At 34.0% G+C, this 72,089-nt stretch overlaps 3 protein-coding genes across 3 annotated transcripts in view; 2 read left to right on the plus strand and 1 right to left on the minus strand.

The window, feature by feature from the left end:
* Positions 1 to 6,088: 6,088 nt before the first annotated feature.
* Positions 6,089 to 30,306, plus strand: LOC123564439 (PDZ and LIM domain protein 3-like). Its single transcript, XM_053537065.1, has 5 exons — positions 6,089 to 6,308; positions 14,330 to 14,481; positions 25,429 to 25,567; positions 28,790 to 29,088; positions 29,952 to 30,306. The coding sequence occupies exons 1-5, from the start codon at positions 6,186 to 6,188 to the stop codon at positions 30,289 to 30,291; spliced, it is 1,053 nt and encodes a 350-aa protein (XP_053393040.1). The 5' UTR covers positions 6,089 to 6,185; the 3' UTR covers positions 30,292 to 30,306.
* A 20,800-nt stretch (positions 30,307 to 51,106) lies between these two features.
* Positions 51,107 to 66,399, minus strand: LOC123564440 (PDZ and LIM domain protein Zasp-like). Its single transcript, XM_053526906.1, has 12 exons — positions 66,372 to 66,399; positions 65,684 to 65,750; positions 64,199 to 64,305; positions 62,494 to 62,536; positions 60,572 to 60,745; positions 59,297 to 59,482; positions 58,286 to 58,323; positions 57,634 to 57,856; positions 56,754 to 56,940; positions 55,501 to 55,621; positions 54,799 to 54,914; positions 51,107 to 54,199 (listed from the first exon to the last, which is right to left on the minus strand). The coding sequence occupies exons 1-12, from the start codon at positions 66,397 to 66,399 to the stop codon at positions 54,122 to 54,124; spliced, it is 1,368 nt and encodes a 455-aa protein (XP_053382881.1). The 3' UTR covers positions 51,107 to 54,121.
* Positions 66,400 to 71,797: 5,398 nt separating this feature from the next.
* LOC128548552 (transient receptor potential cation channel subfamily A member 1-like) overlaps positions 71,798 to 72,089 on the plus strand; it is a 10,142-nt gene continuing 9,850 nt past the window's right edge. The window contains exon 1 of the mRNA XM_053523752.1: positions 71,798 to 71,853. Coding sequence (XP_053379727.1) covers positions 71,821 to 71,853 — 33 coding nt within the window. The 5' untranslated portion in view covers positions 71,798 to 71,820. The remainder of the gene's footprint in view (positions 71,854 to 72,089) is intronic.

Raw genomic sequence — 72,089 nt, forward strand, 5'->3', positions numbered from 1 at the left:
CATATGGTCAAAGCCGGATCAGAATATAAAAATGTCATTAGAAAATGTAGATTTAATTATGACAAAAATAAAACAGATAAACTTATATACGCTAAACAGAAAAATGCACGTTTGTACTGGAAAATGTTAAAAGAAGCTTCAGGTGTAAAACAGTGCAATATATCATTATCAACTTTTGAAAGGTATTTTCAAGCAATTAATGATCCGGAGGACAGGTTTTTCACCCCGGACGAAGATGTACTACATTTTATCGAACATTACGAGAGAAATGAATATATGGTTATGTTTGAAGAATTGAATATATGTATTACTTTTGATGAAATTAACTTAGCAATTAAACAGTTGAAACAGAATAAATCTGCTGGGCCGGATTTGTTACTGAATGAGTTTTTTTATAGTAGGTAAAGATGTTTTATTACCTGTATTATATACTTTGTTCAACAAAATATTTGAAGTAGGTTATTTTCCAGATAGATGGTCCGAAGGTTATGTGATACCACTGCATAAGAAAGGAAGTATAAATGATGTCACAAATTATAGAGGTATTACATTATTAAGTACATTAGGTAAACTGTTCACACGCATTATTAATAATAGGTTGACATCATGGGCAGAAAATTATCGTATATACATTGAAGCTCAGGCAGGTTTTAGATTAGATATGAGTACAGTAGACAACATTTTTGTTTTAAATGGTTTAATATCACATGTTCTCAATCAAGGAAAAACACTTTTTACTCTTTTTGTTGACTTTACAAAGGCATTTGATTATATTGTACGTGACAATCTTTGGTATAAATTAATAAATATAGGACTTCGAGGAAAGATTTTGAACATTGTACAGTCAATTTATGACTCAGTTAAATCACGGGTAAAGTATTGTAATAGTTTAAGTGAAGAATTTACATGTGTACTTGGTGTAAGATAGGGCGAATGTTTATCTCCCTTTCTCTTTTCAATATTTATTAATGATTTAGAAGAGAAATTTGTGTATAACAACCTTAATGGTATAGATGTCGATATGTTAAAAATATTTATGTTATTATATGCGGATGATATAGTTATATTTGCTAATTCAGCTAATGAACTACAAGATAGTATAAATTTGTTGCAGCAGTATTGTAATGAATGGAAACTTCGTGTTAATGTTACTAAGACAAAAATTATTATATTTAGAAAAGGGGGTTAAGTTTCACGTGATGTAAGTTTTTATTATGAGGCTGAACCAATAGAAATAGTTTCTAAATTTAGTTATTTAGGGGTAGTGTTTACCCCTGGTGGTTCTTTCGCTACTGCACAACATACATTTTCCTGTCAGGCCCAGAAAGCATTGTTCCAGTTGAATAAATACCTATACAAATTTACATTTATAACGCCAAAGCATAAATTAGAATTATTTGATAAATTAATTTCACCTATTTTGAACTATTGTTGTGAAGTATGTGGTTTTGCAAACGATTTATCAATAGAAAGAGTACATATGCAGTTTTGCAAGAAAATTTTAGGAGTTAAGAAAACCACACAGAATGATTTCATTTATGGAGAACTTGGTCGTGTGTCTTTTAAAACTGTACAACTGCTTAGAATAGTTAAATACTGGTTGAGAATTTTACAAATGAGTGAGCACAAGTATGTAGCTATTGTATATAACTTGTTAAAAAATGATATGGAAAGATATCCTAATAAAACAAATTGGTGTACGTTACTTAAGAATTTATTATGTTCCTTAGGTGTGGTAGATGCTTGGATTTTTCAAGGTGTTGGCAATGTTACAATGTTTTTGTCTGTTGTTAAGCAAAGACTGAATGATCAATTCATTCAAAATTGGAATTCGAGACTTAATAATTCTGATAGAGCCCGTTTCTATAAAACGTTTAATGTATTTCAATTTCAACCATATTTGGAATGTTTTACGGTCAATAAGTTTTGTCAAGCATTAACTAAATTACGAGTCTCATCACATAGATTACAAATTGAAGCTGGAAGATGGATTAGACCTGTAAGAATTCCTATTGATGAAAGAAAATGTTTTGTTTGTAATCAATTGGAAGATGAATATCATTTTGTTATTGAATGTAGTTTATATAATGATATAAGAAAGCAGTGTTTACCACGAAAGTATTGGAATAGACCGAGTATGATGAAGTTTGTTGAACTTATCCAGTCAGACAATAAGAAAATCATAAGAAATTTAGGAATGTTTATTTATCATGCATTTGTCTTAAGAGATTCTACATTATATGGAAATTAATGTCCTTATTGCTCATAGTGATATGTGAAATAAGGCATAGATTATATTGGTCATTACGTGACCTTCTCCGGTTCTGATACTGTTAACATGAATAAAATAACTTAAAAGAAATTGAAATTAGTTTACAGTTATTAGTTTATGTAAACGTTAAATGTTATAGTATACAAAATAACATATAGGTAGTTAAACTTCAATTTTAATATTATGATGTTAATAGTACTATCTATTTAAGTGTCCTGAAACACATAACACTGTACTTAAACTCACTGATTATGTCGATATGTTTTCACTGTTATGCGCATTATGTAGTAAAAGATATTTATGGCAAATGATCTATATTTAAATATTACATGTTTTCACACTGTTTGTTCATCATGTATTATTGTGTGTTATTATCCTCATGTATTTATAAATGCAATGGATTTAAATAAAGTATCTATCATTATCTATCATTATAAGTGTGAACTGATATTGTTCTCACCACTCGAGGTTTATGATTGGCAGCAAACAGTCTGTAATGGTGTATGTTGTGCTTGTATTTTAGTTATAGCTTGCTTCAACGAAACAAACTGGCATGAAAATCGCTTGTCTAGAATATTAGTTTATTTTATTATAAAATAAATGTTGTTTTTGGTTTATGTTTTCTATTCTACGCAGGTTATGTTAAGTTTTGAATATATATAATGTGTGTTTGTTAATTCTAAGTAAATCACTCCGATTGTTAGTTGTAAAGCTACAATTTTGGTTGTATCTGTTCGGTTCTGGTGTTGTCTTTTTTAATAAAATCTTAAACACCAGATAAAATTAGAAATTTTATTAATCATTCACGCCTGTGTTTTACACAAACTTGAAACATTTTATCTTAACATGATTAAATTTACTTTTAGTCTCGTTTCAGTTCATATTTACCCAGATACTAGATCGCTTGGAACCATACGAAGAACATTATATCGATTGTTGAAATATGAATTTACTTCGCGAACAATTGTACACTTATATGCTGCCAATTATATACCTTATTCCTACTTTTATTGTTTCTTTTTTGTCTTGTTGAAGGTAATTGAGATTAGAGAATAATTGATTTACTCACAGCTTTAGCGTGAGTAATATGTAGATTCTGACTCCAGTTGCTGGACATCACATGTCATTTATTCCTATAACGAAGAAATCATCAAAAGTGATCATTTTAACCAAATCAGGGGCAATAACTCTTGTCATACTAGGTTGATTTTCATAAGATTTACAGGGGAAGCAGCAACACTCACATTCGCACAGGAGCTCGGAGCCATGATCATATTTTTCCTGCGCGGTTTTGCCTTTATACCGTGACCGTTGGACCAAACTCAAAGAATATGGTCTTATTTTGCCCAAATCGTAATTTTCATAAATTACCGTCAAGGTGCCGGTAGAGTATCCGAGTTTGTGAGTAATTTTTAAAAGTTGAGATTATGGAAAATTTGGATTATATTCGTGAAGGCCGTAAGCTTTGGCAATATATAAAGGCCGGATAAGGCAGAAAAATCTGCGTTCCCGACCTCGAGCTCCTGTGTCACATTCAATGCGGACGGACGGACGGACAACACCAGAACAATTCATAATCGGTAAATTCGTGTTACTTGTTAAAATCATATTATGTCAATACATTTACATAAATTGGAAAAATATGCCACAAACACTAGGGGTGTGGAACAGTTGGTCTCCCCTCCCCCAAACTATTACGCACCTGTGTAACATTTTCCCTCTTAATTGTATATATGACACTTATCATGCAACAGAAGGTCTGAAGTAAAACTGTTTAAAATCATCTCTCAATGTGTGTGCTTAGAGATGATTTTTTTTTCCAGTTTAGCTCAGCCCGCGTCTCCGTCGGGATATACATGACTGAAAGGTTATACCAGTGCGTGGTAGTTGGGACTGGGGGAGGGCAAGAGTTCCACAGCCCATGAACTTTGGCCAAGCGGCGTGGTATGTCAAGATATAATGACATTTCATTTTTTTGCGACTGACACCATTTAGACACCACTATTACTATTAGACCTTCCTGGTTTTGGACAATAGTAAATTTAGTTAAATGTGTATAAATAAAAAATATCATGAAAAATCAGGAACAACTGATACGTATTAGACCGTCCTGTGAAAAATGTAGTAAAATGAATTAAGAATTTAACCAAACTTGAAAAAAACAAAACAAACAAGAAATATCTTTAAAAAATGATTGTCGGCGAATTGTAATAAGGAAAGAAATTTATGAATTTTTCATCTAACATTCATCTTTCATCTAACATTTTTCAAATTGCAAAACTAAACACCGCACTTTAACAACTTAAATGGTTCTCTTTTAATTTTCGCAAAGGTTTCGTAGGGTTGCAATTTTGTTTCGTTTATCCTTAGACGAATAATTACAGCAGTAGTTTGATGAAGATTCATGAAGCGGTTCATGAGAAGAGGTCATTAAACGTGTTTATATTTTTAGCTAAATTAGTCCCTATCCCCATTTGTAACAAAATAGCAGGAGACCTTACGATATTGTTACACATCGAGTTTGATAAAAATCCATTACATTTTAGTGGTTATTGCGAAGAAAGGCATATCTACTTTTAGCTATAGTGGTCCCTAATAGAGCCCAAGTTTCTATATAAATAAATTTGGAAGAGGACCTTATAATGATGCTCCAGACCAAGTATGACAAAGATCCACCAAGCTGTTCATGAGACGCTGTATAAAGGCATTTCTAGTTTTAGCTCTAGCAGCCCCTAAAAGGGGTTAAATGTCCCAGCTGAACAAAGTTGGCTGCGGGCCTAATGAAGATGCTACATTCTTTTTTATTTATTATCTTTATTTATTTCTAAAATAGGCCAACTGCTTTAACAAATGCATATTCGCTTTTCATGAATCTTTGGACAATGACGTCACACTTATAAAAAGTGAAGGTCAAGCAAAACATACAATTGTAATTATTTCAATATTTCTGTTTCATAAGCAAAGTTTGACCGTAGTCATATCACATAGATAAACTGTATGCAGCGTACCTTCATTTCAGTGTAATGAGATACAGTCATTATATAGCATATATACAATAAAACAGATTTCAACTGAGTTCAATATTTGCATACCATACTAAAGAAAAATATTCATATATAATAAATCAGTTAAATAATTTATAACAAATATATCAAAGCAAACAAGTACTCATTTAAATATGCAATCTGATAAGTCACAAAAGCAAGAAACCTTTTCATATACAGACGACAATTGTAACAAGGAAAATCATTTAAAAAGCACTTCTCTACATAAAAGACTCTTATCACACCCTTATTCATGTGATACGCAGACCGTATTCAGCTCTTTCTTTAATTTGATATATGTTGGTATTTGAACAGGTTTTTATCATATTTATTAAACTTACTTATCATTTTGAGATATATCAATATTCTTGCTAAATATACTGAGCCAAAGTTAGCTTTAAAACTGTGAACAGCGTTGTTTAGGATAAACGCTTTGTCTACATTTCACTCAGCGTAGCACAATCAACAGAGTGAAAGAAATTGACACTTTCGTCCAATCACAGGCAGAGTGTTGCATAAATCTTCCATTTTGATAAATTATCTATAATGCGTTATCAAGTAGTTTGATTTGCAAAATGAAGTCACGTGACATAGGTAACGAAAACGAATTTAGACGGCGTCGCCGAAAAACAAAAACGCAATCCCTAAAGTATTATTAAAATTAAAACGTAATAGGACAAAGATATTCATACGAATATATATAAATGATACGGTTAATAGTAAGCAAATGTGATTGCGAGTCCCGCCCACCTTTTCCCGCGAACTGACGTTAAACGCGATACAGTTCATAGCTCGTGTGCAGAAGGGAAAGTTGTGTATTGTAGAGTGTTGTAATCTGGTGGGATATTTTCGCAAAAAATTAGTTAAACATGGAAGATCAACAGCAGCCAGAAATTATGAGGGTTCATCTGTCCAGGCCCGATTCTGGTATGTCATGGGGCTTCAGACTGCAGGGCGGAGTGGATTTTAATACACAGTTATCTGTACAAGGGGTAAGCGGCATTCTTTTTTGATGTTTTTCAAGGTAAACAAATCATAGGTATATAGATTAATATACAAGGATACGCTACTGTATGTTTACACTATGGATTTACAGTAAGGATTATACAGGTTGCTTGTGTATTGATTAAATTGGCTACGTAAACAAGTTAGATCAGATATCTAAGTTTATAATTTTGTTTAAAGACACAATGTGCTTTTTGATCAGTATGATTGACAGTCGATGTAATATAATATCTCAGGAAATAGGTAAACCTAGCAGCCAGTATACTCTACCAGCCTCACTCTCATACCAGCCTCACTCTCATACCTGCCTCTCTATATATGGCATACTACCTGATTATAAATCCTAGCAACATATGAAAGTCGACTCCAGATTTCCCCAGGTTTTTCATACTGTACCAGTATATTTATGCTGTATGCATGCAGCTGCATGCCTGATCATACAATTACATAACTATATACCAGGCCATCGTGTTTTATTTTCAAATAGATCAATACTACAATGTTCTCATTATTGGAGTTATACTTGTAACATCAAAAGTGGTGTACATACATGTGTTACCTAAGTGCATCCAGAGTTCAAATATATGTCAGTTTTGTTACAAACTTTAATACCTTGGGGATTCAAAAATTCAAATTCCTGTGATAGATAATGATTTCAAATCGATCTGGTAAAACTATTTCAATATCACATAAAAATCTATTGTTTAGTTGGACTTAAAAGGCATAAAAATAGAGAAAAAAACTGTACAATGTAAACCTCTAATATAATTACCAACATTTTTGTTTTTAGCAACAAATGAATCTAAAAAGAAATTTTATGTACAGTATACCAAGTGAATGATAACTTTATTTTATATATATCAAACCAGTAAATATGTGTTATAATTGTATGCATAAGATCAGATGATATTTAATATCTTTATTTGCATAAATGTAGTTATACAAATTTGAACTCCACTGCTACAGGTATAAAATACATCTATAGTGGTTACTGATCATGAAGTCATTTTCTTTGCATGTCACAAGTACATTAATTGTGTATTGAAAGTCTCTTGTTTAGTGGAAGAAAATCAATTGAAATTTTAATGTAAATTTTTTTTTAACAAATTCTTTTTCCCAAATTAGTCATTACATTTTTCTTGTGAGTAAACTTTATTTTCTGAAAAGGCTTTAATATGAAAATAAACCACAAATTGTGAGGTAATACACTCGGTTAAATGACTGTGTTCTGTTACATTTTAATATTTCCTGTCCTCTTGTTGGGGCTGGTAAATATTTCAAGCACTGTGAATGGCGGTTTCTCATTGTAAAGGTGTTTAAGTGATTCGGAAAATGTAAACAACATTCCAACACTCACAGCAATTCTGAATTGAATTTTAAGTAGCTAAATATGACAAACTGTTTTATTTGCTAAATTTACCTAAATAAATCCCCCCTGGGCACCTGCTTATGTTTCTGTAGTTGTGTGTATTCTATAATATTGCTTTTTTTAATGTCTTTACATGAATTTAACTCTATTCTTCAACAATATATTAATTTTGTAATGGCACTCAGTTGCATGGACAATAATGCTGGATTGTGTACTACTACTAGTTTATTCTCCACATGTATTAAACCAACAACTTCCATAAGTTTAATCAGAGTAGGAGAACTATATATTCCCTCCTGTCAAATTTTTTTGGACAAACATTTGTTTCTCCAAGAAAAAACACTATAACGGGGTTGAATTCTCACAAAATAAAAAATATCATCTTTAAATACTTTTTTGCTAAAGCGTGGAAAACGTCTTTAAATGGAAATATTATTGGTAAAGCAAACTTAGGCTTTTGATTTTATAATAATGTCAAGAACTGATGAAACAGCCATCCAAATAGATATTATGCATAATTACAGGGTTAGAAAAGAGCTACTTTTAATATTACACATGAACTTTTACAGTCATAAAGGGAGGTAATCAAAAACAGTATATTCAATAAAAACATTCTAGTATGTTGATCACTATTCAAACCTTTGACAAATATTAGAGAAAAAAATAGGATTCAAAAAGAAAATATATTTATGTTTAATAATGGAAAATGTGGTAGTCACTGGAAAATGTGGTAGCCACTGGATATATAAAAGTCTTACTTTACATAATACGATCTGCTTTAAATCGTCAGGTCACCTCTTCCAGGTCATTATTATCTCCACGAAATTAATTTCTTGTTAAACAGAGAAGACTGAATCTGTAATGTTATTGTGGAGCAAAATCACTATTAATTTTGTATGTCACAGTAATTTCATAGCATCAGATGTCACAGAAGAAACCAAAAAAAAAATTACAGCTAGGCAGATATTTGGTGACTGCCTTTTTTAAGATGATGATAATAATCCTTGATATCATGTTAGAATGAAAATAATTTATTTTGAACAGTGGTTTTCTCCTTTAGATGCATATTATTATATCACTTGTCCTTGTGATATATATAGTCCTTCACATCTAAACTCCAGATTATGATTTTATTCAATGACAAAATCCTGCTATAAGGATATGTTATTTTTTTTTATAATCTGAAATTTAGTTAAAGGCATGTGGGCTGTTTTCTTTAAATTGTTCTTTAAAATAATCATGGGAATTTTTTTAAAACCTGAATTATTCTCTTTTCAGACTAAAAATGGTACACATTTTGTAGTAAAGTTGATATATAAGTTTTGTAAACAATGTGCCACTACATGCTTTAGTTTTAATATGTGACATATGTAAATCATTGATATTTTATACAGAATAGAGATTTTTTTTCTTTTGCTCAAAATTTTGTAGAAATATGGTACAAGAAACAGATGTGCTTTGTGACCTGGTTAGTCACTTCTGATGTAATCTTATACTCTAACTTTCCTTCACACATTTAAAGATAACTGGAGCCGGTTAAGGCATTTCATGTGAACAAAAGTGGAATATTGCATTTTGACCAGGACCTGCAATATATAAAATTACTGTAGTTTTCAAAATGTTCAAAGTGCTTAGATGTTGTATGAAAATATGATTACTAACCAGCTGTCATATTATTAAGAAAATGTATACACAGAGAATTTGACTGTTCTAAACACTTTTTATTTTGTCAAAATCTTAATAGTAATACAAAAAATGTATATCAAATCAGAAGCTTTTTTGTCAGTAGTAATAATATTTCCCTATTAAATTTCCTAATTTTTGTCAGTATTTCCCCCCAATGACTTGAAGTGTCTTGGAACTTTAACATTATATTATATTGATACTTTCCAGTTCTGCAAAGGCCAAAGTTTTTCTAAAAGCATCCCTTGGAAGTTTTAAGTTGGAGATACTAATACTATCCTCTTGTTAACCTAACTTTTGAGCCATAAACCTATTTGTTGGAGGAAAAAAGCACTTCGTAGGTCCAGAATCGAATCAGTTATAAATAAAGTGTTTCCACCATTGCAGTGTTGTGCCAAAATCTCTTGCTGCACTGCCAGTTTTATTTTCAGAATGTTATATATTTACCAGCCTTTAGGTATAATAAATCATTCTGGCATCTCTTTCAATCACCTACTTAACTCCCACATAATTTTAATGCAACTGTATGGATAGTGTTTGATGTACAAAATACTCTGTGTTTGAAGACTCTTTTCACTCAGTGACTGCAGGCTCAAGAATAATCTCTATTTGAAATTTTTTCAGAAATTTTTCACTCAGTGACTGCAGGCTCAAGAATAATCTCTATTTGAAATTATTTCAGAAATTTAATTATTTCCTGTAGTATTTCACAATAGGAACCAGACATTCCGCTCCCCTGGAACCCTCCACCAGATGTTTCATTATATTAAAAAGGACAAACCCCTTCCATGCATTTAATAGAATAATCATAATTAAGCAAATTATTTGTGGAATTAATTTTGTTTTTGAGTATCAGCATTCTGTATTTAAACCTTACCGTAGGACATATCTGTAAAAAATATACAATTTATGAGAGGGTTCAATATTCAGTGGGAGGGCCGGGTTTCATGTTGGAGGATCGAGTTTCTTTCTACTTTCTTGCAACACCTGATACTATCAACAAAGTCAAACAGAACCTGGTCTAACATACCCATCTAACATAGGAGTATAACAGATATTTCCAGTGCTGTACACATACATCTCATATACTTTGGAAGTAGCACAATGCTTCCAGTGCTGTACATATACAAACCCATCTACTTCAGGAGCAACAGATACTTCCAGTGCTGTACACATACATCCCATATACCTTGGAAGTAGCACATGCTTCCAATGCTGTACATATACAAACCCATCTACTTCAGGAGCAACAGATACTTCCAGTGCTGTACACATACATCCCATATACCTTGGAAGTAGCACATGCTTCCAGTGCTGTACATATATAGACCCATCTACTTTAGGAGTAGCAGTCATAATGCTTCCAGTGCTGTACACATACATCTCATATACTTGGAAGTAGCACTGTATGATGATGGCTTCCAGTGCTGTACATATACAAACCCATCTACTTCAGGAGCAACAGATACTTCCAGTGCTGTACACATACATCTCATATACTTTGGAAGTAGCACAATGCTTCCAGTGCTGTACATATACAAACCCATCTACTTCAGGAGCAACAGATGCTTCCAGTGCTGTACACATACATTCCATATACTTTGGAAGTAGCACATGCTTCCAGTGCTGTACATATACAAACCCATCTACTTCAGGAGCAACAGATACTTCCAGTGCTGTACAAATACATCCCATATACCTTGGAAGTAGCACATGCTTCAGATACTGTACATATACAAACCCATCTACTTCAGGAGTAGCAGTCATAATGCTTCCAGTGCTGTACACATACATCTCATATACTTGGAAGTAGCACTGTGTGATGATGGCTTCCAATGCTGTACATATACAAACCCATCTACTTCAGGAGTAGCAGTCATAATGCTTCTAGTGCTGTACACATACATCTCATATACTTCGAAGTAGTACATGGCTTCCAATGATGTACATATACAAACCCATCTACTTCAGGAGTAGCAGTCATAATGCTTCCAGTGCTGTACACATACATCTCATATACTTGGAAGTAGCACATGGCTTCCAATGCTGTACATATACAAACCCATCTACTTCAGGAGCAGCAGATACTTCCAGTGCTGTACACATACATCCCATATACCTTGGAAGTAGCACATGCTTCCAATGCTGTACATATACAGACCAATCTACTTCAGGAGTAGCACATGCTTCCAGTGCTGTACACATACATCCCACATACCTTGGAAGTAGCACATGCTTCCAATGCTGTACATATACAGACCCATCTACTTCAGGAGTAGCACATGCTTCCAGTGCTGTACACACACATCCCATATACCTTGGAAGTAGCACATGCTTCCAATGCTGTACATATACAGACCCATCTACTTCAGGAGCAGCACATGCTTCCAGTGCTGTACACAGACATCCCATATACCTTGGAAGTAGCACATGCTTCCAATGCTGTACATATACAGACCCATCTACTTCAGGAGTAGCACATGCTTCCAGTGTGTACACATACATCCCATATACCTTGGAAATAGCACATGCTTCCAATGATGTACATATACACACCCATCTACTTCAGGAGCAGCAGATGCTTCCAGTGCTGTACACATACATCCAATATACCTTGGAAGTAGCACATGCTTCCAGTGCTGTACACATACATCCAATATACCTTGGAAGTAGCACATGCTTCCAGTGCTGTACATATACACACCCATCTACTTCAGGAGTAGCACATGCTTCCAGTGCTGTACACATACATCCAATATACCTTGGAAGTAGCACATGCTTCCAATGCTATACACATACATCTATATACCTTGGAAGTAGCACATGCTTCCAATGCTGTACATATACAGACCCATTTACTTCAGGAGTAGCAGATGCTTCCAGTGCTGTACACATACATCCCATATACCTTGGAAGTATCACATGCTTCCAATGCTGTACATATGCAGACCCATCTACTTCAGGAGTAGCACATGCTTCCAATGCTGTACACATACATCCCATATACCTTGGAAGTAGCACATGGCTTCCAATGCTGTACATATACACACCCATCTACTTCAGGAGCAGCAGATACTTCCAGTGCTGTACAGATACATCCCATATACCTTGGAAGTAGCACATGGCTTCCAATGCTGTACACATACACACCCATCTACTTCAGGAGTAGCAGATGCTTCCAGTGCTGTACATATACATCCCATATACCTTGGAAGTAGCACATGCTTCCAATGCTGTACATATACAGACCCATCTACTTCAGGAGTAGCACATGCTTCCAATGCTGTACATATACAGACCCATCTACTTCAGGAGTAGTACATGCTTCCAATGCTGTACACATACACACCCATCTACTTCAGGAGTAGCAGATACTTCCAGTGCTGTACACATACATCCCATATACCTTGGAAGTAGCACATGCTTCCAATGCTGTACATATACAGACCCATCTACTTCAGGAGTAGCAGATGCATCCAGTGCTGTACACATACATCTCGTATATATTGGAAGTAGCAGATGTTTCCAGTGCTGTACACATACATCCCATATACCTTGGAAGTAGCACATGCTTCCAGTGCTGTACACATACACACCCATCTACTTCAGGAGTAGCAGATACTTCCAGTGCTGTACACATACATCCCATATACCTTGGAAGTAGTACATGCTTCCAATGCTGTACACATACAGACCCATCTACTTCAGGAGCAGTAGATGCTTCCAGTGCTGTACACATACATCTCATATGCATTGGAAGTAACAGATTCTTCCAATGCTATAGACATACAGATCCATCTACCTTAGGAGTAGCAGATGCTTCCAGTGCTGTACACATATATCTACATTGGAAGTAGCAGATGCTTCCAATGCTGTACACATACATATCGTATATATTGGAAGTAGCAGATGCTTCCAATGCTGTACATATACAGACCCATCCACTGCAGGAGTAGCAGCTGCTTCCAGTGCTGTACACATACATCTCATTTATATTGGAAGTAGCAGATGTTTCCAGTGCTGTACACATACATCCCATATACCTTGGAAGTAGCACATGCTTCAAATGCTGTACATATACAGACCCATCTACTTCAGGAGTAGCACATGCTTCCAGTGCTGTACACACACATCCCATATACCTTAGAAGTAGCACATGCTTCCATTGCTGTTCACATACAGACCCATCTGCCTTATAAGAAAAAGATGCTTCCAGTGCTACACACATACATCCCATATACCTTAGAAGTAGCAGATGCTTCCATTGCTGTACATATACAGACCCATCTGCCTTATAAGAAACAGATGCTTCCAGTGCTGCACACATACATCCCATATACCTTAGAAGTAGCACATGCTTCCAATGCTGTACATATAAATCCCATATACCTTAGAAGTAACAGATACTTCCATTGCTGTTAACATACAGACCCATGATCTACCTTAGGAGTTGCAGACGCGTCTAGTGCTGTATACACATGTACACACAAACCCATCTACCTTAAGAGTAGCAGATGCTTCAAGTTACTTGTACCATAAATACTTGTAACCACAATTACTTTGCAAAATTTTCTTGAAAGTCAAGATATAACCAAAAAAGTTATTCCCTATCTTTTCAGTTGCATGGATGTCAATGTAAAAATTTGGAAATTGGCAGAACTTTCTTTCTGATTGAAGTAATCAACATAGAAACAAGGTGTCTTTGGAATTCAATTCAATATCTTAAAACAATAAATTGTAAGTATAGTAAGTCTCAGGAAAATACTAGGTATAAGAGCTAGGATGGAATTCTTAAGCTGCTGAACAGTCAGGGTTTGTGCATATGTTCACAATTACATTAGGTATTCCTCTTATGAAATCAGGTAGCACTGACTTATCCCTTAAAGCAGATTCAAGACTCAGATTTAAAAAGGCTTCAAGCTTTTTTTTCCCATTTTAATTGGTATTTTCTTTCAGGTGCAGCCTAAAAGTGTAGCAGCAAGATGTGGATTGCGGCCGGGAGATGGAATTATATGCATAAACAAAACAAACACAGACGGACTGACACATGAACAGGCAAAAATGGAGATTATCAGATCATGTAACGATATAGACATGGAAATTGTGAGGTAATTATTCATGATCTCCTTTGATGAATACTACCTATCGTTTTTAAAGTGCTTTTGGCAACTAAAACAAATACATTACTTGCTTCATGATTATGTTGCTATTTTATGCTGTGTGCATTAATCAGAGTTATCAATATCAATCATCTGTGTATATAATGTAAGTAACAGCTGCCTGCATATATATGTAAGTCAATGATTCACTTACTGTTTGTTGATGCTAACAGCAGTTTTCTGAAGTTACACAAGACTCAGTATTTGACTTTCTGTCTGACAGTTCTTATGGTCCGACAGATTCTTGGAATGGCTGTGCAGCTCAGAGCCTTTAGTGTTTGTCATAGAAATTACTGAAATGTTCAGTGTCATGTGCAAGTAGCTCTTTTGCTTTTCAAACCTATTACTTGTGAGAATTATGCATTTCTTAGGCATAGGAGCAGATTTGGGTGGGGGTGAGGCAGGTAGGAACCAGCATATACTTCGGTAACACAACTTTAGGCCAGAAACCTAATTTTTCACAGAAATAACAGTAAATAAAGGGGAAACGCCTTATACTAGACCCAGATATATACTTGAAAATATGAACAGTTAGTACATAATTATAGTTTGTGTAAATTTCAAATGGACAAGTTTATGTGTATTAACTATAAGATGTACATTTGTGTCATTGTGATGTAAACCCTCAAAACAAAACAAAAAAACAGAAAGAAAGAAAATACTTTTAACAACTTATGATAATCTTTAATTTAACTTTTCTAGTGACAAGGCTTTTGAATAGTCTAGCCTTGTTGTCCTTAAACAGTTCTTGTTAATATATTTCTTGTGGAAAATTTTGTAACAATTGTTTTCTTGCTAGTTTCTGTTAAAATATCACGTGAAAGATAGTAATTTTGTTTATCATTATACATTATGTACTACTCCAAAATGTTTCAATTGCTGAATGGAAACGCAATTCTTTTAGCTTGAATCAAATGATCCTTGTCAGCATTTGGTTCCAACCTTGATTATGATTACTTCCCTTAGATAAGTTTGCACCATTTGTAGTGGAATACAGTAAAAACCAGTAGAAACGCTATGTTCGATCATCTATATAATTGTATTACCCTTATGACATTTCAACAAACTTTTTATCAGTTGACACTAATGGAACTTTGATATTTTGTCTAAAATGAGTGATTTCTAAGGCTTTTGTGTTAACTTACACATTAATTGTATGGCCATGAACAAGCAAAATTTTGGAATGTAAATGAATGAATCTGTGCGTATTTTATGTTTTATTAAGTCATCAGAGTTGCCAATATGCAAAATTCTTTCTGAATATAAGCACTATTGTACATATTTTGACAAAATCAATTAGAAATTTAAGTTTATGAAATATTTTTACCTCCCTTTGTCTCTCCCAGTTGCGCATCCAAGATAGGTTGAAAATAGATGAATTTGTTTTAAAACTTGCCTTTAAGTTTTGTTTCAGGTAGTTGAAATATAATGCAAATGTAAAACTAGAAATTATACTGAAATCAAAAGAAATAGTCCACTTTAAAAAACTATTAAAGGGAGGTAATTACAGATTTCATTAAACGTAATAAAATATACATTTCCAATAGGGATCTAACTCTATGTCATGGCTCTTTTTGTTCCTTAAATAAATCTTGAATGAAATATATGAAAATTGAAAAAAATAATAAATTGTTGCTCAAATGTGATCAATTGACCTCTGTGAAGGGAAATGATTTAATCCATACATCATGCAATATTATTAAATACTGTTGCACGAAGGAGTACTAAGAGAAGTGGCATCATGGTAAAGGCAGTCTTCTTTAGAGTCTTAAACTATAAATACCAAGTATGGCACTGTATAGTCTAATTATAATCATTGTATGATAGAAAATAAAACAGAAGCAGTTGGAGTAGTCAGGGTAGTTCAGTGGCAACAACTGAATAACACTTAATTGGTTATATATGGTAAAGAGGCGGCTTCAAACCTTTGACTGTATCTTTAAAATGAAATTTAGCAATCTTGTTCTTATCTTGATTTTCTATGTAAATACAGAACATGTGACACGGTAAGAAAATACAAGAGTATCCATTATACCTATTATTCTTTATCATTTTTCAAATCAGAAATTTCACCTTGAAGATATTGATTTAACCTAGTACTTAGTTCTTTCAAAATTGAACCGATCTAGCTGAATAAAAATGCATTTAAAACTTTTCTTTTGTTCTTCAGTTTTCTTTCATTTATTTCTTGCATGAACATACAAGTCAATAAATAAATGTAAATTATTACCAGTAGCAGTTATTCCATATATCTCCTATGTGTTTGATGTTTTTGTTTTGAGTTTGTCATCAGACCCTTAGAACTTTTTGATCCCAGGATTTGTCCCCGGAGTTATAAATATATAGTGTTATGTGCAGTTTATGAGCAAAGAGTGATGCATGTAGCTCAGGGAGTTACTGTGTGAACCTTGACAATAATTGTATATTTCTGTGATTATGTCTAGTTGTATGCTTGATGAGGGGGCCTCCATGGCCAAGTGGTTTTTAATAAGGTTACTGACTTCAGATCACTTGCTCCTCACCAATATGGGTTCAAGCCTCACTTGGGGCATTGAATTCTTCCTGTGAGCATCAAGTTGGCTTATGGAAGGTTGGTGGTTCTACCCAGGTTCCTGCCCGGGATTAAATAATGTACAGAGTGGAACCTTGAGTATTACTCTGGACTCATCAAACCTGGAAAGTTGCCTTATGACCTATAATTGTGTCGGTGTGTTAAACCCAACAAAACAAAATAAAACCTGAATGCTTGATGAATGTATGGCCAAATCAGTTGATCAAACACACTGATTGAAGAAGAGGGATTGTGATTGGGAAATACCGTAAAGTACAAATTTATGCCATGTTTTGACATTCTCTAATACAAGAAAATCAAGTAAAACATACCTTCAACAGGTCAAATAGGAATGGCCATATTTACACAAATCAGATATGTTTTGTTTTGTTCTCAGTACTTGCTAGCCTATAGCACAGTATAATTGAATGACAAATAAAACAAATGATAAGGAACATGTGTTTAATATATAATATAATTATTAACATATAGCTAAGAGTAACATAATAACATTGCTTCCCACATACCAGTACCACAAACTGAAAAGATTTAACTAATAATTTTTAGCTTGACTATTCAAAGAATAAGGAAAGGTATCCTACTCACTGCATCACCGTTTTCGGCATTGGCATCAGTGTCACACTTTGGTTAAGTTTTTCATTCCAGTCCACATTTTGACAAAACCTTTTGACATATAGCTTTGAAATTTTCAACACGTATGAACCATCATACTGTCCAGTTTTAGGCAAGAGTACATAACTCATCAAAGATTTTGTCTGAATTATGGCCCCTTTTAACTTACAAATCTAAGTGAAGTTTTCGTAACAGTTCATATTTTGTGTAAACTGTTTGACATATGGCTTTGAAATTTTTATCACTAAGTCTTGTATATTATAACAGTCTCTATCTGTAGTGAAGATAACATAATTCTGTCAAGTATTTTGGCTGAGTTATGGCCCTTTTTGGAGTTGGAAATTGGTTCAGTTTTCGTACAAGTCTACGTTTTGATAAAACTATTTGACATGTGGCTTTGAAACTTTGAACACGTCATTGTCATGATCTCAATATGTTACTATGTGAAAGATGTTTGGCCTGAAGTTTAGCCCTATCAGTTAAGTTTTTCGTACCAGTCCATTTTTGGTCTAAACTGTTTGACATATGGCTTTGAAACTTTGACCACTTGTTTACAATCATAGTCTCCATATGTAGGCAAGACTAGGTAACCAGGAGAAGGATTTTGGCTCAGTTATGGCCTTTTTTTGACATAGAAATCTGAACATCTCTGGTAAGATTTTGACCCCATACTTACATCAATTCTTCGAATAGTCAAACCCTCAGTCAACAGACAGCTCTTGCTTGTTTAAAAATGACTACATTTGTATGGCCAGTTTATTCAATTACTCAATTAAAATTTACCGCATGCCCCTTATGCATCTCGTGCTTTTGAACTGTAGTGATTTTCACAATGTTGGAATTTTATGGAGACCGACTTACAAAAAGGAAAGGGTAAGATAAGTTACAAGCTTCTTATTATATATTTCGTAACATTTACATGAATATGAAATCTCACAAACATACTAAAGTTTAGAAATTCACTAAATTTTGACCCATTAAAAATATCTGCTTTTACAGCATTTTACCAAGAATAACTTCCCCTTGAATTATCTTCATTTGAATTCCATTTTCAAAATTATTATGCCCCCGGTCGACGAAGGAGGGGTATATTGTTTTGCAGATGTCCGTCGGTCTGTCGGTATGTAGACCAATCCGTTTCCGGATGATAACTCAAAAACGCTTGGGCCTATGATCATGAAAATTGGTAGGGAGGTTGGTCATAATGAGCAGATGACCCCTATAAATTAGATCTATAGGTCAAAGGTCAAGGTCACAGTGACCCAGAACAATTGAACGGTTTCCGGATGATAACTCAAGAATGCCTGGGCCTAGGATCATAAAAACTAATAGGGATGTTGGTAATGACCAGCAAATGACACCTGTTGATTTTGAGATCAACAGGTCAAGGTCACAGTGACCTGGAACAGTTAAACAGTTTCAGGATGGTAACTCGAGAATACTTTGGCCTAGGATCATGAAAGTTGATAGAAAGGTTGTTCATGACCAGCAAACGACCCCTATTGATTTTGAGGTTAGTAGGTCAAAGGTCAATGTCACAGTGACCTGGAACAGTTAAACTGTTTTTGGATAATAACTCAAGAACGTTTAGGCCTAGGATCATGAAAATTGAGGGTGTTGGTCATAACAAGCAAATGACCTATTGATTTTGAGGTCAGTACGTCAAAGGTCACAGTGACCAGGAACAGTTAAACAGTTTCCAATGATAACTGAAGAACGCTTGGACCTAGGAACATGAAATTTGACATGGATGTTAATCATGACCAGCAGATGTTCCACTGTGAAATGGAATGTTACTGTTCATGAACAGTGCATGCATAATTCATGAATGGAGTTCATGAACACTTCATGAATTGTTCGCGAAGATAAAAATGGCACAAATTCTTGAAACATTCTTAAATACCATGTTCGTGAACAGTGCACGAAAAGTGGAAGATGACTTCAAGAACTAATGTACATGAACAGTTCATTAACTATTCACTTAATGAATAGTTCTTGATATTTTGTTGAACACCAATAGTTCATGAACTTCTTGCTATATGTTTATAATGTGCCAGTTTATCTTCACAAACTAGCAGTGAACCATTCATGAACATGATTCTTCATTAGTTCATGAACTACCTATCATGAGTAATACATGAAAGATTCAAGAAAATAACATCATGATTGTTCCTTTAACATTTTATCATGGACAATTCAAGAACTCTGTGTGATTCTTTAGCAGTTCATGAACTGTTCATTTACATATTTTAAGGACAGTTTATATCCAAAAATTCATGAACACAAATCAAGAACTGTTGAAGGTTAGTTCATGAACAGTTCTTTAATGGTTTGAAGTGTTCATGATTTCAAGAACTGCATTTCGCAGGGGATATTGATTTTGAGGTCAGTCGGACAAAGGTCAATATCACAGTGACCCGGAACAGTTAAATGGTTTCAAGATGATAACTCAAGAACGCTTGGGCCATTGGATCATGAAAGTTGACAGGGAGGATGGTCATGACCAGCAGATGACCCTTATTGATTTTGAGGTCAGTAGGATAAAGGTTAAGGTCACATTGACCTGGAACAGTTAAACCATTTCCGGATGATAACTTGAGAATGCTTGGGCTTTAAGGATCACTAAACTTAATAGGTTGATCATGACCAACATATGACCCCTACTGATTTTGAGGTCAAAAGGTCAAAGGTCAAGGTCACATTGACCCAGAACAGGAGAACTTTTTTGTACAGTGACCAAATAATTTTTGTTCCTTGTGCAGTTACTGAATGCATCAAGGGGGGGCATTTCCTGTTCTATGAGCTCTTGTTTCATTTGCATTAAAACAGCCTGTGTACTTGGTAAATATGTTTGTTTGTGAGCATAGTCAGTAAGGCCGTGTGAATCTTATGCTTATATAATGAATGTGCTTTAATTTACATAATATATGTAGTGTTAAATAAATAAAATGTCATTAATTTTAGTGTTTTTATATCATGAAATAAACCATGGAGTCTGACATCAGTTACTTTTCATGTTGGAACACCTGGTTCTGCTTTTAACGAGATTTTCAAAGAAAAAAAAAGAGTTTTTGGTGAGTGGCTGTCAGTTTTCTTTCTATTCATTGGAACAGACTGATGAGGAAGGTTTAGATTGTTCAGGGGCACACTGTGGACAAGTTCAAGGTCACACTGTATAACTGAATATCGACCCTGATAAGAGCACCATAGTAACTGTTGCACATCAAGTTTGCATGTATGCTGTAACTGTAACTTGAACATTTTGAAGTGAAACACTGCATGTAACTGTTTTTACAGTGGTTTGTGGCATAGATATCATGTCTGAGACAGCATCCAAGTACATGTATGTGTGCAGAGTGGTATAAATCCTTGCCAAATATCATAGTAGAGAGGTCAAGTGGCCACACCATTCCGTGAAATAAGGAGTTTTGAAAATAATAGATAAGTAAAAGTGACATTATTCACTACAGGAAAAAGATGTAATCAAAAGATATTCTTTCATTACTTAAGCTATCCAACATTCAGCTGAGCAAAAAGTTTTAAATCTTAGTTTTCTAAACTTTTGTTTTTGGATGTCTGACATCAGGGACTAGTTGATTGTTTTGTTTGTTCCAGGATGGGAAAGTTACTGTAAGGCTCAGGTACGGCTTAGAGAAGTGGGCAAATATTGAGAGAGGCAGTGTTTCATGCATTAAAGACCCATCCAGATAGAAAAATATCAGTGGTTTTTAGGGATAATGAAATTAAAATTTTGGCATCAGTGGTGAAACAATCAGCCTAGTACAATAATTATTTCTATTTTGATGCTGAAGTTGCAAACAGAACAGTGTGTTAACTTGTAATTGGATGTACCACATGGACAGGTTTTTTGTTTGTTGTAATACTGCCAGGAATGTTATTTTTATGCTGGTTGACAATTCTGTGACAAAATGGACTGTAACGAATGGTCATTTTAAAGTCCAAAGCACTTCCAGTTGTTGAGAAACCATTCTATGTCTGCTGCAGACTGTGTTCAGACTCCATGACCTTCAGGATTTATTGTTTCAGTTGATGCTACATTATAGTTACATATTTCATTTAGAGTTACTTTGTTGTTTTGCAATGTAGTGAATGCATTGCCAGGTTTAATAAAGTCTTTATAAATTAATAATGTGTTTAATGGTTATTATTGTATATATGTGTTAAAGGGTAAGGAAAGTCTGAAAATGAGTTAATTCTGTATAAAAACCATCATAAAGCCTTTCATAACACTGAAAGAATTTTTAAAATCGGACCACTATTGAAAAAGATATAGCAGTTTGAAATTTAAGAAAATGGTTGATCATGGAGGCAGCCATTTTAGTTTGTTTATGACGTCATTTACACACTGCTGAATTCTTTATTTAGCAAATAACCTTTTAATGAATTAATTTTCATATGTGTCTTGAGTGCAAGGTGTAAAACGTGATAACTTCTTTCATTATAGCTGGAAAAAGTTGAGAAATTATTTTACAGAAATAAGTAAATACAGTTCAAATGTGTATATAAAAATTTAATAAATCCGCCATTTTGTTTTTTGTTGTCATGGAAACAAAATGCCACCAATTTTACCAAATATTTAAATGCTCATAACTTTCTCATTTTTACTCCGATTTTGAAAATTCTTTTATTTCTTTAAATGATTTAAGAAATCACAGCTGATGAAACTTGACAAAAATGTTGCCTTTCCCTATAACTATGTACATGTCAGTATTGCAAACCTGCATATGACTGTGCACTAATATTTCAAGATAACTGTATGATTATAATATATAACTGGGGAAATGTTTACTAACAACATATACAAAAGCCCTTTAAACTAGAAGCTGAAACTGGAAATGCTCACAAACAAATGATGTTCACAAATATTTCTGTGGAAGGTCGGTACACCATGCTAATTGCCAAATGCTAAATAACATATATTTAATGCTATTAAAATGCCAATTACTTAATGCTAAATGACAAATACCTAATGCTAAATGCTACCTACCAAATGCAATATGCCATCTATGTAATGCTAAATGCCAGGTCATCAATTGTTTTAACTTTATGAGTTGATGATCTGTATTTCTTAATCTATAGTTCTACCAGTCTCATTTGAAGCTGTAATATGTTCTGATATATTAAGCTCTTTATTTGGATAAGCACTTAGTAATAAGCATTTGGCATAATGTTCCGCATTTTGCAATTAACAGTTAGCATTGATTTATCATTTAACAGTCAATATTTGACATTAACATATTTGGCCAATTGCATTTGCACTATTTGGCGTTAGCGTTTGGCAATTAGCATGGCACACCAGCCTTTCCGTGTACTAATATTAATCATAGTAGATGTGATGCAGTTACCTGCCAGTTTTCTATAAAAGGAACTGACAGTTCCTAATGAATAGACCATAGATAGAATAATTTATTAAATTAAATGAGAAGTAAATTTTGTGTTTGGTCCAATTGTCACATTTTCACTAAGAGCAAAATACATGTGCAAACTTCAGACAGCAGAAGCTGTTATGTAATACATGTGAAGACAATATCTTAATTTCTATGATCCAGCTGTAATCATAACAAAAGTTTCAAATATATTTGAATATTTTGCTTCTCTTTAAAAGTTTATTATTAGTCAGTCATTATTTTGAAGGAAGTAATATGTGTATTGTGTAATAATGCTGGGAAGTTTTAGTGTTTTGAACAATGTTACAGTTTTATCACTTTCTTTGTCCCATGTGGTTCTGGGACAACTTGTGTTTGAGAATAATTGGAACCACTGTCTTACCCTTGTATGATTGTGTGCAGCAACTTTAATTGTCTGAACACACAGTTTTGCTGTACCTCTTCTGCTGCCATCAGGTATTGATGTTTTATACCATTCCTCCTACTTTTATTTCAATGTAAATGTGATGTTGGATGCAATAACCTGTACTGTGTTTGTGTACAGTATTTAAACCCAAATCAAACCCCCATTTGTAACTGCAGAACCTAGTCCAACCTAGAAGGTATCTGACCCTGTCACAGTGAAGAGCAGCATTTAAAGTTGTTACTTCTATTCTAGTTATTTTGTCTCCTACTTTTTTTGTTGTAGCTAATGTGCATAAAAAAAGACCCCATACTGAAGTAGTGTATACCAGTTTCTTTATTTGAAACAGACTTTAAATCAGGAACTGATGATTTAATTATCTACTTGTACAATAGAATAATAATGCTCAGTGTTATAAGGGAAATGAAAAGTATTCATAACTGCAGCAACATATACAGTTTTCTTCTGTTTTCATAATAAGAACACAAAATACAATAATATTATTGACTCTTAATTATAACAAAAGCCAGATATGTACAGAAGTACTTAATAGATAATAGAATGCCAAACAGCCATTTCATTATATGTTTGCCAGAACATGTGTAGGTGTATCTGTAAGAAAACACAAATACCAGAGACAGTGGGAGATGTTACTTCTTGTAATAAACACACAATAATTGTAGCTTACCTGCTTGGCTAATCATTTCCCATTTTCCTGATAAATATCGCCTGAAAAATACCATCAAAACTGTACTAATAAATTAGTCACAACCTAGTTGTGGTATTTAGGATTCTAACTGTATGGTATTCTTGCATACCAGCATTATTTTATCATGAAAATTATCTTTTTTAATCAAACACAATTTATGTTTCAAGAAGTATAAATAAATGATGGGCAAAATACCTACTTTGATTTTTGCCAATTTTATCCTAGTTTTATATTCCTGCCTTTATAAAAATTGAAAATTATGGTCTTTTAAATGATTTAGTTCTGTTTTATGCCGATAGTACTTTAGTTTTAACTTTTTAGCTCATAAAGTGCTATGGTGAGTATTTTAGATCGATGGATGTCTGTTTTCTATCCATCATCCGCAATTTCTATAAAGAACATCCACTAAACTGCGGTGCCAATTTCAACCAAACTTTACAAGAATGTTCCTTTGAATAACCCCTTTCAGATTCCTTCAAATCTAGGTCATCAGGTCCCAGTTTCATGAAAATACTTAAGTTTGTTAATAGAATTAATTTTAATTTACTTAAGTTTTTACTTTTTTTTAAGCAAATTAACATACTTAAGTCAATTAACAAACTTAAGTATTTTCGTGGAATTGGGGCCTGTTCTGTGTACTGGTTGCCATGACAACCAAAAGGAGAAAAATATCTTCTCAGAATTTCAAAACGTTTCTCTACCAAAATCCTTCAAGACATATTGGTTTGTTAAATACCTTGCTGCTAGTGGGTAGGCTAAGTGTTCTATATATGGCTGTAAGGAAAACTTAGAAAATCTTCTCTGAAACCACTGGCTTAATTTCAAAATGCTTTTCGCAGTTAAGTTCTTTGGCTGACCTTCACCAAAGACAATTTTGATATATGAATAAACATAGCCACTAGAGAGAAAATGGTAGTTTTCTTATTTAACTTTTTTTCTACCATAGTCAAAGCGAGTAGGGAGGATTTTGTCTGGGGTGTTAGGCACTGACAAACAGGTACTACATTATTTACTAGATTGTTAGTGTATTAATACCTAAATAGCTATTGCTCTCCCTATTCTTACAAACATTAGCTAGCTATATAAATCAGTGACTTAAATTAGAGGGTACTACTAAGCCACAATTAGCCAATGATTTTATGCACAGATCATGTTAGAGTTAAGTAAATTTTCAAATTACTTGTGATTTTAGAGGTGCAGTGCAGATATGGAAACCAAAGGTAACACCAATGTCCGAGTTAAGACCAGAAACCAAACAACCTGTACAGACAGCCACTGGAGATGAAATGTACTTACAACAGAAAACTTCTCTAGCAAGGGATCACACTGATGTAAGTTGAAATTAGATTTAATGAATAAATTAATTTACAAATGTTAGAGCAGATTCAGAATTTTGTAAAACAATACGAGCTGCACCATGAGAAACCCAACATAGTGCGTTTGCAACCAGCATGGATCCAGACCAGCCTGCGCATCTGGGCAGTCTGGTCAGGATCCATGCTGTTCGCTTTCAAAGCCTATTACAATTAGAGAAACTGCGGAGTTTTCTCATGGCGTGGCTCATATACATGTAGTTATGTTAGCAGACTGACTGGAACTAAGCAATACCCGACACAGTACATATCTGTGCATGCCCTCCAGCAATCAGATGGTATTTATTATGATGTGATTTATCATCTGTATCAAAGAGTTAATTCTCTTATTACTTGAGTGATTATCAAGGCTGATCAATATAGCAAGAAAAGGAATGTTAGCCATGTGAATGGCGCGTCAGACGTGATTCTTACATGGTCAGTCTGTCTGGCCTCCATTACAAAATCATGTCTGCCCTCTATCTTTTTACCCCTTGAAGGATTTTCAGATAACTTTGTACATGTACAAGTGTTTACCATAATGAGACAATGTACAGAACTCATCTTTTCAACCATGTTGGTACAAGTCCAGACTCTTCCAGTGAAATGATTGGTCTAATATTTTTTTCATAATTATCTGCTCTATATCTTTTTACCTTTTTGAAGGAGTTTCAAATAACTAAGCATAAGATGACACGGAACACACAGCTCTCAATCTGTTGTTTCAAGTTCAAGGTTATAAATATAGGTCAGATGATCAAATAGGCTGTATTCCATATCCCCGCTGTACCTTTTTATGACTTGAAGGATTTTCAAATAACTTTGAACCAACAGTTTCAAGTAACTTGGCACAATTATTTGCCACAATAAGATGATGTCCAGAATACAGCTTTCAGCCATGTCAGTTCAAGGTCAAGGTTGGGGTCAAAGATGTTTAATGGTGCATTTTGTGTCTGCTCTGTACCTTCTTACCTCTTTGAAGGATTTTCAAATAGCTTGCCACATTATGTTTGTCAAGTTGTTATAATGAGAAAACATGCAGAATGCAACTTTTAAAAGCAATGTTTATATTGTCACTGAGAGAAAATCTTTTTCGCTTGACTATAGGAAGTATATTGAGAGTTACGCATCTCATCCATATCTACATCTGCGTCTGGAGCTCGGTTAAAATTTTGATGCACTTTAATTTGATCTCTATTTTTATTTTATAGATTTTCTTAAAACTTAGTTCTTCATCATCATCATCCATATCATATTGAGCAGGAGACATAACTCTTGCACAAAGATTTCATGTATTATGCTCCCCTTTTTATCCTGAATTTCAGGTTAAAGTTCTGATGCATATTCACTCTGTCTGTTATTATAAATGGATTTGACTCAAATATGAAAAAGTTGTTCAATATCATCACCCATATCATATGACATAAGATCCACAACTCTGCTTCAGATTTTTTTAGGAATTATGTCCCCTTTTTATTTAGAATTTCAAGTTAATTTTGATGCAGTTTCACTCTGTCTCTGTAATTACAGCATGGATACTTAAAACAGTTGTTTCCACATAATCAGCCACATCATACAAAACAAGGTCTGTTGCTCAGGTAGAAATGTTCCATGACTTTTAGCATTTTTTTTGTTAGAATTTAAGAATTTTTATATGCTCTTTCACTCTATTGTTACTAAATGGATTTGGTTCCGACTTTTTGTTCCACATCATTACCCACATCATGTATGACAATGTCAGTGAAGCTAAGATATGCTTGACATACCTTTTTTCTAGAATGGACAAATGTCAGGGCACCTTACCCCCAAATTTCTTCACTTATTTGAATTTATTTTGTCTATTTGCAAACATCACACATGAAATGCTCCATTTTCTCTGACAAAGCAGTAATCACTCCAGTGATACCTGTATATTCCTCAGATATGCCCTATTTCACTACCCAGCTTCAAAATAGTCAAGTTAGCTGTCTCTTCTGATAGCTTTAACTTGTTCTGTAATGTGTAACAATTTGCTGCATCTTCTTTATAGAGTGACTTGAGTTCAACATGATTTATAGTTATCTTTTTAAAAAAACATGTTTTATGTATTGAACCCAAACCAGTTTTAGGTTTTGTTAACCTGGTTTTCATAGAAAACCAGTTATTAAAATGGGGTATGTCATCGGGCGGGCAGGCGGGCGGGCATCAAACTTGGTTTCCGCACAATAACTTTAGTTTGGAACAGGCTATAGACACCAAACTTGGCCTGTAGATAGATGATAAGGAGCCAAAGCTTGGGATTGTATTTGGGGTCATTTGGGTCAAGGTCAAGGTCCCCGTTGTTAAAAATAGAAAAACTGGTTTCCATACAGTAACTTTAGTTTTCATTGATTGGAATTAAACTTGGCCTATAGGTAGCTTATAGAAAAACCAAGGTTGGGATTGTATATGGGGTCATTGGGGTCAAGTTCAAGGTCAGGATAACTTATTTAATCTTCACACTTAGAAAATTCCACGGTGGCACAGTGGTCTAGAGCGTTGGGCCAAAAGCTACTTTTTAGTCAATGGTCCCGGAAGGGCATCCCATTTTTTTTTTTTTTTGGTCAAGGTCAAGGTCACAGTTACTAAAAATAGATTTTTCTCAAAAAATAGATTTTTTTCTCAGTGTGATCATCAAAACGGTAGTTTCTGCTAGTAGTTACTGCCACTAAACTTTGTGTACAGCAAGCTTATCTGAAAACTTAGCTTTGAATGATATTTGGGGTCACTGTTACTAAAAATAGAATAATGGTTTCCACACAATATCTTTTGTTTGGGTACACTTATCGTCAGTATACTTGGTGCGTAGATAGCTTTTATCAAACACAAAAGTTTTGGAATGTATTTGAGGTCGCTCGGATCAGGGTCAAGGTCAGTTTAGCTAAAAATAGAAAAATGGGGTCATATTTGAAATAAAAAATAGATTTTTGGAATGGAAGGATGTCTGTTCAAATCTCACTGAGATCCCAATTTTTTCTTATATTTTTCTTTTTTGTGACAGAAAGGTCAGGTAATTAAAAATAGGAAAATATGGTCATAGTTATAATAAAAAATATATGTTTAATAGAATATGAACATTTTTTTAAAGAACCTGTTAGCATGATGCAATTGAAAACCTGGTTTTCATGGAATTTCCACGTTTCTTGTTTTAAGATTTTCTACAGATTTTGTTGATTGCTATAGGAATCCAGTAACATTGGCAGCTCATACAACCGATCAGCAAAGCCATTTGCTGGATTTGGAGGAGGAGCACCCCAACAACGACAGCCGCCCCAGCAACAATATGGTGGGCAACAACAATACGGTGGGCAACAACAATACGGTGGTGGACAGCAATATGGCAGCCCACCTCAGTCACCAAAGCGTGCTGTGCCGAATGTTGTGCATGCGCAGTTTAATTCCCCTATTGGCTTGTATTCAGCTGGAAATATTGCAAACTCTTACGCACAACAAACTGCTGGCATCCAGAAAGAAATGGAGAAGTAAGCTTTTAATGTGTTTCTACTAAACCTTACATGTCTTGTTGACTTAAGGGCATATAATGAGATGATTATTCTTTGATTAATGCCAAAAACATTTAATTATCATGTCACCTATGCCTACCATTATGTTTATAAAGTGATGTAGGGACCAGCTGAAGGACAAAATTAATGAAAAAATGAAATCCTCAACTTAGCAAAGTATAATCTTGAAATATCTTTTACACTAATTGTGATAGTGTTGTTAGTTTGTTTTTTTTTATCTAAAAAAATGCGCATCTATACATTCATGTAAAGTGAACAGTTTTAACACATTTTTTTTCTCCTGCAAAAAATTACGTAGGTGCACATTTTATATAAAAGTATTTTCAAAAATGTATTCTTGCTTCTGTAGGAAATGTATGCCCTTTTGGTGACTGCTATATGCATGATGTTTACATTGCGAGTAGCTGTATTTGGAGAGTATATTGTGTGCCAGTTTCTTGTTTCCATGGCATTGGCCATATTTGTTAGAAGTTTTAGATAACCAGAACCATGCTTATCATAAAAAACCCATTTTGATATCATTTTGGCTTTTAATCCATTCTTGTTTTGGAATATATTGATTTCTTTTGAAAAATTACACTATTTGTGATATGTCTAATGTAGACTTTTACACTAATTTTCATCAGAAGAATATGTTGAAGTCTGCATTCAAATGAAAAAATTTGGAATATTTACAGCAGATTTGGATCACAACTTCAAAGGAATAGTGCTGTAAAGTACATCAGTTCTAACATCTGCTCTATGAGAAAATGGCATAAATGTATTAAAAATTAAAACTGTTTACTTTTCTGTGTGACTGTTTTTATGTAATTGTTTTGTAGCCTTGATGTTGAAGATGCTCCAGTCGGTGCTATGATGACAGGAACTTACCAACGCTTGGACTCAGACTCAGGAAGTCAGTCTTACGGTTCTCAGTATGGCTTTCCCGCTAATCCCCCTGCTGCCACAGGTGATGATGCTGTCACCATAGCAACAAGTGATCCTGCATCTGGATCACCTACAAGCTTGCAGAATAACATACCATCTGAATCAACTGAACGCTTGCAGCCCGAGAATGGAGTGTTATCAGATGAGCATGCAACCAGTGCAGAAACTAATAAAGTTATTAACCCTAGTAGGTTTTATTTTCAAATTTGGTTCTCTAAGTTATTTTTACTGTAACTGAACTAACTATATTCCTTTTAGAAGTCATAAAACAGTCCTTTTTGCAAGAAATTCTGTTCACTGGCTCAAGGATCATAGGGTTGAAAACTCTCCTAACCAGTTGTTTATCTATTGATTTAAGGTTGCACAAACACTGCTTAGCTAGGTCAGTTGGCAACTTTTCATATGTAAGGACTGCCAGGTGTCCCATGTGGTCATTATTTTAAGACTTGAAAACACCTGAATAGAACTATCAATATTCCACGTACCAACCTACCAAAATGATGGCTTTCACATCAGATAGATTTTTATTTCTTTCAGTTTTAAGTTTTGCCTCGAAAGGTCATCAATTTAATTTTAACTATTATTTTTCAGAAAAGAATTAGTGTAAGGGTTGTTGTTTTTTAGATACATGTAGAAGTTGTAATTGAATGTTTTTTTACATTTGTATTATTTTTTTATATAGAATGGAATGATTGAGTTACTTCTAGTTTCATTCTTTTTTCTTTGAAAATTATTTCATTTGAGCCGTGCCATGAGAAAATCAACATAGTGGGTTTGCGACCAGCATGGATCCAGACCAGCCTGCGCATCCGCGCAGTTTGGTCAGGATCTATGCTGTTCGCTAACAGTTTCTCCAATTCCAATAGGCTTTAAAAGCGAACAGCATGGAGCCTGACCAGACTGCGCGGATGCGCAGGCTGGTCTGGATCCATGCTGGTCGCAAAGCCACTATGTTGGTTTTCTCATGGCACGGCTCATTTCATTTACTAACTCTCACTCACTTGGCAATGTGTGTTTTGCACTGTACTAGTTTTTCTTCAATTAATTATAAAGCATACAATTTGCATTCTGTAATTGAAACAATCAAAAGAAAATCACAACTCCAGTATGAAAAGACCATGCATGTTTTCATTAAAGCATGGCAGTATTGACGTCATGTCAACATATTGTTTGGCGCCATACAGGCACCAATTATTTGATCTTCTTTTTCATACAAAAAGATATGCAGAATCAAATGATATAACAGAATTGTGTTAAACTTAATTCACACACTCTGAATAGATGATTATATGCGCAAAATAACTCTACAAAATGTCTACAGACTCCTAAGTTATTCCAGGGGACATGTTACTTTCCCTATTATAATATTGTTTACACACGGTTTTGTTTTGACATCACGTCAGTGTACTGTATTTTTGTAGAAAAATATATAATTCAAGTTCATATTTAATGTGCAGGAGTGGGTTGGAGGTGGGCAGGAGTGGGTTGGAGGTGGGTAATTGTTGATTTGCATAAATAGTAAGACCTATAAGAAGATCCTTTGGAAGCAAACTAATATCAGACCTCTCTACTCTTGACAGTTTGTGAGATCAGATAGTTTATTACACTGCCTCGTTAGCCTAGTGGTAGAGTGCTCGCTTCGAGTGCGGGAGGTCGTGGGTTCGATCATACCAAAGCCGTAAAAAATGGTACTAGTAGCTTCCTCGCTTAGTGCTCAGCATTAAGAGGATAGTACTAGGACTGGTCAGCCTGGTTTTAAGTATAATGTGACTAGGTGGGGTATCATGTCCCATGTCTATGTCATGACATTCCAGTGAGGCAGCACTATAAAGTTGGGTATTGTGCTCGCTACTATAAGTAAACACCATCGTATATATGACTGAAAAATTGTTGAAAAAGACGTTAAACCCGAACACACACACACTCACACAGTTTATTGCTCACAAAAAGCAATAATGTATTATAAGGTAGTCTCACTAAAGTGTTTGCAGTGTTGTATTTCTGTGTTAATTATAACAACATTTCCTTTGAAGTTTGAATGATGCTGTTATGAATTTTTGGATGCTGTGCAAGCTTTGAATTTACAAATTTTGAAGTGTTATTAGCAAATGTAGCTAACTTAACCTTATCTTTATACTTTAAATATTTTTTGATGTTTAAGAAATGTAAAACTAAGATTTAATTTGGTGTTTTTAAAGCAACTAAATATAAATGTCTGGTAAAAATGAAACATCTCAACTATTTTTAGCTCGACTATTCAAAGAATAGTCTAGCTATTCTACTCACCCTGGAGTCGGCATCACACCTTGGTTAAGTTTTTGCATGCAAGCACATACAGCTAACATTTAAAGGCATATAGCTTTGAAACTTATTTATTCTTTTTCTAGGTCAATTACCAACCTCACTGGGTCAAGTTCCATAACTCTAACATGTATTTTGAGTAAATTGTGCCCCCTTTTAGACTTAGAAAATTCTGGTTACAGTTTTACATGCAAGTTACTATCTCCAAAACTAATGCAGATATTGAATTGAAACTTCACATGTGTCTTCGGGGTTATAAGACTAGTTGATAGCACCAAGTCCAATAACTCTGACATGTATTTTGGCCAAATTATGCCCCCTTTTGGATTTAGTAACTTCAACCAGAATTTTCTGTCTCCAAAACTAATGCAGGTATGGAATTGAAACTTAACATGTTTCTTCGGGGTGATAAAACTAGTTGATAGCATCAAGTCCCATAACTCTGACCTGCATTTTAGCCAAATTATTCCTCCTTTGGACTTAGAAAATTCTGGTTAAAGTTTTGCATGCAAGTACATACAGCTATTACTAAAAGGCGTATAGATTTGAAACTTATTTTTTCTTTTTCTAGATCAATTACCTACCTTACTGGGTCAAGTCCCATAACTCTGACATGTATTTTGAGCAAATTATGCCCCCTTTTGGACTTAAAAAGTCCTGGTTAAAGTTTTACATGCAAGCTACTATCTCCTAAACTAATGCAGATATTGAATTGAAACTTAACATGTGTCTCAGGGGTTAGCCAAATTATGCCCCCTTTTGGACTTAGAAAATCCTGGTTAAAGTTTTGCGTGCAAGTACATACAGCTATTACCAAAAGGCATATAGATTTGTAATTTAATTTGTCTTTTTCTAGATCAATTACCAACTTCACTTGGTCAAGTCCAATAACTCTGACATGTATTTTGGGCAAATTATGCCCCCTTTTGGATTTAGTAACTTCAACCAGAATTTTCTGTCTCCAAAACTAATGCAGGTATGGAATTGAAACTTAACATGTTTCTTCGGGGTTATAAAACTAGTTGATAGCATCAAGTCCCATAACTCTGACCTGCATTTTAGCCAAATTATTCCTCCTTTGGACTTAGAAAATCCTGGTTAAAGTTTTGCGTGCAAGTACATACAGCTATTACTTAAAGGCATATAGATTTGAAACTTACTTTTTCATTTTCTAGATCAATTATCAACCTCACTGGGTGAAGTCCCATAACTGTGACATGTAATTTTGGCAAATTATGCCCCCTTTTGGACATAAAAAACTCTGGTTAAAGTTTTACATGCAAGTTACTGTCTCCAAAACTAATGCAGATATGGAATTGAAACTTAACATGTTTCTTCGGGGTTACAAAACTATTTGATAGCATCAAGTCCCATAACTCTGATATGCATTTTGGTCAAATTATGTCCCCTTTCGAACTTAAAACTCTTGATATTTAACATTTTGGGTAATATTTTCCTGCATCTGTGACAATATTTCGAATAGTCGAGCTTGGCTGTCTTATGGACAGCTCTTGTAAATCTGAAATGTAGAAAAATCCTTACATATACAATACTTCTAAAGTAGTTTCTTTGTCAAGTACTGCCTTGGTAGCCGAGTGGTAGAGCACAGGAAGTTTTGGGTTTGGTCTCTGGCTAAGTCATACTTTAAACATTAGAACTGGTACCAGTAGCTCCCTTGCACATCAGGAATTAATTGCCCTGAGTTCACAAAAAGCCTTATATAAATTAGTTTTTACTAAGTACAAAAACAGTATTTCAAAAGGAGTAAATGTCTCAGCTACCAGTGAATTGATGAATAAATGGAGTTTTATTCTTTCTTTTATGTCCCCGGGCATATAGCGATTGCATTATCTGTTCGTTTGACTGTTTGTTTGTCTGTCTGTACCAACCAGATTTCACCATTTTGCATACAGCCCACATTAATTACCCAATTTAGTTCAAACTCACACTCAACAATTCTTGTGGCAAGAGCTACACACTGACCTATATATAAATGACCTCTACTCTCATATGACCTTCACCTTCAAATTTATAACCTGAATAAACAACATTTTTGTCTGAAGAGTCCACATAAATGACCCAATTTAGTTCATACTCACACTCAACAAACCTTGTGGCAAGACCTGCAAACTGATTTTGCGTTTTGAAAACAGTTTTTTGTTTTCCTGATATACATTTTAGATCAAACTGTGTGCAAAAACAGGATAATTATTTACTTTTTTTCACCCAAATTAAAGAGTATTAATCATTTCTATGTAGTGAGTATACAGATTATGAAAAAACAACATTTAATACATGAAAAACATTAAACACATGATAAACATTAAATACATGAAAAACATTAAATACATGATAAACATTAAACACATGATAAACATTAAATACATGATAAACATTAAACACATGATAAACATTAAACACATGATAAACATTAAACACATGATAAACATTAAACACATGATAAACATTAAATACATGATAAACATTAAACACATGATAAACATTAAATACATGATAAACATTAAACACATGATAAACATTAAATACATGATAAACATTAAATACATGATAGACATTAAACACATGATAAACATTAAATACATGATAAACATTAAACACATTAAATACATGATAAACATTAAATACATGAAAAACTTTAAACACTTTAAAACACTGATAAACATTAAATCTTAAAACATTAAACCATGAAAAACATAAACACATGATAAACTTAAACACATTAAAAACTGATAAACATTAAATACATGATAACATTAAACCATGATAAACATTAAAAACATGATAAACTTTAAAACATATAAACATTAACCACAGAAAAACATTAAATACATGATAAAATTAAACACATGAAAACATTAAACACATGATAAAAAAAATTCTTAATAATGTTAAGCTGTTGCACTCACTCATGCCCCCAATTTGTTTTTTTTGTATGTAAGCGGTTGTTCGTAGTAAATTGGGTTTTAAATGGTTTGAAATGTCACACACTTGTCATTTTAAAAAGTGATGTGCAGACATAGGTACTGCTCTTTTTTTGCTATATAAAGGGGGTTTTCTTTTTTTTTTCCAATTTACAGGTTTTTTTTTTTTTTTCTTTTTATATTTTTAGCAATGTAAGGGGGGAAGGTTCTGTGTTTTAAAAATTCTTGCCTTTTTCCCTTTTTATTATGTGTACATTTTCATTTTTTTAACTCCTTTTATGACACCTTTAAAATAGTAAAGTGTTCCTGTTTTCTGACAGCCTTTGTTGAGCATGTTTTTAGCATTGTTTATTTTTTTTTTCATAGAAATTTTGTTTTAGTATTTAAATAATCTTAAAAAATACTTATTCATCACCATCGGGGTTCAGATCTGTCGCACCTTTGCTAAGCCAAAGTCGTCTGCTCCAAAACAGGAGAGCATGCATTGTTCAGGCTGTGGGAACTTGGTTACGTAAGTTTCATTGATGTCATTTTGAGGATGGCGTGAATAAAAAACCTTGCAAGTGCTCAGTTTTCCATTCCACATTGCCCCTCAGGTTTGGGAAAACCCTGTCTTACATAGATCCTTATAATGGATGAGAACATAGAAACAAGACGGTAATACTACCACATAATTTCCAAAATATACATTTTTTCTTCTGGCAAGTTTTAAAAGTATTCTTTTTTGATTAAAAAAAAAAAATTTAAAATCTTTTTTATTTTGCACTTTCTCTAAATTACGGAGGGGTTACCTAACAAATCAATAATATTTGATTTTTCTTTGCTAGCAAAAGTTTTATTTTATTTTTCGGGGTGTATTTTTAGAAAAAAGGGAATGCCATCCCATGAGAATTTTTCAAGTTGTCAGATGGGGGGGTGTTCTTAAAGCAAAAGGTATAGAACCCTTGTAAATCAAATTATTTTGTTTTTAAAAGGTCAAAATTTGAAGGGTTAGTTTGACCTTAATTTCACCAAATCTTTGAACGTTCACACCCAGTTTTATTTATTCGAAATTTATTTATGTTGCTTTTTCTATGTACTATGTATTTTAAAAGAATGTTTATATATTTTTCCCAGCTGAGTAAGTTTGAAATTGGAATTAGATAGATAAATTTGGGGAACACTGGTAAAAAAAGTTTGATGAGTGTAACTAAATCTACGGGCCATCGAGATGTTAAAATGAGGAAATCCCATTCAGGGGGTGAAAATGCCCCATTTTGACAAAATCTACCAGGGGGGGATTTCTTTTCCTTGCCTAATGGTCAGTAGATGACCTGTGTAATCCCTCTATCAGTTTTTTTCCCCTTTAAATTGATATTTTGTTGTGTGTTTTTCGGGTTTATTTTATGTTTGATGGTCAGTTATTTGTGAGATCATGCTAAAACAGACGCTGAAGCTCCAGGACAAGAATGTTTTTGCTGGGCTGTTTACATAAAAAAATTTTTGGAAAAAAAACTTTATGTATGTTTAATGCAACTGTGTGTTAAGTGTCTTTATTACATCTTTAAAAAAGATTTAGCCAATCACTTCAAAGAAAACATGGAACGCCTTTATATAAAACAATTAATTAAAATCCCGAGTGATTGATTATTTCACCTGACGATATGCAAAAAATTGGATGTAAATGATTTTCTTTTAAACATTCATTTATTGCGTAATACATGAAAATTAAATAAAAAATTTTATAAAAAAAAAAAGGATTTGAAAAAGTAATTAAAAAAAAAAAAAAGATATGACCAATAAAAGGCCCTTCCCCTATTTAAAGGCAATTGTCCCACAAGCCCAGGGCAATCTCATTTTGTTACAATAAAAAACATAACATACATACTTAAAATTCATGTATATTTATAAAAAGGGTTTTTTGCTTATGTATTTGAAAATGTTTTTAAAAGACATTTTAAATGCCATGTTTGTCTTGAACTTAAATTGCAATAGAAAAAAACTATGAATAATCTTTTCTTCTCCCGGTGACTTGTTTAGTCTTTTTTTTGCAATAAGCTCTATTAGTACCCACCAACTCAGATGGGGGGCTATTAAAATCACTCTTCCGGGGTCCTCCCCGCCCCATTTTTCCCCCCTTTAACAATTTTCTGTTATCGCTCTCCTCAAAAATACCGGGGGGATTTTGACCAAACTTTGTCGAAGTTATTGATACCCTAGTTGTGTCCCCAAAAATCTGACTGTTCAACAATTTTTTAGTGGTTTTGGCCCTTTTTTTTTCTAAAATTACATAGATTTATTGGGGAAAACTTTAAAAAACCCTTCTTCCCAAAACAACAGAGCCTAGGGTTTGTATTTGGGTATGAAGCATCATCTAGTGGCCCTCTCCCAAGTGATTCAAATTATTTCCCGGGGGTCAAATTTGGCCCCCCCGGGGGGTCCATGGTTTAATAACTTTTAGGAAAAACTTTGAAAAACCCTTTTTAAAAAACCCCAAAGGGCCTGGGGCTTTGATATTTTTTTTTGGTGACATCATCTAGTGGCTTCTACTAAGTTTGGGTTAAAATTATCCCCTAGAGTCAAATAGGGGCCCCGCCCTGGGGGCACAGGGTTTGCATAGATTATATGGGAAAAACTTAAAAATCTTTTTGTCCAAACCAAAAACCCCAAAAGGGGTTTTGGATTTGTAAGGGGCACATTAGGGGGTTCTCTCCCAATTTGTTCAAATTATCCCCCTGGTAAAATTTTGGCCCCCCCCGGGGGGGTCACGGTTTCATATGATTTTAATGGGGAAAAAGTTTTTAAAATCTTTTTGTCAAAAACCTACAACATTCAAATTTGGACCACATTAGGGTTTTTGTTGAAGATAAACCTTGACTTGAGTTGACCTTGATTTTGACCTAGTGACCTACTTTCACTTTTCTTTCCAACCCTTCAAATTTGGCCCACATGCATATTTTGTGCACTGAAAAAAAACTTTGCCCTTTGACTTTGGGACCTCGACCTACTTTCACATTTTTGAAGGTACAGGCTTAAAATTTGCCCTATGCGAGTTTCGTGTTCCAAAATAAATTTTCTTGATTTTGCCTATGACCTATTTTCACTTTTCTGAGCTCAGCCTTCAAGTTTGGACCACATGCTAGTTTTTTCCAAAACAAACTTTGCCTTACATTGACCTAGTGCCTACTTTCACATTTTGAAGGTAAAAGGCTTCAATTTGGACCAAAAGATTTCTTTTCCGAAATAATTTGACTTTGTTTTTTTACCTATTACCTACTTTCACATTTCTTGCCCACCTTCAAATTTGGACCCTTGCATAGTTTTGTGTACCAAATGAACTTTGACCTGAAGAATTTGACCTGGCCTACTTTCACATTTCTGAAACTAAAAAGGCTTCAAATTTTGACCCATCAAGGGGAAAATTGTGTACCAAACAAACTTGACCTTACATTGACCTACTTTCACCTTTTTGAGGAAGCTTTAAATTTTGGACCACAGATAGATTTGTGTTTTGAATTTTATTTCCTTGATTTTGCCCTGTGACCTACTTTCACTTTTCCCAAAGCACACCCTTCAAATTTGGACCACTTGCTAGTTTTGTGTACCGAAAAAACTTTAACCTTAAAATGCCCCAAAGTGACCTACTTTTCAAATTTCTCAAACACACCCCTGCAAACTTGAAAAACAGCTATTTTTTGGGGGCAAAGAACTTTGTCCTTGAAATTGTCTAGTGACCTACTTCACATTTCTCAACCAGTTTTCGAATTTGGGCCCAACATACAATGTTGTGACGAAAGAAATTTTGACCTTACAGTCAATTATCTTAAAAATTGGGAACCTCAAAAATCACATTGGTGGGCCCCAAAGTCCCCTTCGTGATCTCTTTTAGTTTCCAAAATTTTTTTTAATTTTCGTGAATTTTATAAGAAAAACATTTTAAACTGTAAGAATGCATATAGGCAATTCATTAAATTTACTGCTTAATTAATTTCAAAACCCAATTATTGAACCCTTTTGAGATTTGGGGGGGGCATATGGGGGTATTTTTTTCAGAAAAAAATTTTTAGGCTTTTTTAAATTTTGGGACACAAGCCTTTTCTGTAATGGATATTGTTTACATAAAAGGGCAGATTGCTATGCACCTCAAAAACCCATTGAGCCACACCATGGAAACCCACCAAAATAGGGGTGTGGCGACCTCACCCGGCATCGGGGTCGGGATCCATCTGTTCGCAAACAGTTTCTCCAATTTCCTTTTTGGTTTTAAAACGAAAGCGGAGCCTGACCGACTGCGCAATGCGCAGGCGGGTCGGGGATCCATGCTGGTCGAAACACCCACATTTTGGGTTTTCCAGGGATGGCTCTTTTCTTAAATTTGTGACTTTTTATTTTTTTGTGGCACTCTTAACTGAATCACAATTTAACCTCTGTGAAATTTATTGCTAGGTTTTTTTAAAGACTGATGTAAAATGAAATTTCAAAAAAAAAAAAAAAATTTTAAGAAAATATTTTCTTTTTTTCAGTAAACTGGGAAAACATTGGGAAAGAGAACAAATTTCTTGTAAAAAAATTGTGTTTTTTGGTTTTTTCTATAGCACCCAAGTATTCCTCCCATCTTACCCCCTTTTGGGTTAATCGTCAGGGGAAACAATTTTTCTTTTTTTTTTTTAATTAAACATAGAATTTATTTTTACGGTTTTTTTTAAACCCTTTTAAAAAATATTTTGACATTCAAAAATGAATTTTTTCTAGTGAAGAAAGAATTGGGGGGGACTTTTTTCCCTGCACTGCCATTATGATTTACTAATAGAGGGAAAGTGAATTTGAATAAAAAACATTTTGTCAAGGTATTTTCAATGTACATGTTTTAAATGGAGAAGAATTTTTGGTGCTATTTGATTTAAATAATTGATTTATACGTTTCATTTGTTAAAATATATTTCTGAGTTAAAAAACTGCTTAAAAAAATTTGGAATTTTTAATTTTTTTTTTTTTGAATGCAGTATGTTAAAGTGCAATAAGACATTTAGGGTAAAATTATAAAACTCGTTCTCGCTGTTTGCTTTTTACGGAGGAACAGGTGAAAACTTTTTGTTTTAAAAGATAAATTAGTTCTGTAATAAAATCTTTTTTTTTACATCTGACCGTTTGGCATCTTTTAATGCCCCAAGGGAGGGATATATTTTTGAACGTCCCGCGGTCTGTTCGCAATTTTCGTGTCCGGGCAATTCTTTTTCATCCTGGGTGGGTTTTCAAATAACTTTGGGATGAATGTCCACGAAGACCGGGCGCCCGCAAGACCCGGTTCGTAGCTCAAAGGTCAGGTCACCTTTGCTTTTTAAAAGGGCATTTTTTATGATAGGCTTGATGGGGGGTTTTCCCCGGTCCATATCTTTGTTTCATGCTGGTTTTAAAATAAATAGCATGAATTGTGGCACAGTAAAAAGAGTGTCGCGCCCCCCAAAACCCCCGGTTCCCCTAGTCAAAGGTCCTAAACTCTAACATCGGCCATAATATCTTCAAAATGCCATTGGGGGGATGTGTCATCCTATAGAGACGCTTTTGTTTTTTTTTTTAATTTTTTCATAATTGTTCTTTTTTATGATGTTTCTTTTAGCTGTCAATCGTTTTTCGAGTGAAAAAAAGGGGTAAATTTAGGACAAGTAAATAATTTTTTTGCTATTTTTTCTATTATCTTGTATTTAAAAGAAAAATGGCAACCGGGACCTCGTTTATATAATAGTTTTGATTAACTTTGAAAGTTTTTGGAAATGGTAGGTGGTGGGGTTGAGACGAGTGATACAAAATTTAGACAGTATTTTACAGGAAGTATAGGAAGTCTTTCCTCTAGGACCCTTAGTGTCTATATAGATGAATGCATCATATACCATGCAAAGTGTTACTTCTATTTTCTTATGGAATGGGCATTTTGTTTTTAATACAGTTTGTGATAGATTTTTGTCAAGTTCAATTATTTTGTATTTGTATTATGTTTAAAGTGTAATGTTTTTTTTTTTTTAAAAAAATTTCAAGTGAAATTTTCACTTTTGTTTAAAAATAAAAATTCCAAGTTTTACAGTTATATACTGTTATTGAATTTCTTCAAACCTTTCTTTTACTCCTCCTGCTGTATATAATCTTAGGTTTTTTTTCTTTATTTTCTATTTTTTAAAGGGCTAAAAAACAGACACTTGTTCTTGTGAACTAGTCCAAAAATGGGGATAACATTTTCATGGTCTGTTGATCTTTAAAAACACCATTCTCATTTTCGGTACTCATGCGGGTTTAATATTTGGGTAAATTATTCAGAAAATGAAAAATTTTTTGGGAAAAAATTTTTCATCAAATTTAGATAGGTACTTTATTATTTCATATAGGTCAAAACCCTATGACATATAAATTTTTATAATCACATTGTAATGAATGTTAAACCAAAAATTTTAATCCTGTTTGGCCCAACATAACCTTATTTTGTTTGGGTAAAAATTGAAATCGGGTCATTAATCACTCGGGGTAAGAACTTACAAATGTATACAAGAGTTTTGGGGCCAGTTTTTTTTCCATCACTCTAAGCAAGAATTTCGTATTTCGCTACCCTTTTAAGTACGCATCAGTTGGGATTATGAAATACATGACTGTGCTCACTATGATCTACATATAAAGTTGTAAGTCTATAGAAATTGTATAGCACTTGCCACCTTATACTATTAAGTCGGTATGAATGGTGGAGTAATAAATGATTGATCCTTACATATTGTTACTACATTATTTTTCCATAAAATTTTTTTAGAAAGTATTTGCCGTACACGTTTTTTGAATGATTTTTTTAAAATGCTTTTGTCCAAAATGACTTTGTTTTTAGTTCTGACTTTTTACTTCAAACACATGTCTTATTATCGAAAATTTAAAAACCCTGTAAATAAAAGAGGGATTGAATTACCACACCCCCCCCGTATGGGTTTGTATCTATGTTGTTAATTGTTGTACATGTTAAATTTTGGTTTTGTGAAGAAATTGCTGTGCATTATAAAGTTTTTTTTTTGTACATTTTTAATAGATTACATAAATTCAATGGAAACAATGGGTTTTTTTGGTCTTTCAGCTAGGAATTTGACACTGTCTTATAAAAAAAAGAAAAAATTTTATTTTAATTTTTTTTAAACCCATGAAAATTTGTAAAGAAAAACACCTAAATAAAATGCCAATCTTCAATGCTTTATTTGATTTCTCTGAGGAAATTAGAGTAAGAATTTTAAATATTTTCATAAATTTCAGCCCCTTTTTTAAATCAGCGATCATTTTGATTGTTTCTTTGCCCGTATTCACCCAAATTTTTGAAAGTGCCAAATATTCTATTTAAAATAATTTTTTTTTGGTTTATAAATTGCTCACCCCATTTTTTATGTAAATTTTCATTAATTTCAAATACATCAAAATTTTCTTTTTAAAAATTTCATTAAAATTCCACAATAGTTTTTTTTTTTTTTTTGATGTTACCACTTTTCATTGGTTGTTTTGTCCAAAAGCTTAATGGCTTTTGGTATAAAAGCGGGATTACTGAAAATCTTGCAATAGCTCTTTAGCACTTTTGTGCCCGGTTTTTTTTAGGTTTTATTATTTCACATTAAAAAAATAATCTGACGAATTTTATTATAAAAATGTCTTTTGTTATTTTACCATGGGGATGGGTTTTTTTGGTTAAGAAATTTAATAACTCCCCTGATACATGTTTAGGACTTTTTTTTATCAAAAAGAAAAGTTTTGTCCCTTGTCATCCGTAACAGTATGAGCCCACTCAAGCTGAATATTAATTTGAAAATTTTCTAATTGGAAATTTTTCCTTTTTGGTTTGGGGTATGTTTTCTCCCCCCACATAGTGTGGGGGGACAAAATTTTTTTTACCCCTGTTTGTGTGGTGTTGTTTTGTCTGTCACAATCTTGTCCCCCTCCAAGTTTAACATTTTCTCTCCGATTTTTTCACCAAACTGAACAAAGTGTTTTGCCAAAAGTCTCGGGCCAGTTTTTATAACTGCCAAATGGGGCCCGGCATTTGGGAAATATTCCCTTAAAAATTTTTTTTGATAATCAAAGTACGAAAGTCTGAAAGGCATTGGGCTTGTGCATGGGTTTCTCTTATACTACTTTCGTGATTAGGCATTGTGGGGACATGCGCTTTTTTTAAAAGGCTCTAGTTTAATTTTAAATTTTAAGAACATTTCATCTGGTCCCCTTATCTTAATCCTTCTGTACATGTAGGCAAACAGAAAACACTGAAAATGAAGGTTAAACTAGAGCTGCTTTTGAGAATAATTACTGCTGACAATGTTAAAATAGCATCAAATTAATGAAAAATTTCCCCCAACTTCGTTTTATGGTATTTGCACATCAAAACAAATAGGTTTTTCAATCAATTGTTTTTTTAAACCATATTTTTTCTAAACATTATTTTTTGTAAAATTCAGCCATAAAAAAAAAGTGTAGTGCTTGATTTTTGTTGGACCGAAGGACCAGGCAATTTTTCACGGGGTCCTATGGAAAAACACACTATTGATGACATCATATATAAAAAATTTCCAAATGTATAATTTAATGAAATATTCCATTGTTGTAGACTTGCCTATTTCCAGTCATATGGCCAAGTAAACTGTATAGGTCTACATACTTAATATTTCACATTTTATTTCTATTATTCTGAATTATTGTACACAAAGAAAATTAACATTAGAAAGGATTTTTTTTTTAAATATTTATTCATCACTTCCTTAAATTTAAACGTGCAAACTACCAAAAAGCCATAAAAAATCTAATTTTTAAAAATTAAGAATCTCCAATAGCCAAACGCTTGAAGTCAGAAAAATAGCGATGATTAGTTTGCAGCACAATGGGGTTTTTTTAAAATTTAAATCCCTTTTCTCAAACAAGACAGACATACGTTTTGATGACAGGTTCAAGCAAGATCATTGTTAAAGAGTCCACACTCGAGCCAATGATTAAAATTAATTCAATCATGTTTTATTGTCACCTTTTTGCAAAATGGTAAGTGCTTTTTTAGCTAGCATTATTACTTTTTTTAAACCCCCATCAAACAGTTTGAGGGGGGGTATATGGAGTCGTTTTGTCGCGTCCCGTCCCTCCCCAAATAATTCTCGTTATTCCAAAGGTTTGTTAAAACTTAAAATACTGTTCCACCTTTTCACCCCACAGGACCAAGGGGCTAACTCTTGACACCAAGTTTTTAAAGAATTATGTCCCCTTTTTTTTTAGAATTTAAGGTTTATTTTGTTGTATTTTACTATATTCATTTTACTAAATGGATTTGATCAAAAATTAAAAAAGATGTTCAACCTCCACCCACATATTTGACACGGGCATAACTCTACAACCATTTTTTTTTTTAATTTTGCCCCCTTTTTACTTAGAATTTAAAAGGGTTTATTTTTTGTATTTTCCTATCTCAGTTACTACTAATGGGTTTGATTCAAACTTTAAAAAAAAAAGTTTCCCCCTCATCACCCACATCATTCCCCCCATATTTAACAAGTGAATAACTCGGGGCACCCAATTTTTTATGAAATTTTGTCCCCCTTTTTCTTAAATTTTAAGGTTAATTTTGTTTATTTTCACTATATCCAAATTATTACTAAAAGGATTTGATTCAAAATTAAAATAGTTTTTTCCACCTCATCCCCGATGATGTGACTAAGGTCTAAAATTGACTAAATTTTTTATGAATTATGTCCACTTTTACTTTAAAATTTTTGGTTGATTTTTATGTTTTTTTACTTACTCAAATTTTTACAAATGGATTTTATTTAGACAAAATAGATGTTCCACCCTCACACCCACACATGTACACAAGGTGCATAACTCTGACACCAATTTTCATGAATTAGCCCCTTTTTACTTAAATTTAAGGGTTTAAATTTTTATTATTTTTACTATATCTCAGTTACTATGAAGGATTTTATTTAGACTTAGTAGATGTTTCCCCTCATCACCCCATCATGTGACACAAGTGCATAACTCTGACACTAAATTTTTTTTTGAATTTTGTCCCCCTTTTACCTAGAACTTAAATTTTTTGATGTATTTTCCTATATCTCATTTGATTGGCTTAAGCCAAAGGAAGTACCTTTTTAGCTATCTGATTTTTTTTTAAAAAAAAAGATATTATTGTCACATTGAGCGGTTGTCGGGGCGCGTCGGGCGGGGTTGCCCGGTTAAGTTTTATGTTTAGGTCAGTTTTTCCCTAAAAAATCAAAAACTATTTCTTTGAAACTTGGAATCGTTCCCACATCATAAGCGGGCCCGTATAGCGAACAAAATCCATCTTGCTTTTTGAAGATTTATGGCCCCTTTTGTACTTAGAAAATATCAGATTTCTTGGTTTAAATTTTTTGTTTTTGGTCAACTTTTCTCCTAAATAAAAGCTTTCTTTGAAAATTTGGGAAAACTTGTTTTACCATCTAACGACCCTTACATCAAGAAACATAACTCCCTCTTTCTTTTTTTTCAGGATTTATTGCCCCTTTGGACTTTGAAACAGTTTTCTTGGTTAAGTTTTATTTTAGGGCAGCTTTTTTCCTAAACTAAAAAAGCTATTGCTTTTTAAAATTGCCAACTTGTTCACCAACATAAGGTGACCCTTTAAGAAAAACATAACTCCGTCCCGCTTTTTCAAAATTTGGCCCCTTTTTGGGTTAAAAAATTTTAGATTTTTTGGTTTAAGGGTTTTTTTTTTAAGGTCAATTTTTCTCTAAACTATCAAAACTATTGCTTTAAAACTTGCAACACTTTTTTGACCATCATAAGCGACCCTGTCCCAAAAGCAACATAACCCACCCTTTCTTTTTGCAATAATTATTCCCCCTTTTTGGCTTAGAAAATCATTTTTTGGTTAGTATTTTTTAAGTCAACTTTCTCAAAATATAAAAGCTTTTTGTTTTAAAGCTTGCAAAGTTTTTCACCATCATAAGGGGCACTGTACATAAAAGAAACAAACTCTTCCTGCTTTTTGCAAGAATGATGGCCCTTTTTAGATTAAAAAACCAGGGTTAGGGGACAATATTTCATTACACAAAAAAAAATCAATGAGCGTCCACCCCCCGCAAGGCGGTCTCTTTTTTAAAAACTTTTGTTCTGATTTTTTTTCCCCCCTTAAATTCCAGAATTAGTCTTTTTTTAAAACCTTTTTTTTAGTTTTTTAAATTTTTGGGTATTTTTCTAACTTTTTTATTTAAGCCCTAGGAAAAATAAAACATTTTTCTGGGTAACAGGGGTCGGTGACACCTTTTGAAAATTCACTTTTAGGTACTTAATATTAGAGATTTTTATATAAAAATTTTCTAGTATCACTATACTAATTATACTAGATTCTTTAGTGGGAAGCCCAGGATGAAGTACTCCAAAGTATTTTTAAGATTTCTTATGGTTGCCATTTTTCTGTGACAAGACCGTATGGTGGGGGTATGAGTGACTCCTGTGACAGTTCTAGTTGTGCTAAGATGACAAATTATATAATGTGCATGTTGTAATATAGGAGTAACAGCCTAATAAGTTATAATGACAACTATTGCTAAATCAAGGAGTTTCAAGCTAATAATTTACAAGGGCAATTATTGCTAAATCAAGGAGTTACATCCTAATAAGTTACAATGGCAATTATTGCTAAATCAAGGAGTTACAGTCTAATATGTTACAACGGCAATTATTGCTAAATCAAGGTGTTACAGCCTAATATGTTACAAGGGCAAATATTGCTAAATCAAGGAGTTACATCCTAATAAGTTACAATGGCAAATATTGCTAAATCAAGGAGTTACAGTCTAATATGTTACAAGGGCAATTATTGCTAAATCAAGGAGTTACATCCTAATAAGTTACAATGGCAATTATTGCTAAATCAAGGAGTTACAGTCTAATATGTTATAAGGGCAATTATTGCTAAATCAAGGAGTTACAGTCTAAAATGTTACAAGGGCAAATATTGCTAAATCAAGGAGTTACATCCTAATAAGTTACAATGGCAATTATTGCTAAATCAAGGAGTTACAGTCTAATATGTTACAAGGGCAATTATTGCTAAATCAAGGAGTTACATCCCAATAAGTTACAATGGCAATTATTGCTAAATCAAGGAGTTACAGTCTAATATGTTACAAGGGCAATTATTGCTAAATCAAGGAGTTACATCCCAATAAGTTACAATGGCAATTATTGCTAAATCAAGGAGTTACAGTCTAATATGTTACAAGGGCAGTTATTGCTAAATCAAGGTGTTACAGCCTAATATGTTACAAGGGCAATTATCGCTAAATCAAGGAGTTACAGCCTAATAAATTACAAGGGCAATTATTGCTAAATCAAGGAGTTACAGTCTAATAAATTACAATGGTGATTATTGCTAAATCCAGGAGTTACAGGCATATAAGTTACAAAGGCAATTCTTATATCAAGGAGTTACAGCCTTGTAAGTTACAATGGCAATTATTGTAATGGCAATTATTGCTAAATCAAGGATTTACAGTCAAAGTTACAAAAGCAATTTTTGCTAAATCAAGGAGTTACAGCCTAAGTTACAATGGCAAATATTGCTAAATCAAGGAGTTACAGTCTATGTTACAAAGGCAATTATTGCTAAACCAAGGAGTTACAGCCTTATAAGTTACAATGGCAATTCTTGGTAAACCAAGGAGTTACAGCCTAAGTTACAATGGCAACTATTGCTAAATCAAGAATATTTAACTGCTTTGTTAAAATGTTTTGCATTGCTAAGGTCCAACTTGACACAGATCACATATTAAAAAATTGAGCAATGGTGGTAATAAAATAATGCATTTAGAGAAGATGCCTTAAGAAATGGAACAAATTTTGCAAAATCATAAGCTCTTGATACCAGTTTCATCAGGACCATAATATAACATAGTCAAGGTTTTATGGGAACTTGCATTCTGTCTAAATATGTAAGTGTAGGTTTGCTGGAGTATGGACTGTGAACTATACCAGTCAGCTACCTGGTTATTAAGTTATGCTCAAGACAACAAATTTGAGCTTCATTTGTGACCTAGACCTTTGATTTACTGACATGGTTCAGGTGCTCTGCACAACGTCTCATCGCCACCTACCTACCTGTATGCCAAGTTTAAAGGCAATACTTTGAATAGTTATCAAGTTATGCTCTGAACAGGAAATACGTAGGACAAATTGACCTTTGAGCTCCATTTGTCACTTTAACCTTTGACCAACCAAGCTTGCTCATGTAATATGCACATCATCTCATCACCATCTACCTATATGAAAAGTTTAAAGTTAATATCTTAATAGGTATTAAGTTATGCTCCAGACACAAAACATAATGGACAGACAGATGGGCAAATGCACATGGCATTACACAATATTTGGTTTGTTTCTCCTAAAGTGGTTTATTAGCCCACCATCATCAGATGGTGGGCTATTAAAATCACTCTGCGTCCGTGGTCCGTCCGTCCGTCATTCCGTCCGTCCGTCCGTCCGTCCGTCCGTTAACAATTTCTCGTTATCGCATCTCCTCAGAAACTACTGGGGGGATTTTGACCAAACTTTGTCAGAATGATGTATTGATACCCTAGTTGTGTCCCCCTGAAAATCAGACTGGTTCAACAATTTATGAGTGAGTTATGGCCCTTTGTTTATTTCTATAATTTACATAGATTTATATAGGGAAAAACTTTGAAAACCTTCTTGTCCAAAACCACAGAGCCTAGGGCTTTGATATTTGGTATGAAGCATTATCTAGTGGTCCTCTACCAAGATGATTCAAATTATTTCTCTGGGGTCAAATATGGCCCCGCCCTGGGGGTCACATGGTTTATATAGACTTGTATAGGGAAAAACTTTGAAAAACCTCTTGTCCAAAACTACAGGGCCTAGGGCTTTGATATTTTGTATGTGACATCATCTAGTGGTCTTCAACTAAGATTATTCAAATTATACCCCTAGGGTCAAATATGGCCCCACCCTGGGGGTCATATGGTTTACATAGACTTATATAGGGAAAAACTTTGAAAATCTTCTTGTCCAAACCACAACGCCTAGGGCTTTGATACTTGTAATGTAGCATCATCTAGTGGTTCTCTACCAAGTTTGTTCGAATTATCCCCCTAGGGTCAAATATGGCCCCGCCCCGGGGGTCACATGGTTCATATAGACTTATATAGGGAAAAGCTTTTAAAATCTTCTTGTCAATAACTACATTAAAATTTGGACATGTATATTTTTGAGTGGCAAGATGAACCTTGACATGAGTTGACCTTGATTTTGACCTAGTGACCTACTTTCACATTTCTGTAGCTACAGCCTTCAAATTTGGCCATATGCATAGTTCCGTGTTTCAAAATGAAATTTGACATTGATTTTGACCTAGTGACCTACTTTCACATTTTTGAAGGTACAGTCTTCAAATTTGGACCACATGCATAGTTTTGTGTTCCGAAATGAAATTTGACCTTGATTTTGACCCAGTGACCTACTTTCTCATTTCTCCAGCTACAGCCTTCAAATTTGGACCACATGCATGGTTTTATGTACCGAAACAAACTTTGACCTTTACATTGACCTAGTGACCTACTTTCACATTTTTGAAGGTACAAGCTTCAAATTTGGACCACATGCATAGTTCTGTATTCTGAAATAAAATTTGACCTTGATTTTGACCTAGTGACCTACTTTCACATTTCTCAAGCTACAGCCTTCAAATTCGGACCACATGCATAGTTTTGTGTACCGAAATGAACTTTGACCTTAAGATTGACCTAGTGACCTACTTTCACATTTCTGTAGCTACAGGCTTCAAATTTAGACCACATGCATAGGATTGTGTACCGAAACAAACTTTGACCTTGACATTGACCTAGTGACCTACTTTCACATTTTTGAAGATACAGGCTTCAGATTTGGACCACATGCATAGATTTGTGTTCTGAAGTGAAATTTGACCCTTGATTTTGACCTAGTGACCTACTTACACATTTCTCAAGCTAAGCCTTCAAATTTGGGCCACTTGCATAGTTTTGTGTACCAAATTAAACTTTGACCTTAAGATTGATCTAGTGACCTACTTTCACATTTCTCAAGCTACAGCTTTCGAATTTGGACCACATGCACAGTGTTGTGTACGGAAATGAAATTTGACCTTGAGCTAGTCAGTAAGTCTTGAAATTTGGAACACTCCAAAATGGCACATTGGTGGGCGCCAAGATCACTCTGTGATCTCTTGTAAATAGATAATCTAGCCAATGATCAGACTAGCTCAAGAAACGTGCATGTTAGTGTGAACAACCCTAATTTTGAGGATGGACATGAAACGATACTATAAACTTACCACAAGGTCCTTTTATAAAACCATTACTACTAGTATCACAAGATGTGGTCATGACCCAAGCATGGTTTAGAGCATGGCTGGCATCTTACCAATGAAAGCAGACAGTTGCATCTCTTGTCCAGAAACATGAATTTGATAGACATGAACAATAAGGGTCCTCAAGTCAAAACCGCAACACAGATCGAAAGTTTGCTATCATCTTGCTTTCAAGAGATTAAACTATGCTATTAAAACATTAAAATAAAAAGAAACTAGAAATTTTGGATTTTTTTGCTTTTTTATTACTTTAGAAGGTACATCAATCCAAGGGTAACTACCTTATGGAAGCATAGTAAAGTTTAACACATTCAGCAATATATGTAAACAAACATAATATGTATAACAACTAAATCCATTCTTTATACAAAAACCAACAGTTCTGGAAAATAGAAACATTTATATAACTAGTCTAGCCAGCAGTAAAAAATACTTAAGAATAACATTTTTATCAAAAACTGCTTTTCTTTAGTCTCCGAATTTTTCTACATAAAAAACAAGCAGGGAAAAATTAAAGCACATCAGACAAAAAATATTTATCTTAAAAAAAATGTATTACTAATTTAAAACATTAAGTATTTTTCTCATTAAAAAGTTATCAAATTTCATATCTGTAAACCATCCCCCATTTTCCATCCCTCAAGAGTCAACTTGTCCTAAAATGAGACCACCATGAGAAATGTTTACAGGGGAGGTAACCAGTACCATATAATTTGCCTGACTTACAACAGGCATTCTCCCATTAACGAGCAGGAAAGATTCGAAATATTTATTTAAGTTTGGCAAAAGCTCTCTCTCTCTCTTGAGGTTTTTTAACAATTATCCAAGATGAAAATGACACGGATACTTTATCTTTCAAGTAGTGCTAGAGAACACTAACAGTCGAAACACTGTGTGAAAACATTTAGTTCAGTCTCAATCAACTGACAGAATTTGTTTGTGGAAGTGTTAAAACAGAGTTGTAAAATGTCAAGTAACTACACAATAAATCCAACTTATAGCTGTAATGCTTTAAATATTTTGATGTAACCTGGATTTCATAAACAAATTGTCATTGATAAGAGTTTAGCTCTACCAAATATTTTATGATAAACTATTACTGTGATATAAAAATTGTTTTAATTGCACTGAGTAGACGCAAGACAGTCTAGAAAAACTGGAACAGCACTCAAATCCCGATCCTTTAGTACCTATTTGCACATTCTGGACTAGCAGTTATGTATATATGATGTAATAAAATGTATGATTCCATCTGATATTACATGTGTAAAACAATTTGTACCATGGAAACATTATACTCTTTTATTTCTTAACATCTGGGATGTGATAGATACACAAACCAAGAGCAGTGACTTAATACTGGCAACACATTATGTACCCTATATTTAAATGACTTCTCTGTGGAACATTACAGTCACTGTCTTTAAAAAAAAATAAAAATGATCACATAAAACTACATTTAATTTGAGACAAAGTGATGACTTCATCAACTATACTGTTCAGTAACGAATGAGATTCGAAATTCTTTTTGTTCTAATTACTGATCAACTTCCCTGTCTAGTTTTAATTGAACTTTCACGTTATATGCTTGGTACCTTTGTCCTTTTTTATTACAATGAACAGCTTGCGATGTAAGCACTCAGCATTTTCAAAGAGGAGACAAGTCATTATTTTGTACCCCCATTCAGCGAGCTTGAATATCAAGCTAAGCCAGCCGATAGTTCTGAAACATTACTTTAACAAACTTCAAAATAAGACCGCACTGTACAACTGTAGTTAATATCTGGACTCAATGCAGTGATATATATCATAATTCAACACCTAGCCAGTACAATAAAGGCACTATTTATTTAACATGATATGTGTCTGACCTACATAAAAAGCATAAATAAAGAAAAGAGCCATGAAAAGTTTAAAGGATTCATACAATAAAATATACAGAAAATGTAGAAAAAAACACTCCTTTAACAGCTGTGGTGAACTGATATATACATGTACAAAATCAATATTAAATTACCATAAAATATGTAAACAATGAGCACAGTACTGTATACCACGTAAGTTTGGAATTTGGCTATTTCAGTGCTTTTATATGATATCTACTTGTTTAAACAGTTTTACATAAATGTAAGAGGTATCATAGCTGAAGGAAACATTTCACACGGAACTCAAAAACAAAACTCTTACAATTCAATTAAAAATAAAAGATCAATAATATTCTACAACTGTCAAATTCTATCATCTTGGGTAAGCTTAAAATTTTGACACATTTAAATACATGGCACATGCTTCCATGTGTTAATACACTGTCATTTGGAAGTGCGTATATATACCTGCTCTGTCATAGAACTAGTAAAATTGAAATATTCTGCAATCTGATACCCTCTTTTCAAAGACAGTTTACTGGCACACTCATTTTCAATTCTGAACCAAACTTGGCATCAGTTAAATGAAAAAACAAATGCGACATTTTGGAGCAAATATAGACAATTATGCATAAGTCTTGTTGAATATATCACATCCGATAAAGTGTATACATGATTACAATATAAATATGCTCTTAAAAATATAAACATCTTCACTATACAGTTAAACTCTAACAAAAACATTTCTAACCTCAAGCTAACACTTCATTTGTAAGTTCTATTTCAGCTTTCAAGCACATTTAGCAACTTTACCACTGTCCTTTCAGTACTTTGATAATTTCGTAGCAGACCACTTTTGTAAACTTTGTTGAAACATCTTTTAAAATTTTTGATGAATTGTCTATTCTGTCTTCTATTTAAAAAAAATGATTTTACACCACTTAGTTACAAAACATAAAATGTGTACAAATACAAAATCCCACTCAAATCAAATAGAACAATCTTGAAACACATGGGTTAATTTTGAAAATAGTTTTTACACATTTATCACCGTATATCTATACAAGTGGATGGTTCCAACTACTATGTAAGGTAGAAAGGTCTGAAAATAAAAGCATTTTATACAGGTAAATCCTTACATAAGATCTAAGGGGGTTAGGACATTTAGCTCAATGTAAATGCTGTCAACAATTTCTGATGTACACATGCATGCAATACTAATATAGTGGACATATGAGAGGTGATAACACATTGAGAACTCCCACTGAAATCTTACACTGTCATGCATACTAATGTCCTAAAACTGTCAACATATTTACATGGTAATGTCAGTGAAGCTTTTTATATTTTCTAAACTTCTAAGCAATTTTACTAAAAATGGTTCAGTGTATTTTCCTAATGCATTGGTTAAATACAATAAGTAAGCTCTTTCACCTAACTTCACTGAGATATATGTAAACAATTTGAGGTTTTACAGAGATAATAACAATACAATGCGTTCCAGGGAGATCACACACAAGAGGCGCAGCACTAAGGTGACTATGGTTACACAACTTGAATATCCTAGAGTTATCTCCCTGTGCTTATCGTGCATGCTTCTTGCAGTAAGGTTTTCCAGATTTGGCATAAAATGCTTGACCTTCCAAATTCACCTGGCAAGTCTGAAATTGATAGGACAAATCAAACATGAACACTTAAATGTACAGAATACAGTATTGTAAATATGCAGTTAATATGATATGAAACTTGTTTCTTCGTTTTAACATGCTAAAAATAGATAAAAAATGCAAGACTTGGAAATCCTCATTATTTTCAGGATAAATTAAATACTAATGATACATACTATTTTTGATGATCTAACACAAAAGTTTATAACATGCCGTGTGGTGACATCCTAACATATTATGTTACCTGTGTATAGCCACAAATATTAATCATTATTACTTTAGCTCAATTCCAAAGGAAACTTGAAGCTCTGATGAATCAATACTTGTGTCATTCTAAGTACTCTATTGTGATGCTAACTGGTTTGAACCAACAACTTTCCAGTCAGACAACTTAATCAATAGCCGCTCCCCCCCCCCCCCCCCCCCCCCCCCCACACACAGGAAATACCATTGGGCTGCATTCTGACAAAAATGCTTGGAACTCAGTTATCAACACTCCACTATAAATTGTACTGTATCAATAACTCAAACTTCCAAAGCTTTTTATTTCTTTCTCTCAGCACAGCACACAGACAGCAAGATAGACAACTTACAGAGCAGTTGAAGCACTCAGAGTGGTAGTTATTTCCCAAAGCTTCAACCCATTTGTCACCGGGTTCAATTGGGAAATTACAAGAAGAGCACATAGTCTGGTAAAGTTGACGCCAATCTGTAACATAAAATGCAACATTTTAATATTGTTGCAGCAGATAAATGGTCACAAAGTTCAATAATACAAGTTTTATTCTGAAAATCGTCAGTTCTCACAAATTAGAGAGAAAAAGGTTAAATTGTAATATTTTATCTATTCTGACAAACTACAACATTATTTTCTTTTCACTATGTTTGCCACCATCAATGTTAATGGAAAATAATTTTCTAGAAAGAACTGAGCAAGTTGTGAACATGTTTTAGATTTTGTATGTTTATGTTGAAAGTTATTTTTGTGAAAGTTTGTCTTTCTGAATGTTTAACCAGTCGACATTCTGCGTGTAAAGCATAATCAATAATGTGGTGGACAAAATGACTAAGATAGTCAATCATCAAAATCTTTACCTAGAAGAGGATCTAACATATGGCCTCCTGTTATACCATTTAGTTCTGGTATTAACTTGGGCTAGATCAGTTATTATCAACTGTGTTTGATGTTATTTTACTTACAGCCCAAGAACCTTGTCTTCATTCTGTTTTATAAGAATGCAGTACTGAGATGTATAAAGGCAGAGACAATAGAGGATATGATATTAAGTACATACCGTTCTCACAGTATGGGTTTCCATCTTCTAGATGGAACTGTGTGCCTCCAATTGGTTGCTTACACTGATGGCACAAGAAGCACTTCGGGTGATATTGCTTGTTGAGAGCATTTACACATTCCTGTAATACAAACAATACACTGCAATTGCCAATATTACTACTCATTTAACCTTTAGCATGCTAGGTAAATTGTCGTCTGCTGCAAATGTTGTCTGCTAAAATTGTTAAGTTCATTCAATTTGCTCCAAAACTGAAAGATATATTGTCAGAGTAGCAAACAGCTTGGAACCTGATCAGACGCCGATTTAATCGGCATCTGATCTGGTTCCAAGCTGTTTGCAAAGGCTGTTTAATTCGCCTGCAGCAGGCTAAGGGTTAATGCAATATTTTGTTTCATATCCTGGATACTGTATTTGTAGTCAGCTAATGTAACTTAAGAGTTCCTGCAATCTACACTAGTACTAACTTGTATTCAGTAACTGACTAACTTGGGTACATGGTTCTGAGGTGGGGAATGTATGTCTTCTAAATAGCCTCAGTGCAACTCTAGACATGGTTTCACTTAATTTCTGTTCCTTATTTGTATAGACAAATAATAGTCAAGTCAACCTAACCATGTACTTGTATTTTTTAAGGAAGTAATTAAAGTTCTCTAAACAGAATTTGGAACTTTGTATTTCCAAAAAAAGGTATACATGTATAGGGTAAAAAAGCATAACAAATAGTGATTACGGTTTTCAAATGAACTGATTGAAAAAATGACAATCAGCTGTAAAACACACAGCAAAAGAATAACCTTTCAGAAATTCAGAAATATCTCTACATATTATCGGCTGCAATAAAGAAAGCAAAAATAAGGCCATCTTACAATCATCATGGAGAACATATAACTTGCTGAAAATTCAAACATACAACCTGATTTGATGTTTTCTGCTATACCTATTTAGGTATAAACCTGGCAGGCATTATCCACACAGTGCTGCAGTCCCTACACAAAAAAACTTACTGAAGGGACTTTTGGTGGTCAAGGTCACTGACTTTGAATCATTTGCCCTATCTATTCGATCCCTGTTTGAGGACACAAAAACTGACTTGTAGGTTGGTGGTTCTACTGTTTGTCTGTGTTTGTGATCATAATGCTGACAATGGCACCTTGGATCTTCCTCCTAGGATCCATAATAAAAGCTGGAAAACTGCTGTATGACCTCAATTTTGTCATTCTGAATTAAAACCAAACACAAACACAACTTACCCCAATAATGGCAGCTTCACACTTGGCACAGTGAGGTGCAAAGTAGAGCTCATAGTCTTTCTCACAGTAGAGGAATCCATTCTCCTCAACAAAGCCAATATCAATCAGTTTCTCCCCACAGCGAGGATTGGCACAGATAAAGTGATCCGGGCACCAGCTCTTACCCATTGCAACAACAAATGGTCCTCTGTAAAATAATATCACATCAATGTTGAAGTGCACATACATTAACTAGAGGTGCTTTTGAGAAAAGCGCATGTCTCCCACAACTGCCTAATCATCTGAATAGTAAGTCTGTCTTTGTATACTGTTTGTGGCCTACTGGTATTCACATGTTGGAGTAACTGGTCTACAATGTTGTATCGGTAGTGTTGGAGTAACCGGTCTACAATGCTGTATCGGCAGTGTTGGTAATTATGTTCAAGGGCCATAATTCCGAAGAGCCTTGGCGGATTTGGCTAGTTATCAAACTTGACCGAGGACTTATTAGCAAACACATTTTGTTCAAGTTTGGTGAAGATCAGACGAGAAATGTTCGACTAGAGAGTGCGGACTAGCTTTGTGACAGACAGACACATAGACAGGAGTAAATCAATGTCTCCCACATCACTGTGTTGTAGAAGACATAATTATCAGACAAAATGTGTAATGCTGTATCAACTAGAAACTTTAAATTAATGACTCAACTACCAAAATTTATGTCTCGTTACACTTGTTTATCTGCCTAATATAAATGTAGAGCTATCAGTAACAAAATATTCACATCTCCTTTTCAAACATATACATTTTCTTTTATAAAAACATCAGAACATATTTCTGGAATGTTAAATGCTCTTCATTTAAAAATATTCAAAACTGACTATAGCAATGAGTTATTTACCTGATGGGACTTCCACATGAGGCACAAATGGGTACCCTTCCTCCATCTCCTGTCTTAACAACAGCGTCTCCAAGCTTACCCCTCACTGCACCCACCCCTGTAGGTTTGGGTGGGGCTCCCCGTGGAGCTTGAGGTGGAGGTGGGGCAACATTAGGAGTAAATGGTTTGGCAGGTGGGGCACTCCCTCCTCCCTGTCCTGGAGTCCATACACCTGGCTTTGGTGCTGCAATGAAATATTGTAAACTTTAATCATGGTAACTACAAACAATGTTGTTTTACAGAGTATGAAAGTGTAATACTTTAAATGACTGTATGAAATACTCTCTTTGCTTTAGAGAACAGCCTATCTATTTGGTAGCTCACACATGGAAAATATCTCTTGCATTGTAGCTAAAGAACAAATTTTATTCAAACACAAAAAATAACCAGAAGGAATAATTCAGTATTTAATCATACAACCCATTTACATATTTATACTTAAAATATAAATAAAGACTGTGTAAATTAGGAATTTCTACAAATACTATCTAAATTCAAAGCTTTTCATTACAAATGTATTCAAAGTAAGAAAATTTATCAGTTCCTTTATTTTCTGAAGGTCACAAGAAAATAAATCAAGATACAAGTATGTCAGAAATTGAATAATAATTACCTGGTGGCGCTCTTGCAGGCTGTGAGACAGGCTGGTCACTGAAAACAAAAACACTTGTCTTAGAACAGTTAACTTATAATCATTTTACTTCCCACCAATTAATGGCATCAGATTCAATGAATTATCTGAACTGGCGACACCACTGTTCATTACAATTATTACAGGAAGAAATAATAAGCATACAATTGAAATATTCATTATGTGTAACCCAGCAACAAAGTAAATTATTAAAAATAATGTTTAAAGATAAAGAATCTCCCACTTCAGTGATAATTTGTTTTCTCAAAAATAATGTACAGTTTCACCACAGGCACTATGGTTATGATAACAAATGTTGAAGCTGGTATATGTGATGTACATGATGTGCTATAAAACAATGAAGTTACAGTTGGTCTTTACCTAATTTATTTTACAACAAGCTTCTTCCCCTCCACACCCCCACCCACCCCGACCAAAAGCTAGCAAAATTTAATAAAAAGATTACTTTTTATATGCAGCAGACAAGTGTAATTAAGGATGTTTAAACTTTACTAATAATATTGTCCCCTGAAATACCTTAAATAACCACAATTAAACTTTTATACCAATTATAGTTGTGTAGATACATTTGCAATATAGTGTAGAATAACTAGCTCTCTGATACACAATAAAGCAATAACTATGCTAAAAGCACATCCCTAAGGCAATACGAATTTGATATATATATATATACTATTTATATGAAACACTACATTGCAGATTTATGTATTACAAAGATAAATTTATAACAAATCAACACAATTAAGTTCTATTAAAATGGTCATCAAAACATCAGAACTTTAAATTTTTTAAGTTATTTGGTAAGCTAGCAAGACAAAACCTTGTTTTTAATTACAACAATGCACCAAACAATGCTCCCACATAAGCCTACTTAAAAAAGCACTATATTCTGGTCAAAGCTCTTTGAAGCGCAAAAAAAACTCCTTTTATAATTAGCTTTCACAGCAATATCTTAACCCATGCAGGCTTTACCATAACTGACGTTCTAACTCTTTAAATGAACGTGAATGTTCTGGAACGCGTATTTCTGCTTTATATGGGCGGAGCTCATGTTCATGAACCAGCTGGAAGGTTTCCGAAGGGTATTGTATGTTAGTTTCTCCAAAATTTCTTGGACTTGTAGCAGAAGATTCACTATCCTTTATATTATCTGATTCTCTGTAAATATTTCAGCATGCAACAGCTAAACACCCACTCCTCATACAAAATACATGCTACATTTCAATGCACTAAAACATATAAACAATTAAATTTTATCTTCTCTGCCCAAACTTTATATATTGTATAGAGAGAAGCTTTGTTTTAAACACAGTCCTACATTTAACAAGAGCTGTCAGAGGACAGCAACGCTCGACTATCCAACAGCCTGGTCAATTCATTGAATATAAGTCGAAAACGGGGCATTATTTTGTAAAATTGCAAAACAGGGTTATGGAACCTGTACACTGCATATCAGCTCATGACAGTGGACAAGTGAATGAAGTTTCAATCCACTCTCATTATTAGGTAGAGACTGAGATACTATCTAACATATAAAAACTTAACCAAAAACTGCTAAGTCGAAAAAAGGGCATTATTTTGTAAAAATGCAAAGTAGATTTATGGAATCTATGTGTGAAGTTTCAATCCATTACCATTAGTGAATACTGAGATACCAGCTTACATACAAAACCTTAACCAAAAATTTCTAAGCTGAGAAAGGGGCATAATTTTGTAAAAAAGCAAAATAGAGTTACGGAACCTCTGCAATGTAAGTCAGTTTATCACAGTGTGAAGTTTCAATCCATTCCCACAAGTGGTTACTAAGATACCAGCTTACATACGAAAACTTAACCAAATTGGGACGCAAACACATGGGTGAGTCCAATAGCTCTACCTATTCCTTGAATAGAGCTAAAAAGAAGGTTTTAGACTGATCTATGTTAATGAAAATGGTACTACTTCTTTTTCTAATAATTAGATGCAAAAAATGTGTTCCTATTTACTTTCAAACTATTGATTAACAATTTTTTTTAACTCTTTAAAAACCCCTTGTATTGCTAAGTGCAAATATAAATGGCTGCTATTTACACTTTCAAAACATGATCTTGAGATTTTTCAGGTTTTATGCTGGGACTTCCTACCACTACCTCTACTTCCCTACATGGAACACATTTTCTACACACACTCAAAATCTAAGATACACTTAAAATCTTTCAGCACTCTTTGCTTTAATTTGCCAAATGTTATATGTATGATAGGAATTACCCAAGCTGTTTCTCTAACTGTTTAATTGTCCTCGTTTGTTTTACATCAGCAGGTTTTTCCTGCTGTTCCGATGTATTTTCCTGCTCATGCACAAGCTTAAATGTTTCTGAGGGACGGTACAAAAGTTTACCCTGAGCATCAAATTTTATCCCTTCATCCTGGTCTCCATTTGTCCTGTAAAAAGTACATGCAAAAACCATGCAGGAATTATTACAAAAATAACATGGGTGCTAATGTTAGAAATTGACTACAATAATCAGTTAGTACTGTGTAAAAATGGTACAGGAAGTTCGTTTATCTTTATAAATTTAGTATACTTGACACTTCATCTTTAAAAAGGAAACAAAATGAAGTCTTATTTCTCAATTACTCACCAGAAATAGTGAGCATTGTTTTCAGATTTTTTAGGGAAGTTTATACTGACTTAATGCTGATAAAGATCATTACAGTCGGGCATATGAAACAATGTCTTTAACTACACAGTACTGACTGGTCTAAGATAGGTTTTTGTACTTGTCATATCATACAAAAAGACAGTTAATTCAAAATATCTTATTCAAATCCTTGTACTTGTCCTTAAGTTTCCCTAATGTCAATTAGATCAACCATAGGTCGGAAGACCATATCAGACATACAAAATAGACAAATATTATCAATCTTTCAAGAAATTGTCCTGTCCTATACATTAATTTGTACTGGAACTCATTCCTGTGAAGAATCAAAAATCTTTTTTACAACTAGTGATTTGCTTTGACAATCCCATTACAGTCAAGTGTCAACGTCACTGGCTATTCAACATACATGTAAATAAAATTATGTGGTGAAAATTTATTAAATACATGCTAAAAATCAAGTTAATGAATACTATGTATGTATTAGTCTGTAATAAATGGCAATTTCTTGCAGTCATCTTTTTTTTTAAAAACAACTCAATAAAATAAACTAGAAATCAAGACCGAGAGAAAGCAATTTTTATTTTGGGATGCATTTCTTGCTAAAGAATCACCTAGGAGACCCTTAGACCAGAGAAGGCTTTGAAGTAAACAATATATATTTCCATGCAGTTAAATATTGGGATTTGGAAAGAATATAATTTCATATCATTTCTAGCAAAAACTACTAAAGATAGAAATGTAAATCAACATGCAACAGTTTAATACAACAATCTTGAATACACATCCAAACTTATTTCCATCAAAGAATGAGTTAACCAGAGACATGATGATAGAAAAATATCTGATACTGTCGTCATAAAGAATTTAAAAGAATCAGATATTCCACAGGAATACTGCTGTTCCAAAAAACGGTTCTTTTTTCATATTAAACTTAGCTGCCATCTAGAGAACATCTGAAGTAAAATTATACAGCAGATACTGGCAAAAAATATTTGAAACAAGTTTCAGCTGCAAGAAGACATAATCCAAGGAAATGCACTAGAACTCCTAAACAGGAAGGCAATATGTAAGTGCCCCATCAATACACCATTCAACATAATATTTCAACAAGGGTGCCATAGTCACAAAATACGCCTGTCAAGAGTTTGTTGTCATTCTTGTACCTGACCTTTGACCTCTAAGTGTGACCTTGACCTAGGGACCTGGTTTTTGCACATGACATTCCGTCTCATGATGGTGAACAATTGTGCCAAGTTACATCAAAATCCCTCTAAGCATGAAGAAGAAATGCTCCAGACAAAATTGTCATTCTTGTATCTGACCTTTAAGTGTGACCTTGACCTTAGACCTAGGGCATATAAAAATTAAAACATTTCACATTTGAAAACTACACATTCAACTTAATTAGTAAAAGGAGCAAAATTGGAATGCCACAAAACAGCATCATTCCAACAGAAACACCAGTCTGAGACAATACTGAAACATAGGAACTAGTCTAGCAAGGGAGATCACTCCATGCTAAAATACCTCTTCCAAGGGGCATTAACTGTCCCTGGAGCTTGTGGTGGTTCTGTAATAGTTAATCAATTTTGTGATAATAAATACAAATTGAAATGCAATTGTAAAAAAACATAACATTTCCCAGAGCATAATCAGTAACTCACCAACACACATTCTTTACATAGCATTTTGCTCAGTCTAATAAAATAGTGTATTTTGATTCAGTTTAGAAACAACAGTAAAAGTATATAAAAACCTCAAGTTTCTAATTTTAATTATGTGCTGCTGAGTGACTGATGTTTGCAATGGCTGTACAAAGTTCACCATACTATCTGTATATTTCTGATGTAGGTAATACATTACAGTTTAGCATCTATACAGATAATTTAGTGACAGTATGTTAAGTATTCATGTATTGTTTATTCCAAACTGCCAACAATGAGTGACAATACATGGCATTTCGGTGTCATTAATAATTACCCTTCACTCGTATTCTGTGCACTGGTAGCAAGTGTTTGTTGTTTCTCAACATTTGCACCTGAATATAGGCCTACAGGTGAATTGAACTGTTTGTTAACACCAGCACTTGGTGATGGGCTCCTACGTAGGTCAACCGTGGGTCGCAGGCCAGCTGGAGGGTCTGTAACAGAGCTTGCCATGACAACAATGATCATGCAGATATTTCAGAACAAAAACATAGTACTGCACAATATTTAATAAAAGCTGGCACACATACAAAGTCTTCTTGTACTGCTAAACAAAGATGAATTCACCTCATGTATTTTCTGCATAACTTTTTACCTACTTCTGTTTCTTAGTTTATACTAATTTGTTTTAGCTCGATTGTGATGAAAGCTTCAAGCTTATTGTAACCACTCTCGAGTCCGCTTCCTGGAAAAACCAGTACTGGTGTCATATGAGAAGTCATGGTCGTGAACCCAGTGGGGCTCTAACCCACGACCCCTGGATTGAGCGGCCGACACCTTATCCACTAGACCACTGCTCCCCTTTACTTCTGTTTCTTAAAACACAAAATCTGACTTCTTAATTTAGAATTCTTCATACATAATGTAACCTCAAAATGAATAATGGTCATTGCTTTTCAAAATATCTGTGAATTCATCTAGTTTTACATATGAAATATTTCTCAAGGGAGAGCTACTAAGAAATGCATTTTACCAAAAGAAAGTTAATAGTTCTCTTGCATAAAACCAACAGGTCAATTACATTGATTGTGCAAATTCAGTCCCATCAATTTGTTTTTCTACAAATATAGCCGATTGTTCACCTCTAATTTCTTGACCGTAAGTGCCACATATTATCTATAGTTGCAAAATGAACTCATTAGTTACTATGTAACCTAGCCGTAAGTCACAAACAAAAGTTCAAGTGTATAGTTAACCCACCAAGTTAGCTGTAATTAAGACTAATTACTGTTCTTTTGCATACAACTGACCAGTCCTAAAATAACCTTTCTAACTGCATTAAATTTTACAATTACTGTGATATAGCTTCAGCTTTTAAAACTGAATCGCTAACACTACATCTGAATAATCAGCTGTAATATTACAAAATTATTTGATGTCAACAGTCAATACTATTGCCAGAGATCCCAGGACAAATAGTTCTGACTATTGCCCGCCAAGCCATTTAATAAATGATTTATCACATAAAAATCTGAAAAACCTGCTTTACAACAAAATTCAGCTGTAGTTGTCCAGTATGTACCAACCTTGTCCACTGTCAAGTGTATCTTGAAGGAATTTAAATGACCTAGATTGGTGACTACCGGGACCTGTTTTTTCTTCGACATCAGCATACTTGGAATAACTTGATGGACTGAAAATATAGCAATGTTACAATGTAAACTACAGAAAAATAGTTTTCTGTCTAGCATCGTATTCTTTGTATTACTTCAACAAAATCACTCCTTTTGATAACAGCCAGATCAAGGATTTGCACCTGCTTCAGCATCAACATAAGGTCAACAAGAGCTGTCTCCACAGGATGACACATGCCCCCGATGGCACTTTAAATGAATAGTTATGGCCGATGTTCGAGTTTAGGACCTTTGACCTACGGATCTGGGTCTTGCGCGCGACACGTCTTACTGTGTCACACATTTATGCGTAGTTATTTTAAAATCCATGCATGAATGACAAAGATATGGACCGGACACGCCCATCAATGCACTATCATGAAAAAAGACCTTTAACGTCTAAGTGTGACCTTGACCTTTGAGCTACGGACCTGGGTCTTGCGCATGACACGTCGTCTTACTGTGGTACACATTCATGCCAAGTTATTTGAAAATTCATCCATCGATGACAAAGATATGGACCGGACACGCCCATCAATGCACTATCCCTTAATGTCTCAGTGTGACCTTGACCTTTAAGATACGGACCTGGGTCTTGCGCGCGACACGTCATCTTACTGTGGTACACATTCATGCCAAGTTATTTGAAAATCCATCCATCGATGACAGAGATATGGACCGGACACGCCCATCAATGCACTATCCCTTAATGTCTAAGTGTGACCTTGACCTTTGAGGTACGGACATGGGTCTTGCGTGCGACACGTCGTCTTACTGTGGTACACATTCATGCCAAGTTATTTGAAAATCCATCCATCGATGACAAAAATATGGACCGGACACGCCAATCAATGCAATAACCTTTAATGTCTAAGTGTGACCTTGACCTTTGAGCTACGGACCTGGGTCTTGCGCGCGACACATCGTCTTATTGTGGTACACATTCATGCCAAGTTATTTGAAAATCCATCCATCGATGACAAAGATATGGACCGGACACGAAAAATGCGGACAGACCGACAGACCGACAGACTGACAGACCGACAGACAGACGGTTCAAAAACTATATGCCTCCCTTCGGGGGCATAAAAACTGCAATGGAAGTAAGGCACCATGACATTTTCAAAACTGTAGCAGTGATGCTTGTCCATGTTGTTTCATGGACTTTTAAGCTAGGTGCACATCATAATAAGTACAGACACCTTCAGTAATAAAACTAGAAAGTGCTGCATCTTTTCAAATAAAGTATTAATGTGTTACACAACTTTCATCAAACTGAGGTCACATTACTCTTGAAGGCAGGCATTGAACATCTAATCAGGACAGGAAGCAATCTATTCAACATTTTATCAGTATGCTTGCATTTCAGCATTTATCCACCTGTAAAATATAAAATACATCACACTGAAGTCAATATTTAACTTGAGAATTATGCTGCCAAGAATGCTGTGAATTCCAACTACTGCTGCAAAAAAATTGAGAAAACAGACTCCAATAATGCAATTCATTTCTGGTAGTCTGTAACTGTATTGTACTGACAATAAAATGTTTCTCTGTACAGCAGAACCCCTCTAAACTGGACAACCTTTATACCACACTTTTAGTCCGGTTTAGATAGTTATCGGTTTAGAAAAGTTTAGAATCTTGTGACTGTACAACTCTTCTATTCAGATTTAATAAACAGAACGAAAGAAGTGCAATAAAACAAATCCATGTTCAAAGACTATTTTAATTTTATTTAAAATGGCGCTGTGTGTAGCAACAAGGTTTGACATTCACTAAATGGCCAATCTCACTTATAGTCTAGCAAGATTTTAGTGTTAATTTTCAAGGATCAAAAATCACCAATACCATGTTTTAGAGGTATTTTTAAATGGTTTTAATTAGCATTCTTTTTAACAAAACTAGAGCTGCTTTTGAGAAAAGCGCATGTCTCCCACAACTGCCTAATCATCTGAATAGTAGTATATGAGTCAACAATGCACCAAGACCTCGACTGCCTTATCAGACTTTCAGTGCTTATCAAAAACAAGTTTCAAAGGTCATAATTACGAAGTGCCTGGGCCGATTTGGCTAGTTAACGAACCTGACTGAGGACTTATTGGCAAACACATTTTGCTCAAGTTTGGTGAAGATCAGAAGAGAAACGTTCAACTTAGAGTGCGAACAAGATTTGTGACAGACAGACAGACACACACACACACACAGACAGGAGTAAATCAATATGTCTCCCACACCACTGTGTGGTGGGAGACATAATTATCTGGTATCATGAAAAACAAGGTATCTGATTTACAGGGGTCAAACTGATAGAAAAGTATTTTGGACCAGGCAATGTTAAGTTTAGCCAGGTACATGTATACAGTTTACTGGGGGGACCTGTTTGGAAGGGTTCTACTGTAATATCCTTCATATAAATCCAGAGCTGTTTTTTTTCTGACTGACAAATCAAGTCATCCATCAATAGGCTAATAAATGTTTCTCTGTGTATTCTCAAACTTGGTCTATGCTAAACCTTATATTGCTTGCACTCATTGAAAAAAAAAAGCTGTCTGAGGGCAACTACACTAACTATTCAAAAGCCTTGCCACTAAAACAGTTATATCACTGAATACCTTACTAGGCATAGCTTTGTTCAAATGCAAGAAAGAGTAACTGCTCTTGTGCATTGTATGCAATATCACCACAGTGAAAATGTGGGTTTAATTTCAATCCATTCCAACAAGACTTGGTGGCTACTATTAAAGATCATAAAGATATCAGCTTAAATACAGAAACTTAACCAAGAATTGTCTAACACAGGGCATAACTTATGGAACCTATGAAGAGCATGACAGATCATCATGGCGGCCGAGTGTATATTTACATTCGCCCTATTCTTTTCCAGTGAAAATTATGATGTTCATTTTGTATGTACAGTAAAAGGACAGGCGCCAAAGTTAAAACAAGGCTGTTTAGTGATAACGAGTCAGTGTTTTTACTACATCCGTGTAAATTCAGGGAGAACGTTCTTTAGACGACTTTGCAGTTGTTCAGTCTGGTGACAGTGGAAAAACTAGAACTGTCACAGAAGTGACGAATACCCCCACAATACGGTCTTGTCACAAAAGAATGGCAACCATAAGAAAGACATGGCCACAAGAAGGTGCAATTCAAATCGAACTTGACCTGTATGATGTTACACCTGTGTACCAAAATTTATCTAAATCTGTCAAGCCTTTCGTGAGTTATTGTCTGGCAACCATGAGTCTGACAAATTTTAAGTTGGAAAGGGGCCATAACTACATATGAAATTGGTGGTTTGTAGCCAAAGTCGAACTTTACCTGTATTTTATGATGTTACACCTTGTGTCATATGATATGGGTGATGAGGTTGAACAACTATTTTAAGTTTGAATCAAATCCATTTAGTAATAAAACCCTTCCAGGCACATAGATGTTATGAAGCAAAAACCAAATATCTAACCTTTGACCTTGAATTGTGACCTTGACCTATGACCATCAGGCATAGGTGATGTGTTCAACACGTCATCTGGTCTTGAGGAATAATAATGTGAAGTTAAATTAAAATCCTTCAAGGCATATAGATTTCAGGACGCGACGGGATGCGACATGACGAAACTGACTCCTATATAGCCCCACCTCCCCCACGACCTAACATGTTTGGTGGGGGAATAATAATACAATATCAGAGGCACCTTTACATGGCAGTGGAAAAATAATACAATATCAAAGATACCTTTACATGGCAATGGAAAAATAATACGACATCTGATACATTTTTACATTATGATGATTTTGGAAAAATAATGTGACATCTTAGATATCTTTATGAGATATCTTTACATGAATATGAAAAAAATAATGCATCATGTAAAAGCTTACACTAAGAAAGTGTAAATAGATCATACAATAAATGGGGAATGTGGTAAGACATTTGGGTGTTATCCAGGATATGTGAACACTTTTTTGTGAAGTTGAGAAGTGTAATGTTATTGTCTTGAATGATTGAACAAAAACATTATGTTATTCATCATGCACAGCATGACTTCATGTCAGACTATTTTAGTAACACCTTGGCTTCCACATCTATTTTAAAGGTTTTCTTATCTCCAACAGGGGTAAAAAGTTTCCTAGTTGCTCTGGATGATTATATGTAAATGTAGCAAATTAATGTGTAGTGACAGAAAAAAAAATCCCTCATATTTCTTAATTATCAGTGAAAATATTTAAAAATAAAGATATCTTCAACTGATATTTATCAAGTGTTTTTTGTTTCATCACAGGCATTGTAAGTAGTTTTACAGGTATCCAAACCTGATGAGAACATGTAGATGAAAGAATACACAAAAATATACTATGTTTACATCTTTATGGCAAATTCTTGCAGCTGTATGTAATAATTTATAATGCAGTAATATAGCACTATCTCTGCATGGGATATTAAAGCACACACCTTAAATGAACTTGGTTTACATACTTTGAACACAAGTCCTAGTTTTATACAAAATAAAAATGGACCTGTCCATGAAAAGCACAATCAACTGTTTGACAACTTCTAAGTCAATCAAAGGTCAAAAACTTATATTTATACAATGAAAAACAAGAGCCATGTTACACATGGCTAATCCCCCCGCCGGGCATATTATAACTGAAGGCTAAAGTTCCTGGCAAGTTAGTGTCTGAAAGTATTAATTTTGGGGAAAGCTTTGAAGAACCGTTTAGTTGTGGTTCGCATCAGGGGGTTTTAAAGATGTGAAAGAAAGGATAAGTCAGTAGTGAGGTGGTTGACTGCTAAATTTTATTAATTTTCATGAACAGTATAGCTATGATGTTTTTCTATATGGCTACTGTAAAAAGAAGGAATGGAAAGCTAACAGGGAACAAGAGTGCCAGAATGTCACAATAAATGCCCGTCGCAGCAAATTTCTTTACTCTAGCAGCTGTATTTGCAAATGGAATGTTAATTTTGTTTAGTAATCATTTAAGTCTTTTGTTTTTTTAAGTCCACAAAAAAACTCCTTACCAGGTAAAGATACCTTATATATAATAAAATACACCTAAAATTGGAGAGTAACATCTATGTTGTACCACAGAAAAGTGGTCTTGTTTTTTCCCTACGGTCAATTATAAAATGTTACAATATAAGTTACTTATAGTAACAACTAAGGGAAGTTAATCTTACAAATAAAAAAAAAAAAAAAAAAAAAAAAAAAAAAATCAAAGGCCTGAATGGCCTGAGTCGGCTAATGATTGATGTACTGACAGTATAGTCTACCAGTTTCAGTTTGTTTTTAGTTTTTTTCTTAAAATTTCATAACACAGCTCGATATTTACCCAAAATATTATATCCGGATACGATTACACTTTTCTCCAGTTTGAACAATATATTTTACAAATTGTGATGATACGAAGACATTTAGCAGCAATTGGCAGTATCTGACATTGAAGTTTTTGGTTAAATTACATCTTATTTAAATCTTTTCATAAAAAAGTTGTTTCGTTTCGCCAAACATAGACGATCTACTTTCGATTTCAAAAACTACAAGAAAATACAATTTAATGTTTCGCCGATTTGTTTATTTCTCGAAAAATAAGAATTAAAATCATTTTTAATATCAATAGTAACTAAACAAACCAGTAAGAGCTTCTTCTTCCGATAATTTATCCGTTTACTAACTGCAAAATTCAACCCACGCAAAGTTTATAGAAATCATACGATGCGTGTTTACGTTCAATGTGGGAGAATTAAGGCTGATCGGCTATATTACCTAACGCATCCAGACGATTCAGATTTTGTTTTTAAAAAAGCATTGTGTGCGTTTCTGTAATTTTATATACGTTTTTATACGCTTAGAAATTATTAGACATGCGTATTTGCATTATTTCTATACGTAATTTACGCTAATACGCATCTTATCTGGAGCCCTGCTGGAACTATTTTTTGTCTTTCGCTGGATGTTACCCAAGCTTTGAAAGCCTGCGCAATTCTTAAAATGCACATTTATGCTTAATGAGTTACATTCGAGAATTGCACAATTACAAGTCATAAATATGACAGATTACATCGTATATTGGTCATAGCAAAGGGAATTGACACAACTTAACTTCATTCATGCAGTGAACTGTTTGAAATTTGAGAAATCTAATGGAACTACATCCCTTCACATGTTATTCGGTCCATTTAGAGAATCGTTGGATAGCAAGGACTCGTCAAAAGGCTTTCAGCCTTTAGCCGACTCAAAAATTGTCCATACAAAAATCTTTTATCAGGTAGAGATTGGAGGCCTTAGCCCTGGCCGGCTTCCGAGCCACCACGTGGTTGCTGTGTGAGTGGGCGTCCCCTTCAGCTTAGTCTGACAATATACATTTTTGTCTCCATATTTATACAGATTGGTCAAATACATCATTTACATAAGGAAAATTAATGAATTCTGGTACAAACCGAAAGTAATAATAAAAATATTTTTCGTAAAATATAGATAAATTGTCACTCAAGTTACACCCAATGTCCATCATTTTACTGCAATATAACACTTATATGACCTGACTAATAACTTTGGATGCATTTTATGTGCACTTCATGAGAAAAACAACATGTTTTTCTATAGTGACGCACTCATTAACTAACCTAGATCTTAACCTGTTTAGTCTCGCCTTTTTGTAAGAAAAGCGTTTCTTAACTTATGAAAAGATATAAGGAGAGTATGCTTTCTTTCAACAAAAAGAAATTATATCAATTTCTTTACACTTGTGAGGAAGCCACCCAGCTGGCTTACAAAAGGTAGGTGGTTCCACCCAGGTGCTTTACTGTGCCAGCAACAATGCCCTGAGAGACGTCTAGGGTTTTCCTCCCCTATCAAAACCTGAAAAAATCACTGTATGACTTATGTTATTTTTGTATGATGCTAAAGCCAACAAAAGCTGTAATAAATTTTTAGATAGAATGGAAGGAAAGTACAGTCAAGTTCTAAATTCATTAATACACAAAATGTGTTTTATGTTACTGTACTACTTTCATTTAACCCTCATCATGCTGGACACGACTGCCTTTACGACCAGTGTAGATCATGATCAGCCTGCACATACATGCAGTCTGATCAAAATCTGCAGTGTTCGCCATTCAGTTAGTATCTTTTTGATAAGCACCCCTTTTAACAGTTAATGGTATTGTCCAAATTGAAAGATGGACAAGAACATTGTAATTTAAGATTGTATGTTTTTGGTATAAATTTTAGACTATTTGATATCGTAATATACTTCATACTAGATGTTATGGTATAATTTGTAGACTGTTATGATATTGGTATGAATTTCGGACTTGATGTTATTGGTATACAACTACATGATATTGGTATATATTTCAGGCTAAATGTTACTTCCTGGTATGTAATTCAGCCTGTATGATTTTGTTATACATTTCAGACCATTTGTTACTGGTATATATTTCAGACTTGATGTTATTGGTATATATTTTCAGACTTGATGCTATTGGTATATATTTCAGACTTGATGTTATTGGTATATATTTTGTGATGTTCAGTGAAGTGATGATGAGTTTAGCCAAGGTAGGCAAAATAACATATCACTTCTTTGTTTTCTTTTTAGGCAGGGAAATATATTTAGTTTATCAGATTGTTTCAGTGGCTGTTTTGCAAATTATTATATCAAAATAAAGAAATGATTGTAAAGATACCAGACTGTTTTTTATTGAAATACATTTGGTTATCCTACATAAACACATAATCTTTGCCTTGCTTTTCATACGTTAGTGTATCCTGGTATATAAAAATTGCATTTTAAA

Source organism: Mercenaria mercenaria, chromosome 2, assembly GCF_021730395.1.
Source record: "Mercenaria mercenaria strain notata chromosome 2, MADL_Memer_1, whole genome shotgun sequence".
Lineage (NCBI taxonomy): Eukaryota > Metazoa > Mollusca > Bivalvia > Venerida > Veneridae > Mercenaria > Mercenaria mercenaria.

Excerpts from the sequence above, each read along its gene's own strand:
- LOC123564440 (XM_053526906.1), bottom strand. The coding sequence starts at position 66,399 with ATGTGTTTGCCAATAAGTCCTCAGTCAG. Across the intron at positions 65,751-66,371 it reads GCCAATAAGTCCTCAGTCAG|CAGTAGTTGGAATTCACAGC; the intron begins GTTCGTTAACTA and ends ATTTTTTTGCAG. Across the intron at positions 64,306-65,683 it reads AATATTGACTTCAGTGTGAT|TCCATCAAGTTATTCCAAGT; the intron begins GTATTTTATATT and ends CTATATTTTCAG.
- LOC123564439 (XM_053537065.1), top strand. The coding sequence starts at position 6,186 with ATGGAAGATCAACAGCAGCCAGAAATTATGAGGGTTCATCTGTCCAGG. Across the intron at positions 6,309-14,329 it reads CACAGTTATCTGTACAAGGG|GTGCAGCCTAAAAGTGTAGC; the intron begins GTAAGCGGCATT and ends ATTTTCTTTCAG. Across the intron at positions 14,482-25,428 it reads ATAGACATGGAAATTGTGAG|AGGTGCAGTGCAGATATGGA; the intron begins GTAATTATTCAT and ends TTGTGATTTTAG.